The sequence below is a fragment of the Coregonus lavaretus genome (assembly GCF_964263955.1).
Source record: "Coregonus lavaretus genome assembly, chromosome: 3".
Taxonomy (NCBI): domain Eukaryota; kingdom Metazoa; phylum Chordata; class Actinopteri; order Salmoniformes; family Salmonidae; genus Coregonus; species Coregonus lavaretus.
In genome coordinates, this window is record NC_139990.1 from 56,887,702 (window position 1) to 56,959,790 (window position 72,089).

Here is a 72,089-nt window from a genome sequence, read left to right on the forward strand (position 1 = left end):
CCACCCGAGCCACGGCCTGTTCAGGTGCATCAAAGCTGGGACCGAGAGACTGAAAAACAGCTTCTATCTCAAGGCCATCAGACTGTTAAATAGCCATCACTAGCTGGCTACCACCCGGTTACTCTACCCTGCACCTTAGAGGCTGCTGCCCTATATACATAGACATGGAATCACTGGCCACTTTAATAATGGAACACTAGTCACTTTAATAATGTTTACATACTGCTTTACTCATCACTCATATGTATATACAGTATTCTAGTCAATGCCACTCCAACATTGCTCGTCCTAATATTTAGATATTTCTTAATTCCAATTTTTTTACTTTTAGATTTGTGTATTGTTGTGAAATGTTAGATACTACTGCACTGTTGGAGCTAGGAACACAATCATTTTGCTACACCCGCAATAACATCTGCTAAAAATGTGTATGTGACCAATATATATATATTTTAAAATATTGTTGTTGTGTGGAACGAACAGCTGACTGAAGACGGACGGCCGGGCATTTGTGCGGTTGAGTCTGTTTCTGCTGTAACATGGACTCTTAACAACGTGATGAAACTTTGTTGCTCCTTGCTGAAACATGCACAGTGTTGTAGCAAATGAGTCTTTGGTTGCCTAGGCAATGACCCTTCCCTGCAGCTGCACACATCAGCACATGCAGTCAGGAGCGGAGCAGAGAGGAGAGGAGGAGAAAACAAAAAACGTTTTTTTTCCCCATTATTATAATTTTTTGGTATTCTAACCATTATTACGGTGACCATGGTCATTTTGGTTGGCCAATTATTGTCATCCAAAGTTCCATGACCATCACAGCCCTAGTCCATTATCAGCTTTAATTATATTGTTGAGTTCCCTCAGAGCTTATTTTTCCATCTGTGTTCCAGCCTGCCAGAGGACTTGACACCATTAAACTCTCTATATCGCTCTATCTCTATCCCCCTCTGTCTGTCTCTCTCTCCCTCTCTTTCTGTCTCTATCTCTCTGTAAAATGGGGACTTTTCTTGTGATTAATTTGATTATATTAATTTATGGTAAACAACTCACTAGGAGGCTCTCTTTTTCAGGTCTAGCCCAAGAAGTAGAGGGAAGCGTTGCTGGTAAGTAGAACATTCATGGTCTGATGTCTTTTCATAAGCTAAAGCTGACAAACTATTTAACGTTTTCCAACTCCCTCCCTCCCCCCTTCCCATCTTTCTCCTTCTCTCCTCCCCCTCTCTATCTCTCTATCTCTCTATCTCTCTCTCTCTCTCTCTATCTCTATGCTGGTACAGTCCTGACAGCCTGTGCTGTGGGGAAGATTCAGGTCAGCATGCGTAAAGCGGCCAAAGGAAAGTGGGAGGAGCTTGGTGAACCACTGGAATTCCATGATTCTCTTTTCAGGAAGAAAGATCGAGGTATGAATAGGGGCTCTTTTCCAATACGTCTTTCCTTGATTCCTCACGGCCTCACTCCTCACCTTCTTCTCAAAATGCGTTTTGAGTAGGCAAGGAGAGAGGAAGTGAGGAATCGAGAAAAGACTAAAGAAAGAGCCAGGATGCCATTTCAGACACATCCAAAGAAATGTTTATCCATCTGTCTTATCTTCTGAATTGATTTTATTACATTCCCATATTAACCAAAATCACATGTCAGTTATTCACTCTCTCTCTCTGCAGCGATCTTCTACAGGGAGTGTATGTTAGTTTCTAAGACAGAGGTCACACATGACACATGGGTGTTCCGGTTACAGCTCCCTCTAGGGACGCTCATGCACGTGCCTGTTGGGAAACACATCTACCTCAAGGCCCTCATCCAAGGTAAGGGCTAGCCTATAGATCCATGCTAATGCTAATGCTACATCTGGGCTAGCGCTAATCCCATAGCAGCCCATGTGGTCCATTGCTAGTGCTTATGCTATCCTACATGTGTAGACAGTGAGGTGGTGAAGCCCTACACACCGGTCGAGGAAACACTGGTACCAGCTACACAGGACTCTACACAGGGGACCGCAGCCACTGACGTCTTCCTCATGATCAAAGTCTACCCAGATGGAGTGTTGACTCCACACCTAAACAACCTCAACATCGGTAAGTCTGAGGCCACCAGTAACCCTCCCGGTTACAGCTAAGTGGGTTGATCAAATCACATTTTATTTATCACTTGCGCCGAATACAACTGATGTAGACTTTACAGTGAAATGCTTGCTTACGAACCTTTCACAACGATGCAGAGTTTAAAATAAAAAATTAATAAAATAATAGTGACTAACATGAGGAATAAAATAAAACACACAAGAATGGAGCTATACACAGGGAGTACCAGTACCAGATCAAGGAACTTGTGGTGGATATATACATGAAGGCAGGGTAAAGTGACACGGCATCCGGATAGATGATAATAATAATAATAATAATAATAATAATAATAATAATAATAATAATAATAATAATAGTAATAATAATACAAAATAAATAAATATAAGGTTGTTAGTGTGTGGGTGTGTGCGTGCATTTGTTTCTGTGTGTGTAAATGTATGTCTGTGTTCATGTGCTGTGTGTTCATATGTAAGTGGAACAGGGACGGCTTGTTCAATAGGGCGATATGGGCGACGCACTGCCAAACGGGAAAAGGAAGGGATTTTTTTTCTAATCAATTATAAAAAAATAAAATAAATAAAAAAATATAATTTTTTTAAATAAATTTATAAAAAATTATATCACGGCAACAGCAGTTATCAGTGTTCACGTCTGATCTGACAGCCACTAAATGTCAAATCAGGCTAAAGTCGTGCTTCAAATGGCCCCGCCCGTTTTTTGGGCGATTTCAGTCAGGTTGAAAATCGCCCAGAAGTCTCTCATAGCCTGTCATGTAAAATCTATTTTTTTCACATTTCAAAGCTTTCAATACATTCTCTATGGGTGTCTGTGGGCTTGCACTTACGCGCTTTCGTCATACATAACGTAACCACGAATGAACGTAACTAAGAAAAGACCAGGTAGCAGCCTCAATCAATTCACTACTACTATCAAAATGGCTAGGCTTCAGTCCAACTCGATTGTGTCTTTGAAAGAAGTTCCTTTTTGTCGGCGAACAAATTAAGATAAATTGGCAACGAAACAATTAGGACCTCCCAGACCAAATTTAATAATTCAACAGGTTTCTACTAAAGGCGGAAAGTCCTACACCCGAGGATTTTCCAAAAATTGGTACGAACGAAAAAAGACATTGCCACTCACTCAACTGGATGACGAGGGATACAGGCTAGCTGTCCGCCGCCACAACGATGAGGTTAGTGTTGATAATCACAAGTTTACTGGATGTGGATATGGTGTAATAAAGGCAGTTTATTCAGAGGTAAATATATCTGGAATCGCGTTCACGGACCCGTTCGTCAAACTCTTAGGGAGCTATAAATTAAGCCCCATTACTTACTATATCAGATAAGAGAAATTGCTGCAGCTACATATATTTTACATCCTGGCCCTACATAGTTCACTATTTGCATCACTTACCAAAATATTACATGTGGTCATATATGCTTGGAAAGTGGAGATGCCATAGAACGTCAAAAAAGTAAACATTGCTGGAGACACATTGTCGTTTTGGAGAAGACATCGCGTTTGCTAGCGAAGAGATTTGTTGTGGCAAATGAACTTGGCCTGGGAATTGCCAGGAACCTCACGATAAGATATATGCATCAGCATTGCGAGTCTCATGATTCTATACGTATTGCGATTCGATACTGTGATTTTATTGCGCACCATATGTCTGTTGCAGAGGGATCAGAAAGCCATGAGAACGAGTTTTGATCAGTCATGGAAATAAAAGTGCTGAAAACTAATTGGCTCCCAATGTGAAAAGATTGAGAACAAGCTATGAAGGAACAATAATGGTGTTTTGGTGCAGGTACAGCCAACTAGCGCTAAAATATTGCGATATTGTCAATACAGTATATCGTAAAGTATCACTATGTAACTCGATTTCTTTCACCCCAATCCCTCAAATTAACGGTAAATAACTGAATTGTTTGCCCCACATTTAGCTAAGATGATTAGCTAGCCAGCTAAAATGTTTTATTTAGTTAGCAGTCGCATCTACAATAGTTTACTGTCAATAACATGTCTCCAAAAATGACGTGGTGTCTCCAATTGTGTTGACATTTTACAATTGCAATGCGCATCCATGAGTATCCACTTTCTGTAGCTCAGCTGGTAGAGCATGGTGCTTGTAACGCCAAGGTAGTGGGTTCGATCCCCGGGACCACCCATACACAAAAATGTATGCACGCATGACTGTAAGTCGCTTTGGATAAAAGCGTCTGCTAAATGGCATATTATTATTATTATTATTATTATCTGAAGAGAGCCCCGAAACATTGTGTGCAGACATTTTATGCAATAAATGAAGTAGGTTCAATCTAGTAGTTCTGATCTTCTGATTGGTCCTGATGAGTTGGGCGAGGTCACCTCCAGGCTACTGTCACTGTTGCATTGGCTCTGAGTCGGGTTCTCTGTCTTCAAATGTTCAGCCTAAGAGAGGGGATTTTTGTGTGTGTGTGTGTGTGTGTTTAACAGTGATGATGTGTGTGTGTGTGTGTGTGTTTAACAGTGATGATGTGTGTGTGTGTGTGTTTGTGTGTGTGTGTGTCCTCAGAGCAAGAACTCGTGAGTTGGAAGAACTGAGAGGCCTATGGCGTGGGTGTTGTCCTTGGCCACCTGCTGACAAGGCTGACAAGATAGGACCCTTTTGTCCATTGTTATTGGATAGGAACAGAACTTATAACCAGCTCCTGACCTAAATAGATCTTAGCACAACATTTTACTCAACATATCATATTCCATATTCACTATAACAAATATATTTACTACGACATTAGCAAGAACCGCCACATCCTCAGCCGGCTAATCCAGTGTGTGAAGTTTTGCGGAGTGTTTGAGTTAGCTTTGCGAGGCAAAGATGAAACTGAGGGCTCCACCAACCCTGGTAAGCCAACACTTTTGAGATCAGTCAATAAATGCTTCTGGTATTGACTTATATGCTGCCCCTGTCTTCATGTTGTTGCTGGACATATCTTTTTTTTAAATGTGTGTAGGTCACCTAAATCATCAGAAAAATTGCCCCTCCTGAGAATTTTTTCAGGAGCCGCCACTGAAGTGGAATATTAATATATAGAGGTCAAGTGTATTTGTTTTATAATGGGCTACTACTTCATCCTAGCCATGTGTAGGCGTAGGCTGTACACAGTCAATTGGCTTGTGTGTGAGGTGTACAGCAGCATACGTCAATCTGCAGGTGGTTTAGCCGCGCTGTGGAATACTAATGTCTTAGATAAGTGAGCAATAAAATAAAAATAGCACGTCAGAAACCGGAGGTAAGGCTATTTTTCTTCCAACCAGGATTGATTAGATGACCTTTTTGTTTACCATAAACTCATCTACATGTTTGCCTGCTGCATACACAAGTAGACTAGGTGCCTGACCGAAGTTGTTGACTTCTGTGCGTCGATAAATAAAAAAACCTCTAACAAGCATTTATTTTAATTATGATAGGGTACTGCATTTAGATGACCGTTAGTAATAACATGATTATGACATTAACATTCAAAGGTGCAAGGACTATACTCTTACCATTGTGATTAGGGATATTGTTATGATTAATAGGTGCACTTTGCACTTCTATTCTCATTATGTATTTTGAGTATTAAATGTCAAATGTTACAAGTAGTTAGGGATGGCACAATTATCGTATAATCGTGTAACAAACAATTATGGACAATTATGTACTTTGATATTCAAGTAGATAATAGCATTTTTTAAGTTTTACATGAAGTGGGTACATTTGGTTGTCATTTTACGAGCAGAACGGCACAGTCGGGAGGAGAAGCTTCATTTCCAAAAGTTCCAAGTGGTAAACAAACCATTTGTTTTTGAGATAGGGGTGTCACCAATGCTGTGTTGTATTTATTAGGTATGCATTACAAGCTGAAAACATTTTCCATCAAAAATGACAATTATGATAATAACTGTTTCCATTTGCATGACAATTAATCGTTACCAAAATTCTATAATCGTCACAGCCCTAGTTAGACCCTATCTTTTCTCCTCATCTATCTCTATCTCTATCTCTATCTCTCTCTATCTCTCTCTATCTCTCTCTATCTCTCTCTATCTATCTCTCTCTCTCTCTCTCTCTCTCTCTCTCTCTCTCTCTCTCTCTCTCTCTCTCTCTCTCTCTCTCTCTCTCTCTCTCTCTCTCTCTCTCTCTTATTCATACATCAGCAGAAGCAGGCACTATTCAGATAAATCAATTACAGGGGGGAGATTGCTCAGCTCCCAAACAGGATTGATGGTGTAATAAGTTTCTATTTAAAGACTCATAAACAGGTCATTTTATCTCATCTATCCTCCTGACCACTTCTCAGAGTCCAGCCTTATACATAGTCAGGGCGCCAGAATATAACCCATCTTTCCTTTCCTTTCCACCCCCAATGAATCGGATTTCCTGGCCTTTGTCTTGTGTCTTGTCCTCTTAACAGTGGAATCAATACATATCTAAATCCATGACCTTCTCCTTCCTGGAAAAGTCATTGTCCTACCAGTCCATCTGCACAGAAGTGGACAGGAAATATAGACGCTTCTGTCTCTATCTTTCTGTGTAAACTACGCTCACTGACAGGGCATAGTTTATTGTGATTGTCCTCATCTGGCCCCCATTACCTGAATATTTCCTAGTGTTGTGCTTGTGTGCACGTGAACTTGCGCACGTGTGTGTCTGGTTGCCGGGTGATGCAGGCCCAGCTGCAACATTGGGACAGATGGAAGATGTTTAGTTCCCAGTCAGTCATTTAAAGAAGAAAAACCGTCTCCATTATAACGGTACCATGTGCCTTTCACTGATATACATTACATCTAGATAACACCTAATAACAAAAAGTAGCTGGACAGTACAAACAGAAACATAATGTAAGAGGAAATTGATAGCTGATGGTAGGAAATGAACAGACACTGTGTTCTGTATTCATTATTCAAGCTATCCTGATTTGTACTCATTTTTTATTGCCATCTGTTTTTGCTTATTCTTGTGTTTGTGTGGTTTCTCAGCTTAATGGTTTCCTTCTCTCCTCTTCCCTGGTTGCCTAGGTGACCACCTGTCTGTCAGCAGCCCGGATGGTGCGTTCAGTTTCCGCCTCCTGCGTGAGGTCACTCACCTCTACCTGTTAGCAGCTGGCACGGGGTTCACGCCCATGGCTCGGGTGATCCGATTGGCCCTCCAGGACCTGAGCTCACTCAGGTGAAATACGCTGTCATGGCTCCACCCAAAAACAACCCCTAGTATAGCCCCTTCCCCCTAAGCACTTGATATGAAATAATTGGATGGGTATAAGCAGTATGGAAAATATTCTGCCTATCCTGTCAATATATACTACTATATTGTGGATGATCTCTTTCTTTCAGATATTTTATTCAGAGTATTTCATTTATACTTGTGACTAAATAGAAACTGAAGGAGGCTATACTCTGATTTACTGTGTTATTGCATGGCTGTCATTGTTCTCTTTCTAAGGATTTGTGTACATTGTAAAGGGCAAGGTTGTTCTGACGGCATTAGATGTTTGTGTGTTCTAGGAAAACCAAGCTGATGTTCTTCAACCGACAAGAAAGAGACATCCTGTGGCACTCTGAACTTGACAGCCTCGCTGCTAAAGATGAGAGGTGTGTGCGGTTGCACTGTGTGTTCGTATTGAGGGTGGTCATTATGAGGCTGGCTGCGTTAGATGTCAGTAAGACTGACCCTCTGTGGTGAATCTGATCATTAGCGTGTGTGTGTGTGTGTTCTTGCCTGCTCCAGATGTCTATAATTGCATGTCTTCATGGTGTGTGAATACTCCCCAACATCACCTTTGATCACATCATTACCATATTGACTACATTACCTGTGAAGCAGCATTAACACATGCATGTACTGTACATCTAGTCTTGCCGCTAGGCAGAGAATGTTCTCTCTCTTGATCTCTATGGTTACTCAGAGTGTACAGTATGTTCTGATGACCCGTCTGTCAATTGGTAAGGCAGAAGATACATTTTCGTTTCTTACATTCTATGGTTTCAGGTGGAGTATGTTCTGTCAGAACTGTGTGATAGGTTCTATTCTGCTCTATTCTATGGTTCCAGGTTCCAGGTGTAGTATGTTCTGTCAGAACCATGCGATAGGTTCTATTCTGCTCTATTCTATGGTTCCAGGTTTCAGGTGGAGTATGTTCTGTCAGAACCATGCGATAGGCTCTATTCTGCTCTATTCTATGGTTCCAGGTTCCAGGTGGAGTATGTTCTGTCAGAGCCATGTGATGGATGGACAGGCAGGAAGGGGCGAGTTGAGGCCTCCATGCTGACTGACTTCCTGGTTAGGCCTGAGGGCTCAAAGGTCTTTGTGTGTGTGTGTGGCCCCTCAGCCTTCACCGAGCTGACTGTGGGGTGAGTGACACTCCACACCCCTCTACACACTCCAGTTAGGCATTTACATTTCTAAATGTAGAACCCATGCAGTATGTTTTTATGTTAATGTTGATGTAGTAGATTCAAGCCATTTCAGGTTATGCAGTGCAAGGAAGTTAACTTGTATAACATTGGTTAACTTTGGATTACTTTTCCCACCTTTAGGCTTTGTCTGAGTCCCCCTCTCACCTCTCTCAATCTCCCTCCTCTCTTTCTCAGGTTGGTGAGACAGTATTGTTTCAGTGACGAGGAGATTCATGCGTTCCAGGGCTGATTATGGAGTGTCAGACTCAGACCTGACATATCTCAACCTCACAGCCTGAGATGTCAATGGGACATTGTGTGAGAGCAACGTGTGTGTGTGAGAGAGAGAAGACACAGGGTGTGAGAGAGTGTGTAGGAGAAAATGGATGTTGTTAGGCCACCGGCCAATGTGTTTTTTGGAACAATGTCTTTCTATGCACTGTAGACTGAACTGATGGACCTGACTCCTGTGGTTAGCAGCGATGCCAGAGACCCACAGAGGCTCTTTGAGGCTGGAAGGAAAGCAGCTCTGTCTCTCTCTCTGTCTCTGTCTCTCGCTCTCTGTGTGTGTGTCTGCCTCACTCTCTCTGTCTCTCTCTCTGGTGCTTTGAAACACAGATGGACAGTCATTCTCTCTGGTCGCTAAGGACGTGACCGCTGGGCTCTCTGAGCTGGTGAATCACACACAAAGGATGAATGGCCAATTACCCAGCAGCACTGAACCCTCTGGTCAACATCCTCAGCTCACTGTCTGTCTCTCTCTGTACCAGAGTTCTTTGAACAGTCCTGTCCTTGTACACTCCTCTGCTCTGACCACAGAGAGAGAGGTCTGGGGTTGTTTATGAGAGGTCACTACCATGTCTTACATACTGTATCTCAACAACATCTCAATCTATCTCCCAGTCCACACACACCCGCTACATTGTGATGTTATCTTTGCTGTCGGTCCTCCCAAAAAGCAGGACTTTGTGAGCGTTTCATTAGTTCTGATCATTACATCTTCCTTTTGTTTAAGAAGTAATGAGAATTTCCAACCTGCTGTTGGCATATGAGACATCCTCCTACAGAGAGTTATTATTATTCAGCTAGTTGCTATGGCTGTTCTGCTGCTGTTGCCAATGGTCTGTTCTGCAGCCTGTGGTTCTGTTTGAGAGAGACTGATGGTTAAGCAGACCAGTCTTCAGAATCAGTACATTTACTCTCTCTTTCTCTGTCTCTCTCTTTTATCTCTTTCTTTCTCTCTCTCACAGGTTGATGTTGTAGTACTCACAGTAGGTGATACATACCAATGGGAATACATTATGCAATACATTACACACCTATGTAAATGTATTTAATTAATTAATTAAATTATATTTGTATTAAATGTATTTATTTAATTAATTCATTAATACCTAAAGCCCACAGTGATCTGATTTAAGTGCTTGGCGTTTGATGCAGTTAAATGATTCTAAAATGCGTCAGAGAACCCTTTATTCTCTCTCACTCTTGTGAAATACATGAGGTTGGTAAGACACCAACTAGATGTGCTGCTAAGTAATGCAGCTCTCAATCATCCTGTTTTTTCCTCGTGGAACATCAAACTGCCAGACAGAACTATGTCAATCCTGCAGAGTTTGTCTAAGCTATGAGTGCTCACTCTGGTAAGATGTAGCTCATCTATTAACCTAATGAGAGAGGCTCTTATCTGGACGATTCCAGCTGCAGTCCGTCCATCTGCCTCTTTACATGTATCCTTTCAGACATCATTACTGAGTCAATCTGGGTGAAAATGGAACGAAATGTCCATGAAATTCAAGTTGTGTTTTCATGAAGTCTAGGAGATGTCGTTTAGAGGAAGTCTTTTATATTGGACATTGGTATATAGAAAGGATGTCCATGTGATCTTCACCTTTTTACAATTTTATCTCTAATTTGTACTCTGTAGGAAGGTGGAAGGTACCATTTATAAACCTTACCCTGCGTGGTATTTACTTTTTAATAACATGAAAGTACATCATGTCATGGTAAATGTGTTCCTTTTTCACACAAAATGAATTGCAGCATTTCTTACCACTGAACATTACCAAGATCACACCTGTCAACGTAACACACATGGCCATGCTACGTGCAATACTATAACAGTTACACTTCTATGGATGAAGACTACTTGATGAAAGTACCAGTTTATTTTTGACAGGCGAAACAATGAGTGAAATGTCTTGGGTTCTGGTTATAAAGAAATACAGGAGCTGATTATTTAGATTGAGCTTCACTTGGTTTTGTAGCTCATCTAATCTTGATCTAACCAGATATATTTTAATGCATATCCAGCTTTGTACATCATGCACATTATAACTTAACATGTCAATCATATGAGCTGTCCTGAAGCAAATTAAAAGATGCACTAAACGTTTTTGTTGTGTTAAGATTTGGAGACCTGGTTGTATTGTGTTCAGTTGTTTCTGGCTGAAATGTACTACAGTAAATTCATTAATGAAATCCTTCACCTTAGGGAAGAGGCAATTCAAATGTGCAGGGGAATGATTTCACCACACCAGGAAGTAGAGGATTTTAAAGACTTACACTGAAAGATACATATGCAAAGCTTTAATTATCCAAGGAAAGATACACCCTGCGGTCTCTCTCATTCACTCACTGTGTCTCTGTCTGTCTCTGTCCCCCCATCTGCCCTCCGGACCCTCTACACACACACACACACACACATAGAGTTATCTTAGTAAATCTCATCATGTTGGTGGCCAGCCCTTACCTATAGGAATAGGTTCCCCACCCACTAGGCAATACGATGAAATTGCATGTCTTGGCAGATGAAAATCAAAGGTCACCATAGATGAAAAACCACTGTGTGTGGCTCTGATTCTCAATGAGCTTTATGGTATCTACCTTCAGAAGGGGGTGGAGAGCGCGAGTCTGACAATGGGAGTGTAAAGCTTTCGCATTAGGAATTCTCTTTAGATAAACGAGTCGGAATATAAGTGGACTGACTAGTTAGCATCATTACTGGCTTCGCAGTGTGAGGGTACTTTCAAGTGAAATAATGGAGAGGTGAGGTCACATTGATATCTAAATCTGTTATCATGGCATTACAGATGCTTTTCAGTTAATTTGATTGGACTGATATGACACATGTAGTGCAAATAGCATGTTGTTCCAGACAGGCGAGAAAGCCCCTATCCAGTCTAGCAGCAGCAGCTCTATGATTGACTGTGAAAGCTGAGGGGAGTTGTGTAGGAGGTGAGGAGAGTACTAGTACCTGACACACTGAGAGTGGTGCTTGAGACTGGAGTGGCACTCACTATCTGTCGTCTGTCTGCCACCACCACTAACATTACTCACTGTCACCATCTCCAACACCTGCTGCATAGCTTGATCTGGCTTGGGCATTACAAGCCTCCATTCACTGTACAGTCGTGGTCAAAAGTTTTGAGAATGACACAAATACTAATTTTCACAAAGTCTGCTGCCTCAGTTTTGTTGATGGAAATTTGCATATACTCCAGAATGTCATGAAGAGTGATCAGATAAATTGCAATTAATTGCAAAGTCCCTCTTTGCCATGAAAATTAACTTAATCCCCCCAAAAAACATTTCCACTGCATTTCAGCCCTGCCACAAAAGGACCAGCTGACATCATGTCAGTGATTCTCTCGTTAACACAGGTGAGAGTGTTGACGAGGACAAGGCTGGAGATCACTCTGTCATGCTGATTGAGTTAGAATTACAGCCTGGAAGCTTTAAAAGGAGGGTGGTGCTTGAAATCATTGTTCTTCCTCTGTTAACCATGGTTACCTGCAAGGAAACACGTGCCGTCATCATTGCTTTGCACAAAAAGGGCTTCACAGGCAAGGATATTGCTGCTAGTACGATTGCACCTAAATCAACCATTTATTGGATCATCAAGAACTTCAAGGAGAGAGGTTCAATTGTTGTGAAGAAGGCGTCAGGGCGCCCAAGAAAGTCCAGCAAGCGCCAGGACCGTCTCCTAAAGTTGATTCAGCTGCGGGTTCGGGGCACCACCAGTGCAGAGCTTGCTCAGGAATGGCAGCAGGCAGGTGCGAGTGCATCTGCATGCACAGTGAGGCAAAGGCTTTTGGAGGATGGCCTGGTGTCAAGAAGGGCAGCAAAGAAGCCACTTCTCTCCGGGAAAAACATCAGGGACAGACTGATATTCTGCAAAAGGTACAGGGATTGGACTGCTGAGGACTGGGGTAAAGTCATTTTCTCTGATGAATCCCATTTCCGATTGTTTGGGGCATCCGGAAAACACCTTGTCCGGAGAAGACAAGATGAGCGCTACCATCAGTCCTGTGTCATGCCAACAGTAAAGCATCCTGAGACCATTCATGTGTGGGGTTGCTTCTCAGCCAAGGGAGTGGGCTCACTCACAATTTTGCCTAAGAACACAGCCATGAATAAACAATGGTATCAACACATCCTCCAAGAGCAACTTCTCCCAACCATCCAAGAACAGTTTGGTGACGACCAATGCCTTTTCCAGCATGATGGAGCACCTTGCCATAAGGCAAAAGTGATAACTAAGTGGCTCGGGGAACAAAAAATCGAAATGTTGGGTCCATGGCCAGGAAACTCCCCAGACCTTAATCCCATTGAGAACTTGTGGTCGATCCTCAAGAAGCGGGTGGACAAACAAAAACCCACAAACTCCAAGCATTGATTATGCAAGAATGGGCTGCCATCAGTCAGGATGTGGCCCAGAAGTTAATTGACAGCATGCCAGGGCGGATTGCAGAGGTCTTGAAAAAGAAGGGTCAACACTGCAAATATTGAATCTTTGCATAAACTTAATGTAATTGTCAATAAAAGCCTTTGACACTTATGGAATGATGGTAATTATACTTCAGTATACCATAGTAACATCTGACAAAAATATCTCATAACACTGAAGCAGTGAACTTTGTGAAGACCAATACTTGTGTCATTCTCAAAACGTTTGACCATGACTGTAGTGTATGTGATAGAAAAGACAAATGAGTTGATTCATATCATCAATATCCTATATATCCTATATTTTTGTTGTTTTATGTGCTTCACATCCTTTTTATTTAATTTGACTAATTAATATTTCTTAGAACTAATTTACATTTCATTCGTTTTCATCACTGCTCCAGGCGACAACCTTGTAGGCTAATTCTCTGCTGCTGCAATGTGTAAAGCAATGTAGCAAATAATATGTAAATATAGCTTATGGTGTGGTCAGTACTTCAATGTTGAATTATATCTAATGTTTTTCTGAGTTAGAGAGAAGTTTGTCATTGAGTAAATCAATCAATCAATCAATACTGGCCCCTTAACATTCAGCGTAGTGCTCCCCAGATCCGTCCACTCCAACGTACAGCTGACAGTGGAGAAGACAAGAGTATCTTTAGAGAGAATCCATTAGAACAGATGCATGTTTTATTGAGCTGGTGCCGTTAATGAGATGTCTGATCCACTTTGGATGAGTTCATGTGAACTATTACACACAGAATTATTAATTTTAAGGTGCACGACCACCACTCCCCAGTAATGTGGAGCTTGATCCTGCTTAATTTTTCATCTAATTGCTATCCCCTCTCTGTATGAGTTCAACACAACAGCAGCCTAGCCCCAGTACACATCCTCATCTTCAAAAGAAACTGCTTTTATCAGAGAGAGGAGACGAGGGGTTTACTCCTCCTGAGGCCGCCTACCACTGAGTAAGTTCTTTGATAACATGACTCCCCCTCTGGCTTAGTGCAGTTGTGACCAGAGGTAGAGGGAGAGAGGCTTTGCTGAAACACTTAAAAAGATGGGTCTAAAGCTAAAGAAGGTTTTCCTGTTGTTCTTTCTGTAGCAGAGAAACAAAGGAACCCAGAGGAACAAAATGAATCTAATTTCAACACTTTATTGAATGTATTGTGTTGCAAAGAATTATTCACTTTAACTGACAGTAATTATGTTTAACTATGCTGAGTGCTTGAACATTTTTACTAAATGAAATGTTTTAATTTTGATTAATAAACCTGGTGATAAGGAAAGGTGACAGAAAGACAGGTTCACCATGATGATCCAGAAAGAAGAAATTCCATCAATCGTCAATAACCCCGTCAAGTGCCTGGAAAATGACGAGACCCTAAAGGACAGCCAAAACATCAAGCGCCTACAGAGCCAGCTGAAAGAAGATCCACAACACAGGGCTCCCCAGGAAATTATAATCCTGGATGAACCAGCACAGTGTCCTCCCCCGAAATAACCTGGCCGCTAACCCTGTACGAGGTCACCCCATCAACAACAGAGGCACTAGAGAATTGCGAACCGAGACCTACGCAGATGGCTTGGCGTGCCCCCCAGCTTCTCATGTGTGGGCCTGTACAGTAGAATAGAAAAGCTACAACTACCAATCTCATCACTGGTAGAATAATTCAAAGTGGCAAAGGCCAGGCTAGTGATGACCCTCAGGGACTCCAAAGACCTGAAGATACAAGGTGCCATGATTGAGGTCAGGACACAAAGAAAGTGTGGTCCTCTGTAGCTCAGCTGGTAGAGCACGCCGCTTGTAACGCCAATGTAGTGGGTTCGAACCCCGGGACCACCCATACACAAAAAAATGTATGCACGCATGACTGTAAGTCGCTTTGGATAAAAGCGTCTGCTAAATGGCATATTATATTATTATTTATTATAAAGTGGTCTGCCACCAAAGCCGTCAACCAGGCTGAAGCACGGTGACATTTTTGTAGTCTTTTTTTTTTGTACCCTTATTTTACTAGGTATGTTGACTGAGCACACATTCTCATTTACAGCAACGACCTGGGGAATAGTTACAGGGGGGATGAATGAGCCAATTGGAAGCTGGGGATGATTAGGTGGCCATGACGGTATGAGGGCCAGATTGGGAATTTTGCCAGGACACGGGGGTTAACACCCATTCTCTTACAATAAGTGCCATGGGATCTTTAGTGACCACAGAGAGTCAGGACACCCGTTTAACGTCCAATCCGAAAGACGGCACCCTACACAGGGCAATGTCCCCAATCACTGCCCTGGGGCATTGGGATATTATTTTAGACAAGAGGAAAGAGTGCCTCCTACTGGCCCTCCAACACCACTTCCAGTAGAATTTGGTCTTCCATCCAGGAAGCGGCCAGCACCAACCCTGCTTAGCTTCAGAAGCAAGCCAGCAGTGGGATGCAGGGTGATATGATGCTGGCGAAAAGTGGGGAACATCTGCCAATAAAGACAGGGCCTTGAAACAACACAAACCTCATTCTAGGCCAAAGCCAACACCACTGAAAGGAGGCACCTGGTGCAGCAGGAAGTAAGGCAAATGGAGGAACAGAGTAGGGCCAAAGCAGTGAGGTTGAGAGCACAGGGAGCCTGGACAAGGTGGGAAACAGAGAGGAGTCTCTCTTGGGGTGAGCTGTGGAGGATGGAGCCTACCAGAATCATGTTCCTGTTAAGATCTATCTATGATGTGCTCCCATCCCTTACTAACTTACACAGGTGGGGTCTCACTGAAAACCCAAACTTCCCTCTCTGCAACAAACCTGGCACCATGGAGAATATTTTAACATACTGCACCGTTGCCCTCTCCCTAGGCAAATTCAATGGAGGCACGACCAAGTTTTGAGGGAACTGGCCATGATCCTCGAGAATCAACAGAGATAAAAGAGGACTCCCACCAACAAAGGCCACCACTTCAACTTAGTCAGGCCACGAGAAGCAGAAGCAGCCAGACCCAAGACAGCATCCTGGAACAAGCCAGAATGTGGTAGATGCCAGATCGTGGTAGATGCGTGCTGACCTAGACAGACAGCTGAGCTTCCCCCCTGACATGGTTGTCAGCACTCTCTGTCCAGATATCATCATATGGTCGGAGAAGGAGAAAAAGCTGGTGACTGTGGAACTCACAGTGCCCTCAGAGAGGTGCGTGGAAGCATACCAGTGCAAGAAAGGAAAGTATGAAATCCTGGCAGATGAGATGCGAGGGAAGGGATGGAGTGTCTGGGTTTACCCAGTTGAAGTCAGCTGGCATGGCTTCCCTGCCCAATCAACATGGAGACTGCTTTCCACTCTGGGCATCAAAGGAAAGGACAGAAGATCTGCGATATAGCAACTAGCAAGTGCTGCTGAAAAGGCATCCTGCTGGTTATGGTTGAAAAGATCTGCGCCAAGCTGGAAGCCATCCACAGGCGGGCAATGATTTGGCCAATTTCTGTCGACTCACCATCTTGAGGGCGTTCCTGGATAGGAGTTGAAAAGTCCAGTGAGAGGTGGACCGGGCTGATGACGCCTGTGGATCAGCAATCAAACACTGATTGTATCAGGTACTACAAAACCCATAATCATATCATGAGAGGGAGAGGTCAGAATGCACTGTAGTAACCAATCATCGGCACTGAAAACCATGATCCACATGTGTTCTCCTGAAGGTCATATTTAACAAGCATGGTTAACAGAGTAGTCTATAACTGGTTATATAACACAAGCTATAACAGGATAATGCTGAATTCATTCTTTTTTTGTGAATCTAATTAAATATTCAGCTCAGGGTGTACCTACCAGATCCATATCCCAGGTGCGCTGTACAATTATATGGTACAGTTGTCCTGCGGTCCAATTAGCTGTAGCAGAGACTGTGTGTGTGTGTGTGTGTGTGTGTGTGTGTGTGTGTTGTGGTCCCTGAGCTCTGGTTAATAAGAGCTAAACACTGACCTTCAGGTCTGGAAGGATGACTCAATAGAATAGCACACCTGACCTGCTATTCACACAGCAGATCACACAGGGTTCCACGCCTACAGTATAGCCAGATATAGTGTTTTATATACGTGCCTGCTTTGATTAATGTTCCCTTATTATCTTTGAGAGGTTGCATAGGTAGGCTATTGATCATTTCAGACATAGATATTTCTCTTTAGTCTTGACCCTCTAGATGATCAATTAGAGGCATGGACAAGATGCCTCAGGGTTAAGAATGTGTACTATAATGACCAGGCCAAGGCCATTATGGTTCAGCATTCAAAGTGAAAATTGCTATCTTACTGTAACTGCAATGTGAGTTCACCCACATCTTTTACATGCACTACAATGATAGGCCTACACCAATTTTAAAGTGATTGTCCCATTTTCACCTCAAAATTAATATCTTCAAAAGCCCTTGCTTGTATAGTGTCTTGCTTGTATAGTGTCTTGCTTGTATAGTGTCTTGCTTGTATAGTGTCTTGCTTGTATAGTGTCTTGCTTGTATAGTGCCTTGTGCGTCCGTTCAGTTCAGTTAATATTTCATCCCTAAATATCATTTTAAACAAGATCATTGATTTCCATTTCAGCTGTGAGAAAGAAAGACAATGATGAACAAAGAGTGATGAATGAAATGTATCTTCTGAAAGTCATTGCTTTTCAAATATCCACTGATTAATTAACTGTTGAACCATAGATGAAGAATAGCCTGGATTCTGCTGCTGTAATTTCACTCTAAGACTTCGTGACAATAAAATAGAGTACACTTGACCTTTGAACATGATGGACTATTGACAGTATTCCAAAACACAGGTCCAGAACATGTTTAAAGCCACTAGTGCCTTTGCATAAATATTTTCATTGATAGATAGTGATAAGATCACTCCACATCGCAGCCCCTCTCTTCTAAAATTGTAGGCTACATATCCTACTTACCGCTCTCCATTTTACCGTCCTCCAACTCATTATTGCTCTGCGCATCCTAGCCAAGCGCGCGAGTCCGAAAGCAATCCAAGATGATGTCAATGGAGAGGCACACCTTCGTTCCGAATCCAGAGAGGGAGAGCGTGCGGTGTAAGAACACGACGGAAGCACATAGCTGCGTGTGGTGAAGTTTAGTATACCTCATATAATAACTATGTTATGCTGTTATTAAACGGAGAGTCAATTTCAGAAATCCTCGCCTACTTCGCTAGCTTTTTTTTATTGATGTGAGGGAATAAACCTGTCTCACTGCGCACGCACCGCACCAACATTGTCCCGTGTCCAATGACTGAAGCTTGCGAATCTACTTATGACCACTACTCGACATTGTTTGGCACATTGCGGTGTGGCATTTAACGTTAGCCGTTTTGGTTGTTTTTAATCTCCTGCGCTCTTGGATCTTTTTGGAGATGTCCAAGTTTAACCAATCAAATATATCAGGCGGAAACGCTCCGGACCCGGACTACAAGTGGACATATGAATATTACGACGATGAGGAGCCTGTTTCGTTCGAGGGACTCAAAGCGCACCGATGTAAGTACGGGATCTCTGTTTATAGTACTGTGCTGCCCCTCCATCCATTTCACCCATCTACTTTGCGTTATGAATGCATTACTTTATTGTAGAAATGAATTGTGATCAAATCATGTGTGCATGTATTTATACCTGAGAATTGCCATGGCTCATTGCATCACATTTATATTTCTGGCTAGAAGTTAAAGTTAAGTATAGTGGCTAGATATTCTACATAATGACAAAGAGGTAGAGGGTGTGTGTGTGTGGTTTATGAAAGAGGGAGGGAGGGGTGGGGGGTCCGTTTTGTGTTGTCAGGGACAGCCTTAGAGTGGAAACCCTGCAGAGAAATATAAGCATATCAATGCTGAGAGTGTCTGAGTAAGGGGGTTCCTTGTTTAGGCCTGTATGTGTCAGCCTTTTAACATTAGACACACACACACACACAATCAATACATTTATTTTCCCTCTAGGATAACATGCACAAATCAATGTCACCTCAGTCTAGACACTTAGACCATAATACATTTTCATATCTTTATCTCTCTCTTTCTCTCTCTCTCTCTACTCTCCATCTCATTGTGCTTAAAATACTGTTGTTTTTGTCATGCTACAGGTATACAGTGGGGAAAAAAAGTATTTAGTCAGCCACCAATTGTGCAAGTTCTCCCACTTAAAAAGATGAGAGAGGCCTGTAATGTTCATCATAGGTACACGTCAACTATGACAGACAAGACAAGACTTTTTCCAGAAAATCACATTGTAGGATTTTTAATGAATTTATTAGCAAATTATGGTGGAAAATAAATATTTGGTCAATAACAAAAGTTTCTCAATACTTTGTTATATACCCTTTGTTGGCAATGACACAGGTCAAACGTTTTCTGTAAGTCTTCACAAGGTTTTCACACACTGTTGCTGGTATTTTGGCCCATTCCTCCATGCAGATCTCCTCTAGAGCAGTGATGTTTTGGGGCTGTCGCTGGGAAACACAGACTTTCAACTCCCTCCAAAGATTTTCTATGGTGTTGAGATCTGGAGACTGGCTAGGCCACTCCAGGACCTTGAAATGCTTCTTACGAAGCCACTCCTTCGTTGCCCGGGTGGTGTGTTTGGGATCATTGTCATGCTGAAAGACCCAGCCACGTTTCATCTTCAATGCCCTTGCTGATGGAAGGAGGTTTTCACTCAATCTCACGATACATGGCCCCATTCATTCTTTCCTTTACACGGATCAGTCGTCCTGGTCCCTTTGCAGAAAAACAGCCCCAAAGCATGATGTTTCCACCCCCATGCTTCACAGTAGGTATGGTGTTCTTTGGATGCAACTCAGCATTCTTTGTCCTCCAAACACGACGAGTTGAGTTTTTACCAAAAAGTTCTATTTTGGTTTCATCTGACCATATGACATTCTCCCAATCCTCTTCTGGATCATCCAAATGCACTCTAGCGAACTTCAGACGGGCCTGGACATGTACTGGCTTAAGCAGGGGGACACGTCTGGCACTGCAGGATTTGAGTCCCTGGCGGCGTAGTGTGTTACTGATGGTAGGCTTTGTTACTTTGGTCCCAGCTCTCTGCAGGTCATTCACTAGGTCCCCCCGTGTGGTTCTGGGATTTTTGCGCACCATTCTTGTGATCATTTTGACCCCACGGGGTGAGATCTTGCGTGGAGCCCCAGATCGAGGGAGATTATCAGTGGTCTTGTATGTCTTCCATTTCCTAATAATTGCTCCCACAGTTGATTTCTTCAAACCAAGCTGCTTACCTATTGCAGATTCAGTCTTCCCAGCCTGGTGCAGGTCTACAATTTTGTTTCTGGTGTCCTTTGACAGCTCTTTGGTCTTGGCCATAGTGGAGTTTGGAGTGTGACTGTTTGAGGTTGTGGACAGGTGTCTTTTATACTGATAACAAGTTCAAACAGGTGCCATTAATACAGGTAACGAGTGGAGGACAGAGGAGCCTCTTAAAGAAGAAGTTACAGGTCTGTGAGAGCCAGAAATCTTGCTTGTTTGTAGGTGACCAAATACTTATTTTCCACCATAATTTGCAAATAAATTCATTAAAAATCCTACAATGTGATTTTCTGGATTTTTTTTTCTCAATTTGTCTGTCATAGTTGACGTGACGTGTGCCTCTCTCATCTTTTTAAGTGGGAGAACTTGCACAATTGGTGGCTGACTAAATACTTTTTTTCCCCACTGTAATAGCCTACAATACATTGGAACTAAAACATGTATTTGCCCTGTCAATCAAATCTTGTTATGTTGCAGACTCTATTGTGATAGGCTTCTGGGTGGGCCTGGCTGTCTTTGTCATCTTCATGTTCTTTGTCCTGACGCTGCTCACCAAGACAGGAGCTCCACATCCCGAGTGAGTCTCTTATCAACCAGCCATCACGTCAATCAAGTGAATTACTTAGCAGTCCACCAACCCCCAGTGCCTCTTAACATGTACACAATTATTTTCCGCTGTAGGTAAATGGCATAGACAGTGTGACTGGTCCATGTTCCAAGTTTCATGGTGCTTTTCAGGAACATGGACAGCACCATGCTTATTAGTGGTGGTTCAGCACCACGGACAGTTTCTTAGCATGCGCAATAATTTTTCACACCAGGTAAATACCATTGTCAGTGTGGCTGTTTCATATCCCAAGTTTTGTGGTACTTTGTTTTCAGCACCATGGACAGCACCAGGCGTGTTAGTGGCAGAGCCTTACACAGGCTGTGGTTAGTTCTGCTTCAGCACCACAGAGAGCGCCTGGTTCAGATCATTGTTTGGAGAGCTTCAGCATTATGCTAGAGTGTCTCTTGGTTTTCCTCTCTGTAAGTGAGACAATTCTCGCTCCCAGTCTCAGTGCACTCTGATGTTTGATGACCTCTTAGTAAAGTATTCTAATTATCAGCAGCCCTCTTCCCTTTTATCCATGCTTGTAGCATCCATGGTTGTAGTCTCTCTCTCTCTCTCTCTCTCTCTCTCTCTCTCTCTCTCTCTCTCTCTGCCAGCGCCCTCATTTTTCTTATTATAAACTCTGCCTCAATCCTTCTTTCTCTCTCCTTTTCAGTCAGAGATCTCTTCCTTGGTGGTCCCTCTCTTCTGCCTCCCTCTGTGCCCTGTCTCTCTCCCACTCCCCTCATCTCTCTCTCTAGCCTCGTGCAAACAAACTGCGGTAAACTGTATGCGTTCCGGTGGAAGTCCATTCATTTCAATGGGAGGCAAGCCGCACCGCTGCGACTCATCTGCCGGACTAGGCTGCGGTCGGTGTGTGCAGTGTGTTGCATACTTTGGAATTTTCCAACTTGTGCGTTGCTTTGCCGTGCGATCTCAGAAACGGAAGCAGATTAACCACAGAAGACAGTGCAAATCTGTAGCTTTTTTGTGTGTTTATGGGATAGCAACAAGACATTTTGACAGGTCAATACATTTAAAGTACAAGATCAAAGTTTATGATGTTTATAATTTTATGCAATTATGTGGTAACACTTTAGTTGACACCCAGTGTCACAATACGTTATGACACGGTCATAACCCTGTCATAATATGTCATAACAGCTGACATAACTTGTCATAACCTGTCATAATATGGTCATACCACTGTCATGACCCATATATTTACACCTGTTGTGACATACATGGTGTTATTTTATGGCTGGTTATGACACCTACATAAGAGTGTGAAAGCCTACATTTATTCAAATTAGTTTTTTTCCCTGCCAAGAAGTTTCCTTTCATTTGAAAGTATGTCTCTTAAATCTTTTGTTTTTGTTGTAATGAATTTTCTACAGTCATGTTTTTTCATCATATTTTAAATACACTTTATGACACTGTCATGAAGCATTATGACCATCCTGTGTCACTTTACTTAGACTAAGAAAATACACTTTATGACACTGCCAAGAAGCATTATGACCATCATAATCATATAAGCCAGATAGACATATCACATACGTGCCCTTACATCAGTCATCAGTCAAAAAGACTGTCTTGTCATGTTCCTGAAATCTGCTCCTGCATTCATCCCAGTCATCATCAACAGAACATTGGGGTGGGTGCATGTCTGACATCAATGTGTGCGCAATTACAATGATAATTTAACATGGTCAATAAAAAATAAAAAATAAAAATAAAGTATATAACATAAACATACTGTTGACAAGTAGGCTATGGTGAAATTGAATGTTTTGCCTTGTGTGGTAGGTTTTGTGGGCTTTGACACTCTTATGTAGGTGTCATAACCTGCCATAAAATAACTACCATGGTAGGTTTTGTGGGTTTGTACACTCTTATGTAGGTGTCATAACCAGCCATAAAATAACACAATATACGTCACAACAGGTCTAAATATATGTGTCACGACAGTGTTATGACCATATTATAACAGGTTATGACAAGTTATGTCAGCTGTTATCACATATTATGACATGGTTATCACTGTGTCATAACGTGTTATGATGCTGGGTGTCAAGTAAAGTGTTACCAATTATGTTTTATGTAATATAGACCTATGCCATTGCTATTGCTGATTTGATTCATAATAAAGTGAGCCTGTTGTTACACACAGCATGTGGCTGAAAGATAATGATTAAAACGTCCATGTTGCGTGATTCTGATTGTGGTGATGCGGTGCATAGACTGCAACAATTGCATAGCAATTATCGTACGGCAATGTGATGATGCAGTCTGTTTGCATACAGTGTCTGAATTCTCTTTCTCTTGGAGCTCCATCCCCTCTCTCTCTGCCAGTCTCCCTTTCTCAACTCTCTCTAAGCTGACTCTTTCTTTAAGCTCAATTTCTTTCACTCTATGAACCACCCTCATCGCTGTGACTGTGTGTGTGGCGGGTGCCATGGCTCTCTCAATAGCTGTCAGAGAGCTGAGCCAGTGAGTCTGTATGTATCTGTTCCTCTGGAGTGGATCTCTGCCAGGCTCAGCTCTGGGATCCCTTACAGACAAACCTCAGGGCCAAGCCTGTTAACCTCCCAGGTCTGCTGATCACAGCACTCCACTGCTCCAGTCCAACACCATGACATCCATTTACTCAGCTTACTCTCTCCCTCCCTCTCCCTCCCTCTCTATACTGAGCTGAGCTAAAGACAAAAAACAAAGACACACCGCTAAGAGGATAGAAATATGGTGTTGAGCCAATATACACAGACTTAGCGCACGGATGTGCAACACAGCTCTTTCCAAACATGCATTGATTATACAATCCAAAGATTATTGCACCAAAATGAGAGCATGAATGAAGAGTCATACGCCCCAAAAGAGAACACATGATACCCTCTTACCTAACATCCATGTCTCTTTCTTCCCTCTCCCTGATTCTGATTAAGGCAATTTATGTTTTTCACTTTTAATTGTGAGGTAGTCACACCTATTTTTCTTCTGATACACTCCTGGTCCTCAACTGTCCCCCGTCCAGAGGAGCTGAGCCCCGTAACAAGCGTGTTCGTCTGACCAGCTGTGTGGAGGACCTCTGCCCCCCTGCAGACCCTGTCAACCGGCCCTGCCTCCATCGCCCCCTACTGGACTCCTCTCTCAGCTGCTCCCTCTTCCACTGCTACATCAATGAGGAACAGGCCCAGGCCCAGGGGGGGTCCAGGCCTAGAGCTGGGGCAGGAGCTGTGGGAGCACCCAGAGGAGGGCTGGTCCCGGGGCTGGGGCGAGGCAGGTCAGGCAGCCCAGAGGAGGAGGAGGGGGTGGTGGTGAGGATAGGAGAAGGGGTAGGTGTCAGCCTTGCCCTGCAAGGGGCTGCCATGCTGGGGGGGAACCGGACTGACCACAGAGAGGCAATGTTCCTGTCCCACTTCAACATCCCTAACGTTGTGAACTCCGAGCACAGCTCCGCCCTGGGGGAGGACGATCTGCTGCTGGGGGAGCCGCCAATCATCATGGAGGGGGAGTGTCATCGGCCCCACAGCACACATCACATGATGGACTAAGGTCCCCTCTACTTCCTGGGGAGCCGCCAATCATCCTGGCGGGGGAGTGTCATTCCCATGGGGCCCATCACACGATTAACTGGGGGAACCACCAATCATCCTAGAGGGGGAGTGTCATCGGCCACGCAGCGCCCTTCACAAGATGGACAGTCCTGCCCATCACACAATAGACTATGGTCCAGCTTATTTCTCACACCACCTCCGTTAGGACATTATGGATAATTATGAGGACATCACAGGACTCACCAGCCTTATATAGAGAGAGTTGTGTCAACCAAATTTATGGAGGTTCAAATAGGTCCTAATCTAACATTCTAACTGTGTTGTGCCGGTCATGTACAGTGCAAGCTCTCCAAATTAGGCTGTGGTTCCAGCTTCTCACAGCACCTCTGTTAGGACATTATGGAATATTATGGATCCTCTTACTGTAACTGTACATCCTGCCCTTTTCATTCTGTTCAGATTTGGTCAGGCTAAAATAGTCCACATATAATCATTTAAATGTACATATGTGAGATGAGCTACTTTTCTAATCTTTATGTCAACAAAGTTGCCTACGTAGAGCCAGAACTTGTGACGTCACATTAACGCTAAACTGGAAGTCCAACTTCAAGTTGATTAGAATGTATAGTGGTGGAGGCCTTGCAGGAGTCAATTAAGGGGATGGAGACAAGAAGAGGTAAGGACAATTTGATGCAATAACCAAAATACACCAGAAAGGCAAGACTCTTCTATTGGGTTTTCAATTCAACAGCAGTCTGAATGTTGTCCTTGTTCAGTACTAATCGTAGCACACCTGTTCATCACTCTAAACTGTTATATACAGTTGAAGTCCGAAGTTTACATACACCTTAGCCAAATACATTTAAACTCAGTTTTTCACAATTCCTGACATTTAATCCTTGTACAAATTCCCTGTCTTAGGTCAGTTAGGATCACCACTTTATTTTAAGAATGTGAAATGTCAGAATAATAGTAGAGAGAATTATTTATTTCAGCTTTTATTTCTTTCATCACATTCCCAGTGGGTCAGAAGTTTACATACACTCAATTAGTATTTGGTAGCATTGCCTTTAAATTGTTTAACTTGGGCCAAACGTTTCGGGTAGCCTTCCACAAGCTTCCCACAAGAAGTTGGGTGAATTTTGGCCTATTCCTCCTGACAGAGCTGGTGTAACTGAATGAGGTTTCTAGACCTCCTTGCTCGCACACGTTTTTTCAGTTCTGCCCACAAATGTTCTATAGGATTGAGGTCAGGGCTTTGTGATGGCCACTCCAATACCTTGACTTTGTTGTCCTTAAGCCATTTTGCCACAACTTTGGAAGTATGCTTGGGGTCATTGTCCATTTGGAAGACCCAATTGCGACCAAGCTTTAACTTCCTAACTGATGTCTTGAGATGTTGCTTCAATATGTCCACATACTTTTCCTTCCTCATGATGCCATCTATTTTGTGAAGTGCACCAGTCCCTCCTGCAGCGAAGCACCCCCACAGCATGATGCTGCCACCCCCGTGCTTCACGGTTGGGATGGTATTCTTCGGCTTGCAAGGCACCCCCTTTTTCCTCCAAACATAACGATGGTCATTATGGCCAAACAGTTCTATTTTTGTTTCATCAGACCAGAGGACATTTCTCCAAATAGTACGATCTTTGTCCCCATGTGCAGTTGCAAACCGTAGTCTGGCTTTTTTATGGCGGTTTTGGAGCAGTGGCTTCTTCCTTGCTGAGCAGCCTTTCAGGTTATGTCGATATAGGACTCGTTTTACTGTGGATATAGATACTTTTGTACCTGTTTCCTCCAGCATCTTCACAACGTCCTTTGCTGTTGTTCTGGGATTGATTTGCACTTTTCGCACCAAAGTACGTTCATCTCTAGGAGACAGAACGTGTCTCCTTCCTGAGCGGTATGACGGCTGCGTGGTCCCATGGTGTTTATACTTGCGTACTATTGTTTGTACAGATGAACGTGGTACCTTCAGGCGTTTGGAAATTGCTCCCAAGGATGAACCAGACTTTGAGGTCTACAATTTTTTTTTCTGAGGTTTTGGCTGATTTCTTTTGATTTTCCCATGATGTCAAGCAAAGAGGCAATGAGTTTGAAGTTAGGCCTTGAAATACATCCACAGGTACACCTCCAATTGACCTATCAGAAGCTTCTAAAGACATGACATTATTTTCTGGAATTTTCCAAGCTGTTTAAAGGCACAGTCAACTTAGTGTATGTAAACTTCTGACCCACTGGAATTGTGATACAGTGAATTATAAGTGAAATAATCTGTCTGTAAACAATTGTTGGAAAAATTACTTGTGTCATGCACAAAGCAGATGTCCCAACCGACTTGCCAAAACAATAGTTTGTTAACAAGACATTTGTGGAGTGGTTGAAAAACAAGTTTTAATGACTCCAACCTAAGTGTATGTAAACTTCCAACTTTTTATATACCGTGTTGCTCCTGTCAATGCTTTGCCTACATGTCATATCAATGTCTCATCTGTCAAGTCTATAGAAGGTTGTGACTAAATAAAACTATTTAAAACGCCAGCTGATTGTGTTAATTATATAACCATTTCAAAGTACCTTGGAACCATGAATCAGAACGTTCTCTAATTCTGAAGATAAAAACAAGTGGTGAATTGTTTCACTATTGTTTTCTTTTCATTTTTACAGGATTTAACTTTTAACTTTCCCTTTTGAAAAGTGATATCCCAAGTATAAATACAGTAAAGTACACACTAAAATACATGAGTGTTTTATAGACAACTGCAAACTTCAAGGAGTAGGGCATTCAGGGAGTTGGTCTGATGTGATGTCATCGGCCTCCCCACTTGCTTGAGAAACAATAGAGAACAAAAGAGGAAAGGCCCGCCCCCCCACTTGTGCTATGTCATGAGTTACCTGGACCACCTATTGAGATGTGCCTTTTGCTAAGTAAATGAGGTGAAAAGGAGACTAGAGTAGAACTTTAAAATCCCTGCAGTGTTTGATGCAGAGTTTCAGTTACAATCCTCTAATTCTAAGGATTAGATCAGGGGAGAATAAACCTAACATTATTGTGTTGGGTTTACAAGAGAGCGAAAAGCCCTGCTGTGCACCTGCAGAACAAAACGCTTCGCTGCCATGAATAACTCCAGCCACTTTCTTCTTGTCAGATGTTATGCTAATACGTGTAAAGGAGCTTTGATGATATACTAATGAGTAGCAACAACCGACAATTGGAGTCAACAGCAACAATCATCTTGGGGATAACAATAGGCCAATTTCAAAATGTCTGAATTTGAATCATTTGTTAGTCAACTTTGTGCTTTACTGAACACTTGTTACAAATTCAAACACACAGGAAAAAATTATACAAAATGTCCTTTATTTTTCTAACACGCATTGAATAACTTAAAATAAATTCCAATGATCAAGTATAAAAATACAAATCTACAAAAATAAATTACCTGATTGTTCAGTACAATGATGGGTTCTCCTAAAGGGTGTGTGAGTTGGCTCTCAATTGCTTACAAATCCACCCTCTCCTCGTCTCCTCCCCTTCATCTGCACTGAACAAAAAATACTTAACCGGTTTAAACAATAGTGGAAGCTCATCATTAGGCTGGCTTTCACCTGGTCAATTCTTTCAGATCAGACAAGGTGAGGACAGATTTGTAACTAATTAGAAAGAGCCTATGTCCCATGGTTCAGGTCCTCTAGGTGAAGGGTACAGCAGGGATGACCACTCCCTGTCTCTGTAGTTCTCTCAGGACGTCCAGGATAGAGTCCAGTTCCAGACGGAACACCTCCAGCTCCTGGGTCTTCCCCTGAGCCAGCCTCCTCCAACGCTCCACCTCAGACTGCTGCTCAGCCTCCACCACCAGCCGAGTCTGACCCATCACCTGCAGGATGGCACCATGGACATATGTGTTAATGTTCAGTGTTTGGTCAGTGTGTGTTATTCAGTGTTCTTTCTGTGGGTGGTGTGTGTATTTACCTGCAGCAGCTCTTTCTTCCTCTGTGTGTGTGTGTGTGTGTGCGCGTGTGGATAGTGTGTGTGTGTGTGTGTGTGTGTGTGTTCACCTGCTGGAGCTCTTTCTCCCTCTGAGTGTGTCGTAGCTCCATGCTGTGGATCTTTCTCTCCAGGCTAGTGAAGTGTCTGAGCTCTGGGCTGTGGCACTCCTTGGCCTGCTTCAGCTCCTCCAACAGCTTTGTCAGCTAAAGAGAGCGTTAAAGAGATGAAACAACCATTAATGTTGAGCTATCCCCAGGAAATACACTCACCTTGTGTTGTTTCCTTGCTATGACACTTCAAGTACTGTGATAACACTAGTGTGTTGATGAAGTTGAGAGGACGATAAATGTTATCTGAATCATAAGTACCTGGTTCTGTAGGGTGTCCTCCCTCAGCTTGGACACAGCCAGAGCATCCTTTGTCCCCTGCAGTTCCTTCACCTGGTCACGCAAGTGCTGCACCATGATCTGAAGGTTCATAAAGACACACAAACCTGTTTATCCTGTTGATACGTTATACCTGGAAGAACAACACCAATAACTATTAGTTGACATGTGATTGGTCCATTGTGAGCCTTTACCTCCTGCGTGGTCACCTGATTGGTCAGTTCGGCCACTTTAGAGGAGGAGTGGGCGAGGGCGTGGCTGGTAAGCAGGCGCTCCAGCTCCCTCTGATGGTCAGCCCTGAGAGAGGACACCTGGTCTGCTGAATGCTCCTGTACCCTGCAGGATGGTAGATGCACCGTTTACATATCATCTAGCATCCTCTAACCCTAAACCTCTGGTGGTCAATGCTCCAGAGGGGTATACTACAACGCTAGCTAGATTTACATTCCTGCACAGGCTTACATTTTTTACGGCTTCATCCGTATTACAACGGTGGATATTGCTCAGCCGCCTGCCGCTAACTATCAGTCGTGTAATTGCACATGCAGTTTAGTAGTTCAAAGAAACTACTACTAAAGGACACCAATAAGAAGAGACCTGCTTGGGGCAAGAAACACGAGCAATGGACATTAGACCGGTGGAAATGTGTCCTTTGGTCTGGAGTCCAAATTGGAGATTTTTGGTTCCAACCGCCGTGTCTTTGTGATATGCGTTGTGGGTGAACGGATGATCTCCGCATGTGTATTTCCCACCGTAAAGCATGGAGGAGGAGGTGTGATGGTGCTTTGCTGGTGACATTGTCTGTGATTTATTTAGAGTTCAAGGCACACTTAACCAGCATGGCTTTCACAGCATTCTACAGTGATACGCCATCCCGTCTGGTTTGGGCTTATCATTTGTTTTTCAACAGGACAATGGCCCAACACACCTCCAGGCTGTGTAAGGGCTATTTGACCAAGAAAGAGAGTGATGGAGTGCTGCATCAGATGACCTGGCCTCCACAATCCCCTGACCACAACACAATTGAGATGGTTTGGGAAGAGTCGGACCGCAGAGTGAAGGAAAAGCAGCCAACAAGTGCTCAGCATATGTGGGAACTCCTTCAAGACTGTTGGAAAAGCATTCCAGGTGAAGCTGGTTGAGAGAATGGCAAGAGTGTGCAAAGCTGTCATCAAGGCAAAGGGTGGCCATTTGAAGAATCTCAAATATAAAATATATTTAGATTTGTTTAACACTTTTTTCTGTTTACTACATGATTCCATGTGTTATTTCATAGTTTTGAAGTCTTCACTATTATTCTACATTGTAAAAAATTGTAAAAATAAAGAAAAACCCTTCAATGAGTAGGTGTGTCCAAACTTTTGACTGGTAGCGTATGTTAAAGAAAAACACCACTGAACGATTCAGAACATGAATAATCTTATTTGTCTTAGTAAAATGTATTTTATAACATAAGGAAGTGAAATTTCATCACAAAAGCTCTGGGCAGAGTGGGTTTGACACCCTACTACATGTTTTGGCAGAGTCACCTCTCCTCCTTCAATGAGATTACCTGTGATTAGTATGTAGATCCGTGTGCCCAGTCTGTTGATGCATTCAGATGTTGGGACAAGGTGCTGCCAACACCAGATGGCCAGGGACGCTGTCTGTGTTCCAAATGGCACCCTATTCCCTTTATTGTCCATTGCTTTTGACCAGAACTCTGGTCAAAAGTAGTGTACTACACAGGGAATAGGTTGCAATTTGGGACGCAAGTTAGTCTCACCTCTCTGTATGAAATAATGGAAATCCATGTATGTGTCACCTTCAGACAGTAACAAGGTTAGTGACTGCCGATCGATCATGTGATCAACCCAATCACCCTATTATGGATCAGATCAATATGTGAATCACTGGCTGGGAGCTACGTCCTCCTCTGCTACATAGGCTGAGTTCCAAATGCCACCCTATTCCCTATATAGTGCACTACTTTTGACCAGATCCCTATGGGTAGTGCACTTTATAGAGAATAGTGTGGCATTTGGGAAACATCCATACAGTAGGTCATCATGGAGGATAGTCCTCCCATCATTACCCTTCACACAGCCTATCAGTCATCCTTCATTCCAGCCATAATCAGACAGTTTATTAGACAGGTAGTAGTATGGCGAGAGAGAGCGAGAGATTTCCTGCCTCTCTGGGGTGGGGACAGATGTGGTTCAGTACCTGCCCAACCACCCCTGACCTTTACCAGCACCTGGTGGGGGAGACAGGGGGAGGTGGGGGGGGAGACAGTTTGTGGTTCTTTTAGGTATTTTGGGGTTGTTTTGAGTACCTGTTTGTGGTTGTGTTGGGTTCTTTAGTGTAGGGCTGGCACAATTACCATATTACCGGCTGGGCATTCGTGTGGTTGAGCCCATTTCTGCACGTGATGAAACTTTGTTGCGCCTTGCTGAAACAAGGAAGGTGTTGTAGCAAACGAGTACATATACAAAAGGTGCAGGCAAGATGCAGCAGAGGCACACAGAAATAGAATCTATGGCAGCACATGCAGTCAGGAGTGGAGAAAAAATTAAATAATTGCGTACAAAAAAAGGTATATATATTTTTTGCTATTCCAACAGTTATTACGGACACTGCGGTCATTTGGCTGGCCAATTAATGCCCAACTTTTGGGTACCGGTTTGTGGTTGTTTTAGGAACTTTTGGGTTGTTTTGGGTACTTTTGGGGTGATTAGTAGGACCCTTTTAGAAGGGCCGTCTTTATTTTATTATTTATTGTTAATGCCGTCTTTGGTGTGTTTACCTTTTTTCCCCCACTCCTATTGATCAAATAATTGTATTACCAACGTTTTACTGTGCATGAAGTTTAAAATGCATTCTGTTATTACTAAATGTGTAATGTGATAGGCATTTTAAACACAAAAAACATTAATACAATTTTTTATTAAATCAGTCGTCTTCCTCAAATGAAGGGATGATGACGTAATCTTTGCGAGAGGGAGAGAATCTGAATTCATTGGTCCTCAACTCGTGGCTCAGACACTTCATTCAGGATAAATGGAGTCAGCCATGAGTTAGCCTGCCCTGGAGCAGGGTAGTTGTGAAGGATTTGTTGCCTAAGAAATGTACCTGGCTAAAAGGTGAGCTACTTTCATACTACAGGTTATCCTGAGTTGAATTCAGAGTTCACCAAAGTTAACTCGCTAACTCCTCAAACCAGGTACGTAGTATAGGGCTCTGGACCCTGTAGGACAGGTACAGTGGGGAAAAAAAGTATTTAGTCAGCACTATGACAGACAAAATGAGAAAAGAAAATCCAGAAAATCACATTGTAGGATTTTTAATGAATTTATTTGCAAATTATGGTGGAAAATAAGTATTTGGTCAATAACAAAAGTTTCTCAATACTTTGTTATATACCCTTTGTTGGCAATGACACAGGTCAAACATTTTCTGTAAGTCTTCACAAGGTTTTCACACACTGTTGCTGGTATTTTGGCCCATTCCTCCATGCAGATCTCCTCTAGAGCAGTGATGTCTTGGGGCTGTCGCTGGGCAACACAGACTTTCAACTCCCTCCAAAGATTTTCTATGGGGTTGAGATCTGGAGACTGGCTAGGCCACTCCAGGACCTTGAAATGCTTCTTACGAAGCCACTCCTTCGTTGCCCGGGCGGTGTGTTTGGGATCATTGTCATGCTGAAAGACCCAGCCACGTTTCATCTTCAATGCCCTTGCTGATGGAAGGAGGTTTTCACTCAAAATCTCACGATACATGGCCCCATTCATTCTTTCCTTTACACGGATCAGTCGTCCTGGTCCCTTTGCAGAAAAACAGCCCCAAAGCATGATGTTTCCACCCCCATGTTTCACAGTAGGTATGGTGTTCTTTGGATGCAACTCAGCATTCTTTGTCCTCCAAACACGACGAGTTGAGTTTTTACCAAAAAGTTCTATTTTGGTTTCATCTGACCATATGACATTCTCCCAATCCTCTTCTGGATCATCCAAATGCACTCTAGCAAACTTCAGACGGGCCTGGACATGTACTGGCTTAAGCAGGGGGACACGTCTGGCACTGCAGGATTTGAGTCCCTGGCGGCGTAGTGTGTTACTGATGGTAGGCTTTGTTACTTTGGTCCCAGCTCTCTGCAGGTCATTCACTAGGTCCCCCCCGTGTGGTTCTGGGATTTTTGCTCACCGTTCTTGTGATCATTTTGACCCCACGGGGTGAGATCTTGCGTGGAGCCCCAGATCGAGGGAGATTATCAGTGGTCTTGTATGTCTTCCATTTCCTAATAATTGCTCCCACAGTTGATTTCTTCAAACCAAGCTGCTTACCTATTGCAGATTCAGTCTTCCCAGCCTGGTGCAGGTCTACAATTTTGTTTCTGGTGTCCTTTGACAGCTCCTTGGTCTTGGCCATAGTGGAGTTTGGAGTGTGACTGTTTGAGGTTGTGGACAGGTGTCTTTTATACTGATAAGTTCAAACATGTGCCATTAATACAGGTAACGAGTGGAGGACAGAGGAGCCTCTTAAAGAAGAAGTTACAGGTCTGTGAGAGTCAGAAATCTTGCTTGTAGGTGACCAAATACTTATTTTCCACCATAATTTGCAAATAAATTCATTAAAAATCCTACAATGTGATCTTCTGGAATTTTTTTCCTCAATTTGTCTGTCATAGTTGACGTGTACCTATGATGAAAATTACAGGCCTCTCTCATCTTTTTAAGTGGGAGAACTTGCACAATTGGTGGCTGACTAAATAATTTTTTTCCCCACTGTAGATACATGATACACCATCACATATCATCTAACCCTAATCCTCTGGTGGTCAGCACACCAGGGGACATATTTACAACATTACGTATGTACAACATATACCACAAAACATGCGTTTTCACACAAAAGTTGGCATTTACAAAAACTAAACTTGACGTGAGAAACTGCTTACCTCCTCGCAAACTTTAGACCATGCGTACGCACAATTTCTAGTGGTTGAAGTAATGCATTGCAAGGAGGCAAGTAGTATTTTATGCAAATAAGGGATATAATGACAAGCTATTTCATAAAAAAACTTTTAAAAAACTGGAAAGTATAATAACAAGATGCAAAAACATTTTATCACATTTGCCATTGCAATTTCTTTTAGAAACCGCTTTGGGCTAATTCCAACAGTTCCAAATTATATGGAAAATAAGGGTGTTATTGTCACCATAATATGTGAATGATTGGCGTTTTCCAGGTGGAGTTATAATGCTCGTTCACAATGTGTTTAGTTTTAGGATGGGTCTGATTTATAACGGGAAGCATGCGTATGTATGACGTATGCCAAGTTTATGAATCTCAATATTTGTATATGCATGCATTCTTTTCAGAAATGGCTTACGCAGATATTTAAATGCGAAATTAACGCAACGTTTATAAATGAGGCCCCTGGACCTCGGAGGTAGTAAAAACCACCACACGGTTACATATTACATTACATACCAGTGGAGGCTGGTGTGACTTAAAAAATCGGAGGACATGCTCAATGTAATGGCTGGATGAATGGGACGGCATCAAATGCATGTATCAAACGCATGCCTAGGGTGTAGTGATTAGGGGTCTATTTGGGATTGAGAATCATGTTGACATTTCTCTGAGTGCCTGAGTGTGTTGCAATTATCTCTTTAGGCTTCAGTTATAAATTACCACCAGCCTCGGATTAGACAGCCATTTCTGGGAGTTTATTTTTTGTGGTCTCGAACAAGTGCATTAGCGTGGGCTGCAGTTTGCAACAGGGCTGCCATAGAAAAACAGCTAACCAGGTGCAGGGCTTGACATTAACTTTTTTAGCCACTTATCCTTTGGACAAGTAGGTCTGTTTTTTTTTTTTACTTGTCCAAAAGCTTAGGTCACTTGTCCCCCACAACAACAAAAAAATCTGTAACACCATTTTTACTTCATTGTATGATGCAAGGAACCACTTCACAAAATAAAATGCATTACTATCTTTTTTACCATAGAGAATCAGACATAAATGTAGGCTACACTCTGCCTATTGGCTTCTTTGTATATTCTAGCCAGTCTCAAAATACAACACTGCCCCTTTAAGGCTCTCCTGGAGGACAGTTGGCCACTCTTGGTAGCCTATAGAATTTTGCAACATCACAATTACAACCAAATTATTTTTATGTCTTCAAAAAATAATTTCCAGCCAGTGCTCGAAATTAAGGGCGTCCCATCGTCCCTGGGACGATAAAAAAGGTATTCAAAACAGACTCTGGGACAGCTCTGGGAAGATAGATCCAAAATTCATACAACCGCTGCACATACAATTTTAAAAAGCAATGAGGCTGATGAAACAGATCAGACCGTTTAGTTTAAAATGTTGATAACATTTTATTTCTTCATATTATAAGCTCAACAATGCGCACATGGCTGAAAACTAAGCGGGAATATTCCAAAATGTAATTTAGAGGGAAAACAGTTCTCAAAAGTTCACTGCATGCGTGAGCGGTTTCATGTGACTAGGATTATGCCTTTGGCTGCTGGACAGTAAAAAAACATTGATATGAAAAATAAAGGAACACGAGCAAAATGCTGGTTTGAAATGGCATATTAAGTGTTTATAAAATAATTCCCTCAACACTTCTATGGTCGTACTTTGGCTAGGCTAGGCTACTTTGAATCAAGGTAAAACATGCTTCATAAAATCACATAAAACATCCAGGTTTTAAACAATTAAGTTTATGGTTAAATAGTTTCAAAAGGCTGACCGCCTCCACTCAGATTCAAGGTGGGTGATGTGTGGTACACAACAGACACTGTCCTTCACTCTCTGCTCGTGACCATTTGATCTGAACGAACTGTGGCTTGAGTATGTCGACAGAATCAAGCCTTTAGACGTTAATGTTAATCATCCTTCATTATATTTGTCAAACAAGACTGCCGTTTTGCCTATATTTATGTAATGAAATGTCTCATTAAAGTTTGGCTACATTTAAATGGCACCTCCCTCATGTCAGCATTGGTTTAGCCAAGGCTATAGCCAATATGCATATCACCTACACTTTGGCTTTTTTATTTATGTACATGAAAAATAGATTAGAATATTATTCCAATGTTGGCCTCTCTGATCCAATTCTGTTCGGAGTAATTGTTTGACATTGTGATTTCTTACTTACTCAAATCTATTTTCTTATTTTCCGACATAAAAAATAAAATTAAAATACTTGCCCCGGACAAGAGGAAGAGTATTAATGTTGAGCCCTGAGGTGGAATATGAACTCAGGCTGCTGTTATGGGCAGTATGTCTGTATGGAGGAAACTGTGTTTGTACACACCATTGTGAAAAAGCCTTACAGAAGTTCTATCAATGAACAATGTTCAGGCACCTGCATAACCACTGAACTATTGGAGTCCTTTGTACTGAAATAAAGCATTCAAAATGAGTGTGTGTCTACATACCTGCGTAGCTGGGCCTGGGCCTGTGTGGCTGCAGCCTGCAGTACCACCCTCTCCTTGTCCATCTGCAGCTCCAGCTGCTCTAGACGCAGCCTTAACCCCTCGCTCTCCTGCAGCACCTCTGAGATATGGCTCCCAGAGAACGCTGTGGGCTGGTAGTCCTTCTCATCCTGAGTGGGAGGGAAGGTTGCGGTCTCTCCCCCTCCTCCCACCGTGCCTCCCCTCTCCCCTGGGGTAGCCACCACCACCATGGGTCCTTTGGATCCGGTTGCCTGCCGCCTGGCCTCGCCAGGCCCAACACGGCCCTCTGATCTGGGGCCAGGGCCACACAGCATGGTCTTCCTCTCCCTCTGGAGTCTCTCCACGGTGCGGCTCAGCTCCTGGACGCTGCGGGTCTTGGCTGACAGCTCCTGGTTGAGTCTCTCTATCCGGACCCCCAGGGCCGTCTCTGTTTGGCGCTGGTGGCGGGACGGGCTGCGCTGGGGGGCTCTCTCTGGCTCGTTGGTAGACTGATCAATTTATTTGATTAAAATACACATACACCTGCTCCAGGTAACATGACATACATTTAAAACAATTATCCAGGATGAATTATTAAGGCTTATTTCCATAGTGGTGCTCTTAGGTGGGCTAACAAGAAGGCAGGTAGGCAAGACAGGTAGGCCTACCTGTGCCTGTTGTGTGAGCTGCTCCTGTAGGGAGTGGACCTCAGCCTGTAGAGTTTTCTCTCTACTCTGATGGTTCTCCTTCAGGTGCTCCAGTTCCTGCTGCAGGGAGCAGACCTGGGCCTGCCAGACCCCAGGAGACCCGGTCTGGTCCTGGTGTTTCTGGGATAACCGCTGCTCCAGACTACTGATCTGCTGCTCATACTGGAGCTACACACACACACACACACACACACACACACACACACACACACACAATGTAAGTGAGTCTACTTCTATATTTAAGGGATTTATTTCCATTCATACAATTTATTCATCTCACAACACATTTTCTGAAAAAAGCTTTTTCCGGTGCAGTGTTGGTCTAATGAACCATCACATTAAGACTAATGACATCATACATTTGGAAAGGATAACACATATCATACAGAGGAGGAGGGAGTGAATCATGGACATCATCAAGGTCTCCATCGTGAGCTTTTAACAGAACTTTCAATTCAAGTGTTGTGTTGTACAAGGCGGTTGGAACTTGCCCTCTCTAACCCCTCTCTAAAAAGACATGCGAAGAGAATTGGGGGAACAGTAATGAGTCATCACCATGTTCTCATCTTTCCTTTTTGTGAGAGAGGACATTCAGTGAGTGTTTTGTGTTGAGGATGAACATCTTCAAGTAGTTCTAAGAGGCAATTTGAGTGGTGTGTGAGGCCATTTTGTGTGTGTGTGGACACCGTTACGTGTATGAGACCGTTGTGGCAATGTGTGGAAGCTGTTGTGTTTACAGCAAGGCCATGTACACTACCAGTCAAAAGTTTGGACACAACTACACATTGAAGGGTTTTTATTTATTTTTACAAATTTTTACAATGTAGAATAATAGTGAAGACATCAAAACTTTGAAATAACACATATGGAATCATGTAGTAAACAGAAAAAAAAAAAAGTGTTAAAGAAATCAAAATATATTTGAGATTTGAGATTCTTCAAATGGCCACCCTTTGCCTTGATGACAGCTTTGCACACTCTTGGCATTCTCTCAACCAGCTTCACCTGGAATGCTTTTCCAACAGTCTTGAAGGAGTTCCCACATATGCTGAGCACTTGTAGGCTGCTTTTCCTTCACTCTGTGGTCCAACTCATCCCAAACCATCTCAAATTGGGTTGAGGTCAGGGGATTGTGGCGGCCAGGTCATCTGATGCAGCACTCCATCACTCTCCTTCTTGGTAAAATAGCCCTTACACAGCCTGGAGGTGTGTTGGGCCATTGTCCTGTTGAAAAATAAATGATAATCCCACTAAGCCCAAACCAGACGGGATGGCGTATCACTGTAAAATGCTGTGAAAGCCATGCTGGTTAAGTGTGCCTTGAACTCTAAATAAATCAGAGACAGTGTCACCAGCAAAGCACCCCCACACCATCACACCTCCTCCTCCATGCTTTACGGTGGGAAATACACATGCAGAGATCATCCGTTCACCCACACCGCATCTCACAAAGACACGGCAGTTGGAACCAAAAATCTCCAATTTGGACTCCAGACCAAAGAACACATTTCCACCGGTCTAATGTCCATTGCTCGTGTTTCTTGGCCCAAGTAGGTCTCTTCTTCTTATTGGTGTCCTTTAGTAGTGGTTTCTTTGCAGCAATTCCACCATGAATGCCTGATTCACACAGTCCCCTCTGAACAGTTGATGTTGACATGTGTCTGGGCTGCAATTTCTGAGGCTGGGAACTAATGAACTTATCCTCTGCAGCAGAGGTAACTATGGGTCTTCCATTGCTGTGGAGATCCTCATGAGAGCCAGTTTCATCATAGCGCTTGATGGTTTTTGAAACTGCACTTGAAGAAACTTTCAAAGTTCTTGACATTTTCTGGATTGACTGACCTTCATGTCTTAAAGTAATGATGGACAGTCGTTTCTCCTTGCTTATTTGAGCTGTTCTTGCCATAATATGGACTTGGTCTTTTACCAAATAGGGCTATCTTCTGTATACCATCCCTACATTGTCACAACACAACTGATTGGCTCAAACGCATTAAGAAGGAAAGAAATTCCACAAATGTACTTTTAACAAGGCACACCTGTTAACTGAAATGCATTCCAGGTGACTACCTCATGAAGAAGCTGGTTGAGAGAATGCCAAGAATGTGCAAAGCTGTCATCAAGGCAAAGGGTGGCTATTTGAAGAATCTCAAATATAAAATATATTTTGATCTGTTTAACACTTTTTTGTTTACTACATGATTCCATATGTGTTATTTCATAGTTTTGTTGTCTTTACTATTATTCTACAATGTAGAAAACAGTACAAATAAAGAAAAATCCTGGAATGAGTAGGTGTCCAAACTTTTGACTGGTACTGTATGTCAGAGTAAGTCATCGTAAGCATGTGTAGAGAGTTAATTGGTACAGGACTGTGAGGCCTAGTGACAGGGAATGGGAACACAGGGTTGTATGAGTACATAACAGTGCCACACAGCTGAGAGTATGAACAGACCTTAATCCGCTGGTACTGCTGTTCCATGGCTCGGAGGCTGCGTTTGGCCTCGTCGTCACGGCTCTCTAGCTCCGCCTCCAGCCTCTGGATGCGCCGCTCCAATAGGGCCCTGGTCTGAGTGGGCGGGGAGCTCTTGGCCCCTCCATCCTCATCCACTGCAGGTGCGTTGACTGCAGCGTAGATGAGCGCTGTGAGGGAGTTCGGGTTCCTATGTCTGAGAATCTTCTCCATCTCCTTCACCTGGGAGAGAGGGGGAGGATAAATATTAGTCATGAGATAGGAGAGGTATGCCGTTAATCAGGGATAGGTGCACGCACGCACACACAGTGGAAATATTTCTCAACTGACTCACCTGTCGTTCTAGGTCCTGTATCCTCTTAGCGTCTCCAGCTCTCCCTTTAGACTTACTCTGATTGGCTCTCTTCCCCACCTCCATCTTCAGCTTTTCCACCTGATTGGAGGAACAAACTTTTCATTCAAAATACTGAACTACAGGAAATGACAGTAATACAATACACACTCTCAAATAAGGTCAAGTAAGTCTAACCTGCTCTGTGAGTTGGTCCTACCTGGTCTGTGAGTTGGTCCTACCTGCTGTGTGAGTTGGTCCTACCTGGTCTGTGAGTTGGTCCTACCTGCTCTGTGAGTTGGTCCTACCTGCTCTGTGAGTTGGTCCTACCTGCTCTGTGAGTTGGTCCTACCTGCTGTGTGAGTTGGTCCTACCTGGTCTGTGAGTTGGTCCTACCTGGTCTGTGAGTTGGTCCTACCTGGTCTGTGAGTTTGTGTGTCTCTGCGGTGGCAGCCCTCAGTCTGGCAGAGTCTCTGTCTAGCAGCTCCTGGTTCTCAGCGTACCACTGGACCCTCTTCTTCAGAACACACACCTCCTCCTTATGCCTGTCCTCTGCCACCCGCAGCTCAAAGCTCTTATCCCCTGGCAGAGACAAGGACAATACAGACCACAGCATGTCACAGAGCTCCACTTGACTGTCAACCACAACAATGGGATGTTTTAATGGAGGTTAAACCACGTCTGTAAACAGGGAATATTTCATTGTCTTTTGGGAGTAGAAACAAGAGATTTGACTGCACACTCAAGCCTCCATGTCTCACACACACTAACCTGAGGTGTAGACCACCTGTGCTTTGACCAGGTCTCTCTCTTTCCTTATCATTTGAAGGTCCACCTCCAGGGCCTGTTTCTCCTGCTTCAGCCTGTGGGTCTCCTCCACCAGTCTCTGTTCAGTCCTCTAAACACACACACACACGGTCAAAGGTGAGACTGATCCTTCCCTTTTAAGATGAGTTGATTGATTAATCTCCAAAGCAACATCTAGGCCTTCCTTTTAGAGGTGGTTGTGTGACGTGACTCTGAACACTCACCTGTGCTGCCTGCATCTGGCCCAACAGCTGTGTGATGCGCTGAATATGGTCCACACAGCCTACATTTCCCACAGTCCTCTGCGAATTGCTCATCTGCTCCCTGGGCATAAATAAGTGTCAGTGTTAACATTCAATGACGTGGATAGGTACGCGTGTGTGCGTACGTACAGTTGAAGTCTGAAGTTTACATACACCTAAGCCAAATACATTTAAACTCCGTTTTTCACAATTCCTGACATTTAATCCTAGTACAAATTCCCTGTTTTAGGTCAGTTAGGATCACCACTCCTCTGTAGCTCAATTGGTAGAGCATGGCGCTTGTAACGCCAGGGTAGTGGGTTCGATCCCCGGGACCACCCATGCGTAAAAAATGTATGCACACATGACTGTAAGTCGCTTTGGATAAAAGCGTCTGCTAAATGGCATATTATTATTATTATTATTTTAAGAATGTGAAATGTCAGAATAATAGTAGAGAGAATGATTTATTTAAGCTTTTATCACATTCCCAGTGGGTCAGAAGTTTACATACACTCAATTAGTATTTGGTAGCATTGCCTTTAAATTGTTTAACTTGGGTCAAACATTTTGGGTAGCCTTCCACAAGCTTCCCACAATAAGTTGGGTGAATTTTGGCCCATTCCTCCTGACAGGTGTAACTGAGTTAGGTTTGTAGGCCTCCTTGCTCGCACATGCTTTTTCAGTTCTGCCCACAAATGTTCTATAGGATTGAGGTCAGGTCTTTGTGATCGCCACTCCAATACCTTGACTTTGTTGTCCTTAAGCCATTTTGACACAACTTTGGAAGTAGGCTTGGGGTCATTGTCCATTTGGAAGACCCATTTGCGACCAAGCTTTAACTTCCTGACTGATGTCTTGAGATGTTGCTTCAATATATCCACATAATTTTCCTTCCTCATGATGCCATCTATTTTGTGAAGAGCACCAGTCCCTCCTGCAGCAAAGCACCCCCACAGCATGATGCTGCCACCCCCGTGCTTCTCGGTTAGGATGGTGTTCTTCGGCTTGCAAGGCACCCCCTTTTTCCTCCAAACATAACGATGGTCATTATGGCCAAACAGTTCTATTTTTGTTTCATCAGACCAGAGGACATTTCTCCAAAAAGTAAGATCTTTGTCCCCATGTGCAGTTGCAAACCGCAGTCTGGCTTTTTTATGGCGGTTTTAGAGCAGTGGCTTCTTCCTTGCTGAGCGGCCTTTCAAGTTATGTCGATATAGGAATCGTTTTACTGTGGATATAGATACTTTTGTACCGGTTTCCTCCAGCATCTTCACAAGGTCCTTTGCTGTTGTTCTGGGATTGATTTGCACTTTTCGCACCAAACTACGTTCATCTCTAGGAGACAGAACGTGTCTCCTTCCTGAGCGGTATGACGGCTGCGTGGTCCCATGGTGTTTATACTTGCGTACTATTGTTTGTACAGATTAACGTGGTACCTTCAGGTGTTTGGAAATTGCTCCCAAGGATGAACCAGACTTGTGGAGGTCTACAATTTTTTTCTGAGGTCTTGGCTGATTTCCTTTTGATTTTCCTATGATGTCAAGCAAAGAGGCACAGAGTTTGAAGGTAGGCCTTGAAATACATCCACAGGTACACCTCCAATTGACTCAAATGATGTCAATTAGCAAATCAGAAGCTTCTAAAGCCATGACATCATTTTCTGGAATTTTCCAAGCGGTTTAAAGGCACAGTCAACTTAGTGTTTGTAAACTTCTGACCCACTGGAATTGTGATACAGTGAATTATAAGTGAAATAATCTGTCTGTAAACAATTGTTGGAAAAATGACTTGTGTCATGCACAAAGTAGATGTCCTAACCGACTTGCCAAAACTATAGTTTGTTAACAAGAAATTTGTGGAGTGGTTGAAAAACGAGTTTTAATGACTCCAACCTAAGTGTATGTAGACTTCCGACTTCAACTGTATGTGTCAACTCACTTGGTAAAGGCCAGTTCATTTAGCAGCCTCTGGTTCTCTGTGAACATGGCCTCTTCATTGAGTTTACCCTGAGCCTGAAGAGCCTTCATCTGCAGGTACAACTTCTCATTCTCCTGTTATACACACGCCACAAGCAAGGAGAGAGAGAATCACATTAAGTGCCTCAACTATGGGCCCATCTGGGAAAATTGGTTTGATCAGAAATACCTACGCATTTAGGCGACATAAAATAAAACTAGAAAGGAATATGATTAGAAGCTGTGAAATGAGGAAATGCATTCACCATGCCTAATTAAGAACTGCTACAGTTCCACCTTGGTGGTGTGTATGTAGCCACTGATTCTAGGAGCTCAGCTGTAGGCACTGTGATTATGAGAGGTTATCAGACAGTGTTTATGTCATATCTCTAAGCTGCTCACAATCTGGAGGAAAAAAGGCTAACTGTGCTGCCTAACACAAACCCACCCACCCTCCAGGAATTAAGTCAGTGAACAGAGGAATTCCATTCATTACTCTGAACAGTGGCCTGTATATAACCTCCACAGTCTCAGAGACTCTGGGTAATTGGGATGGATTCAAAGGCAATGAGTCACCCACAGCCTGGCGCTGAACAAATGCAGTACAATTAAGTCTTGTTTCCTTAAAACACAGACTGGAAGAGAAAAGACCCAGAGAGACAGCCAAACAATCACAGACAAATGGAGCTGAGTAGACAGAGACTAACAGACATGTGTACAGACCTGCTGGTATCCCTGGATGATGGTCTCCTGTTCCTTCACCTCTTTCTCGATCAGTCTGAGTTTGTCCTCAGTGAGGGGGTCCGAGGGCTCGTCCAGACCCAGACCCCACCGGCCCTTCTTCCTGCTGTTGGCTTCCTCTGCACTGTGCAGCTGAAACACAGGGGACAAGATACACATCACAAATAACACACGAGTGATGTCTGCATCTACTACAGTTGGAGCTCATTTAACTGGCCTTCAGTGGATGGCAGAGATGTCTTAGATAACATGCTATTGTTTAATGGTATGCTTTATTTTTCTCCTGTATCAGCTGGGTCCTTCACAACGGCTTTATTCAATGGCTTGAATAACAGTATTACAAAATTCAGACACAAAAAGCAGCCAAATAAAATGAGCATTGCTAGTGCCATAGCAACAAGAGTGCTGACGTAGGGGTTTTAAACTGTTCCGACAGTCAATGAGAACATGTTAGATGTAGGAAGCCACAGGTGACCAAACAGATGGAACTATGCTACTATGCTCTTTACAGACATTACTGTCCATGTGAATGTAATAGAGTGTGAGTGTGTGTGTGTGTGTGTGTGTGTGTGCGAGACTCAGTCTACCTTGCTCTGCAGGAGGTAGTTCTCCTGTCTCAGTGAGCTGAGCTCTGTGTCATGCTGCAGCAGTAGTTCTTCCTCTCTGGTGTGGAGCTCTCTCTCCCTCTGGGCTAGCTGCAGTCTCAGCCTTGACACTAGGGGGCTCTCCTCCACCTCCCCAGCCCTGCCCTCCTCCTCCCTGGGCTCACTCTGACAGACAGAGGGGTAACATGGTTAGTCTTTATACTGGATACTTGCTAGCGCTTGAATGTGTTTTGAAGGTCATAATATTGGCTTGATCCTTAATTGCAAAAACAGGCACATAGAATCCAAAGAAATGTGACTGCTATAGTCATCCAGGTATGGACACACACTACATAAGATCTGAACTGAAATGAGTCAGACTTATGATAGATCAAGGAGCAATCAGCTAGGTTGGACGACCCATAAAAGTATAAGTCACACTCCTATCGTATGACCAGGTGAACGGAGAAACACTGCATACTTATCTGAAAAGAAATTCCAGCACAATGATGTACAAACTTGATGCGCCACAGACTGAAAAACTACTCCAGTATGTTGACTTACTTCCTCTTCCAGTACTTACCTTCCTCTCTGATGGATGCTCAGTCTCCTGAGTCTGGCTGGCTTCCTGCTGACCTTTGGTTTCCCAAGAGACAGTGTGACTGGTATCCTGGCGACCTCTCGTATCCATCTGATGTTGCTGCTGGAGGAAGGCAGCGAAGGACTGGACCCCCGCCACCAGTTCACTGCTCACCCTCAGACCACCAAAGTCTGGACCTAAAGAACAACCACACATCAACATTTAGCTAACATTAAGGCAGCGAAGGACTGGACCCCCGCCACCAGTTCACTGCTCACCCTCAGACCACCACAGTCTGGACCTGGTAGTAGTACAACCACAAAGCAACATTAGTCTGGATCAGGAGTACAACCACACAGCAACAATAGTCTGGATCAGGAGTACAACCACACAGCAACATCAGTCTGGATCAGGAGTACAACCACAAAGCAACATTAGTCTGGATCAGGAGTACAACCACACAGCAACATTAGTCTGGATCAGGAGTACAACCACAAAGCAACATTAGTCTGGATCAGGAGTACAACCACACAGCAACATTAGTCTGGATCAGGAGTACAACCACACAGCAACATTAGTCTGGATCAGGAGTACAACCACACAGCAACATCAGTCTGGATCAGGAGTACAACCACAAAGCAACATTAGTCTGGATCAGGAGTACAACCACACAGCAACATCAGTCTGGATCAGGAGTACAACCACAAAGCAACATTAGTCTGGATCAGGAGTACAACCACACAGCAGCATTAGTCTGGATCAGGAGTATAACTACACAGCAACATTAGTCTGGTTCAGGAGTACAACCACACAGCAACATTAGTCTGGATCAGGAGTACAACCACACAGCAACATTAGTCTGGTTCAGGAGTACAACCACACAGCAACATTAGTCTGGATCAGGAGTACAACCACATCAGTCTGGATCAGGAGTACAACCACATTAGTCTGGATCAGGAGTACAACCACAAAGCAACATTAGTCTAGATCAGGAGTACAACCACACAGCAACATGTGGCAAATGTTAGTGTTATGTATTATACTGTACTACTGTTTTGTGCTGTACTACTTAGATATAGTTCTAGCTCCGATACAACAGATCTTTAGTTGTGTGTCTGCCAAACACACAAGTGTGTTACTGTAAGCACGCTTACACTACACATACTAGTTTTGGTTGTCAGTGTGTGAGGAGTTCCTTTTCTCCTACCTTTATCTCTCTCTGAGAGGATGGGGCTGAGGCGCTGGTATGTTGCCTGGCTGAGAGGCTTCCTCTGGGTTAGAGGAGAGGGGGGCTTGGCCGCAGCCCCAGGTCTGGTAGGACCAGATTGACTAGCTCCAGAGGTCCTGGTGGCCACGGCTGATGGTTTACTCTCCCCTCTACCTCTACCAGGGGCAACATAAGGCTTCTTCAACAAGGATGTGAAGGGACCAGCTACCGTAGAGCGTCCAGGAACCTATGCCAAATATGTTATTGTCAATGTCAATATATAAATCATTGCCATGTCACCGTCTACATTGTAAGTGATAATCACCTTTAATGCAAATTAAATCAAATGTTATTGGTCACATACACATATTTAGCAGAGGTAGCGAAATGCTTGTGTTCCTAGCTCCAACAGTGCAGTAGTATCTAACCATTCACAACAATACACACAAATCTAAAAGTAGAAGAATGGAATTAAGAAATATATAAATATTTGGACGAGTATTGTCGGAGCAATGGCTATGTAATGTGGAAACACAGTTCTGGCAGGTGTGAAAGCCTGAATCAGTGTGGTTATGTATGGTAGGGTTTAGTGCTTATTAACAAGGGCTCCGTTTCCGTCCCTTACCTGCTGGCATCTCTTGGCTTTGCTGGGTTGAGTGGAGGTCAGGTCAGGGGAGGAGCTGTCCTGATCCTGCATCATCAGCCTCTGTACCTCCTCTCTGATGCTTCTGGGACGGGGGCCTGGGGAGGCCGGAGGAGTGTCTGGCTCTGCTGAGCATCTTGGGCTTGACTCACCGGATCTATGGCTTAAGGACTGGCCAGTCTTCTCTGGGGTGAGCTGGGTCCCACTGTGAACATACAGCTCATGTTAATGTCTTTCCACTCCATTCTGTACCTTCCAGCCAGTGTCTGTTGTCCTTCCCTCCTAAAGCCCTGTGTGACAGACAGCTGTAGACTCACCTGGCAGGCTGCAGAGTGAAGCCTCTGGTGTCGTCCATACTGTCTGGTCGGATGGGACGCATCAGCTCCTCTGCAGTGGGCAGCTCTGAGAAAACATATCGAAGTCAATCAATCAATCAGACATTCAAGTCCATTTGTAACACCTCAACAATATCTCAACACCATCTAACAACTTAAAATATACCATCTTGTTAGATATGAATATACATGGACATGTGTGGATCTGCAGTTAGTTTTGATTGAAGAGCATATTCTATTTACTTGACAGGTTCACCACAGACATATCAGTGTTTGAGACGGACCAACCTGACTCTGTGGTGGAGACTGGTGGTAGTAGTGTTCCTCTGGAGAGCTCAGGTACAGAGGGAGAGACAGGAACAGGACTGCTCCTCCTTCTCCTCTCCCTCCTGACTGGTGATGAAGGGTGGTGATGGTCTGAGTCCTCCAGAGAGCCACTGATCTGTCTGTAGGCCTCCTGTAGAGCCTCCATCTCACTGGCCCCACTCTGTCCATACGACTGGGCTACACAGACCAGACAGGAACACCACCAAGTTCACTATCATCCGCCATCACCAAACTGACACAGATGGACCCTATTGCTTGTCAACCTAACCAATACATTCAAATCCACATAAGTGGCTAGGGGTTATTTCTGGAAAGGGCCAAAGTCATCTCTGTTTCCACCAGGTTTAGATAGTTACATCCAATAGGACCTGAATGATAGCCTGTATAGTCTGGTCTCACCTGGTAGTGCCGTCTCTATGGACTCCTCTGCTCCCTGGTTCCTCCCTGGTTCCTCGTTGGTGTCACTGTCCACTCCAGGGGGCAGGAGTCCACCGGTCGAGTCCAGTGAATCATGGAGGGACACTTACACCAGGAAATGATGTGATAAGGACAAATAGAATATTGATTTTAGGGGTAGGTCAGTTTCAATACTGTATGAATAGAGGATGGTGTCATAAAAGCTGGAAACGATTCATCAGGAAATATCAAATCCCTGTGAAACAGGGGTACTGTTAGAGGAACCAGAGACACTGTATAGACATACTGTGTACACAACACACACTAGTGTTGTCACGATACCATGTTTAATATCACGATACTCGATACCATCACGATACTCACTACCAAAACGATTCCACGGCAAAAAAAGAAGGCGTATTAGCCAAAGTCACAGAAAACTAAACTGGGTAAAATCAAGATGAAGTAATAAGAGTGTGTGCATGTATTGAGTTATTGAGCTGGTTTTGGCTGATTTCATGGGGCTACAGATGAAAAGCAATGTGTTTCCCTTCCATTTGGGACTTATTTTATTGTACTGATCAACAACATTCACATAGAAGAAGCAATCTCTTCTTTTATAAAAGTGCGGGCTGTCTCTTTTAAGACCCATGATGTCATTCACACAAACAGTCAGGTATGGCTCTATGGAACGGCATTCGGGTCTGTGTGTCAAAACACTTGACGTGTATCTTTTTTGACATGCAAAGACCCAAACGGTGTTCCATAAGGCTCGAGCAAAGATGATCTTGACTGGGAGAGACGTGAGGCATGAATTAATAACGTTTTTGGGGAGAATCAGCAATGTTTTCATATCACAAACAAGGTACTAGGGTAGTGAATTGATAATAGCTTCAGCTGTAAGCTAGCAAGGCATGTTAGCCTCCTATTTCTAACATGCCTATTTCGCAACAAAGCCTCCTTCACTCATGCTGCCAAACATGCCCTCGTAAAACTGACTATCCTACCGATCCTTGACTTCGGCGATGTCATTTACAAAATAGCCTCCAACACTCTACTCAGCAAATTGGATGTAGTCTATCACAGTGCCATCCGTTTTGTCTCCAAAGCCCCATATAATACCCACCACTGTGACCTGTACGCTCTTGTTGGCTGGTCCTCACTACATATTCGTCGCCAAACCCACTGGCTCCAGGCCATCTATAAATCACTGCTAGGCAAATCCCCGCCTTATCTTAGCTCATTGGTCACCATAGCAACACCCACCCGTAGTCTGCGCTCCAGCAGGTATATCTCACTGGTCATCCCCAAAGCCAACACCTCCTTTGGCCGCAATTCCTTCCAGTTCTCTGCTGCCAATGACTGGAACAAATTGCAAAAATCTCTGAAGCTGGAGACACTTATCTCCCTCACTAACTTTAAGCATCAGTTGTCAGAGCACCTTACCGATCACTGCACCTGTACACAGCCCATCTGAAATTAGCCCGCCCAACTACCTCATCCCTATATTGTTATTTATTTTGCTCATTTGTACCCCAGTATCTCTATTTGCACATCATCTCTTGCACATCTATCATTCCAGTGTTAATACTAATTGTAATTATTTTGCACTATAGCCTATTTATTGCCTTACCTCCATAACTTGCTACATTTGCACACACTGTATATATATGTATTTCTGTTGTATTTTTGACTTTGTTTTGTTTTACCCCATATGTAACTCTGTGTTGTTGTTTTTATCGCACTGCTTTGCTTTATCTTGGCCAGGTCGCAGTTGTAAATGAGAACTTGTTCTCAACTGGTTTACCTGGTTAAATAAAGGTGAAATAAAAAAATAAAAAATAAAAAAATCTTCTTGCATTGTAAAGTGTTCTAGCCTGTAATGGACATTATTTTGTTAACAGTAATGAACAGTTTCAACATTGACATGCCGTGTTGCATTATTTAAGTGTTAACTTCTGTGCAGCATAAGGCAGTGATTCCTCAGGACAGGCTAGCAATGAGTAAGAGGAGCAGGCACAGTGCTCTCGCGCTACAAGGGAACATTGGCTATGCTGATAGACACAGACTTGATCCCCTTTCAAATCAGTAGACGACGTGAGACACATTTGACAGAAGTACCAAAAGTAACAATAATTCTAGTACCGAACCGCTTTTCCATGTTCTAGTATCGAAAAAGTACAGAAGTTTCGTAGTCCGTGCAACACTAACACACGCACTAAAGACTTGTCCCCCAATTCCCCTTTCCCCAAAACACATGTAAATATTGGACTATATTCTGCCTTCCTATATAATTATGCTAAAATGAACTCAGCAAAAAAAGAAATGTCCCCTTTTCAGGACCCTGTCTTTCAACGATAAATTAGTAAAAATCCAAATAACTTCACAGATCTTCATTGTAAAGGGTTTAAACACTGTTTCCCATGCTTGTTCAATGAACCATAAACAATTAATGAATATGCACCTGTGGAACGGTCATTAAGGCACTAACAGCTTACAGACGGTAGGCAATTAAGGTTACAGTTATGAAAACTTAGTACACTAAAGAGGCCTTTCTACTGACTCTGAAAAACACCAAAAGAAAGATGCCCAGGGTCCCTGCTCATCTGCGTGAACGTGCCTTAGGCATACTGCAAGGAGGCATGAGGACTGCAGATGTGACCAGGGCAATAAATTGCAATGTCCGTACTGTGAGACGCCTAAGACAGCGCTACAGGGAGACAGGACGGACTGCTGATCGTCCTCGCAGTGGCAGACCACGTATAACAACACCTGCACAGGATCGGTACATTCGAACATCACACCTGCGGGACAGGTACAGGATGGCAACAACAACTGCCCGAGTTACACCAGGAACGCACAATCCCTCCATCAGTGCTCAGACTGTCCACAATAGGCTGAGAGAGGCTGGACTGAGGGCTTGTAGGCCTGTTGTAAGGCAGGTCCTCACCAGACATCACCGGCAACAACGTCGCCTATGGGCACAAACCCACCGTCGCTGGACCAGACAGGACTGGCAAAAAGTGCTCTTCACTGACGAGTCGCGGTTTTGTCTCACCAGGGGTGATGGTCGGATTCGCGTTTATCGTCGAAGGAATGAGCTTTACACCAATGCCTGTACTCTGGAGCGGGATCGATTTGGAGGTGGAGGGTCCATCATGGTCTGGGGCGGTGTGTCACAGCATCATCGGACTGAGCTTGTTGTCATTGAAGGCAATCTCAACGCTGTGCGTTACAGGGAAGACATCCTCCTCCCTCATGTGGTACCCTTCCTGCAGGCTCATCCTGACATGACCCTCCAGCATGACAATGCCACCAACTATACTGCTCGTTCTGTGCGTGATTTCCTGCAAGACAGGAATGTCAGTGTTCTGCCATGGCCAGCGAAGAGCCCGGATCTCAATCCCATTGAGCACGTCTGGGACCTGTTGGATCGGAGGGTGAGGGCTACGGCCATTCCCCCCAGAAATGTCTGGGAACTTGCAGGTGCCTTAGTGGAAGAGTGGGGTAACATCTCACAGCAAGAACTGGCAAATCTGGTGCAGTCCATGAGGAGGAGATGCACTGCAGTACTTAATTCAGCTGGTGACCACACCAGATACTGACTGATACTTATGATTTTGACCCATCCTTTGTTCAGGGACACATTATTCAATTTCTGTTGGTCACATGTCTGTGGAACTTGTTCAGTTTATGTCTCAGTTGTTGAATCTTGTTATGTTCATACAAATATTTACACGTTAAGTTTGCTGAAAATAAACACAGTTGACAGTGAGCGGACGTTTCTTTTTTTGCTGAGTTTATTTATTATATTCTACTGAGCCATTTACTTTATGTTTGTATTCTTCTATTTTATTAGTGTTGTTGCATTGTCAAGAAGGAAACTGCAAGTAAACATTTCGTTGGACGGTATACCATGTGTATGCCGTACATACGGCTAATAAAACTTGAAACACATACTTGTGCTGACTTAAAAACCCACTCTGACACAGAAAAGAAAAATGGATGTTGGTTTATAATACCTTTGGTGAGCATGGCAGCCATTTTAGGCTTCTAAAAGAAAGAGAGAGAAGAAACAAGATGAGCAAAACAGAAGAGCCATGCAGTCAGTCGTCCACCACATATTCAGCCAATCACAGACAAGACCTGGCACACTCCCCATTAAAAGACCCCTTCTTCTCACTCTACCTCTTGAGAGAGAGCTGGGATAACTTCTGAATGCCTTATTGCCTTTATTCACTGTGGCCTTTTTAACCCAGAGTGATTAGCATGTGAGCAGCACAAACAACTCCTGCTTACAACTTATCATGGGGCAATTCTACATGACGCAATTACAATCAACTTTCGGTTTAAACCTCTGGTTCAAAGCACGCCCTTACAAAGAGTTCTTAGAACTAAACGACTGCATTTTCAAACCAGACTTGCATAAAACCCAGTCTCACCCAATTTCTCACCTCCTCAATGACCTCATCTTCGAAGTCCTCATCCTCGCTGTAGCGGGGGGAGGCTGCAGCAGGCACAGACAGAATGACAGATTCACTGATGAGCTCCAGTCATGCAGATGAGGTATGTGCAAATACTTGCTTTGTATTGATTGAGCTTGCCTGTTGCAACTGAACCAACGGAATCATCCCAAAAGCGCAAACCCCCTCCCAACTTCAAAGTATTTGAAAGAAAACAAAACCTATTGAACCAAGCAAGGTTTGGAGTAGTGTGAGCATAGAGATCCTATTAAGTTACTATTATAATTCCTAATTCTATGAGCGCATCATCTCTCCTACCTGGGGAGAGTCTGTCAGACTCCATAGCTCTCTCCTCCTCTCTATGATAGACCCCCTCCACAGCCACCTCTGCTTTCCTGGAGAAATAGCAGAACAAGTGTCATTCACAGATCACACACTGGGAGTGACAGTAATTATCTTACCCAGCCACTGTCTGCAACACTGAGGGTCTCCTTGGGACAACCCCAGCAGTGGCTTCAAAAGGCAGCTACAGCTAGGCCTGGGGGCGACTCGCAGTGTCATGCTGCTGAGTGAAGGCTCCCCTAGGTACAGATCTAGGATCAGCTTGTCTTCACCAAGTCCTAACCTTAACCATTCGAAGGGGAAATGCAAAACCAACCTGAGACTAGTGTGTAGAGACCACATCCCCTTTAGCTCCATCGAGTGTCATAGATACCTGAGGGTGGTAGCGGTGTTGGAGGCGGTGGTGGAATCCAGATCTTTGTTGAGTCTGGAGTAGTCTATGGTGGAGGACGCACCTCCCTCCAGGTGGGCAAAGAAGCGGGCCTTCTCCTCTTCCTCCTCCAGGGTGTCCATGCCCAGACCTAGACCCACTGCAGCGTTCTGACCTGGTCCAGACGCCATCACAGAGTCTGGGTAGACACAATCACGGGCAGACACAGACATACACATTTCAACCCTTGCTATTTTCACACAGATGTTTTCAAAGAGCTTAAAGCAAAATAGTTTTTAGCTGGCACGTACAGCTGCTTTCATGTCACTACCCTGATGTCAGGTTAGCATTGCATTGAGATAGATCTGGTGACATCATAGAGAGTATCTATCCATCTCTCCAGAGCAGACTCACCCTCAGGCTCCAGACTGTCTCTGCTGAAGATAACAGGCTCTGCCCCCTCCTCTTCCTCCGAACCCTTCTCTCCTCCCTGAGGCTGCAGCTCCTCTTCCTCCTCCTGGATGGGCTGGGATCTCCTCAGAGACTTACGGAACTTCTCAGAATCCAGCAATCCTGGAAAAACACAAAAATATTGGAGCGTTCAATTCAGGTAATTCCAGGCTACTGGATTACTTCCTGAATTTTAAAAAAAAGAGCTCAAAAAGGAATTCATCCATCCACCAAGCTGTCAGTATTCCTGATAGTATTTGAAACCCAGCTATGGAAATGAAGCTCATTAGCTCTGTGTTTTATCATTCACAGGACATTGACTCCCTGGGGTATACAGGCCTGCAGAGCCCCTCAAAGGCCATGCGGTCCATTTAAGTGGTGAACTGTACACACAGAAAAGAGAAGACAGAGCAGTAGAGCTAACTTTGATCTCAGCTCCACAACCACTTGCTGTCAGTCTACTGAAGGGAGGGTACTGTAGAAAAGTGCCATATCCTCATAAATACTAAAATGGTCTTGCAATACGAATAGCTGTCAAGATAAAAGGGTAGAAAAAAACGTTTCCTAAGTTAGTCTCACCATGTCAAAACTGGCCTAACTTTTCCATTTCAGCACTGAATGATCATCATGACATTTACAGAAGGGAAAATAAGCACTGGTTACAGTAAAAAAAAACAAGAGCTAATCTATCAGGCTCTCCAGAGTTAGACTAGTAAAAGCAGCTGGGAGTAATTTTACTAGTGAGAATATTTTCCCAAATGAACCACTAACACTAATGGTAAGATAGTCTGCTAGATGCACAGAATCAAAGCTCGCCTCGACACACTGGATTGTCTGACAGTGAAAGAACATGACCGGATTTAGCACCAGTAACCATAACAACTGTCCTTGAGGTCCAGAAAGTTATTTATTTTTTCCAATGCTTTTATGGTCACTGTTTATTTACACCACTCCATTTCCAGAGGAAAACAAAATAACTAAATGTGAAATGAAGACAAAGACAGTAAACAGTATGAATTAAATCCAGGTTTCACTCTAAAATCATGGTTCATCATAGTTTCAGTCATACAAACATTGATTTCCACCTTTCTAATGTGGATACGGGTCTGGGAAGTGTGGCAACACGAGACTACAGTCATACTGATGTTGAATATTCACCTCTAGCCTCTACTTTCTAGTCTACCAGGGTAGCAGGTTTGGAGCTGTCTCTAGCTACTATCATTATACTATACTAGTCTAACTACTAGTCTACAAGGGTTTGGGGGATTTGTCTCTAGTCTAGCTACTACCACTTTACCATCTTCACGACCCTGTGAGTCACTATCACTGCTGTGACTGTCCACTGGTGTGTCACAGAGGGAGGTACTCCCCTCAGAACTCCTCTCTCCTGATGCATTATGGGAGCTCTCATTCGTGGGGGGGCTCCCCTGCCTGGCAGAGTGGGAGTAGTCGTGTTCTGGGCTGTTATTTTCCGGCCCCGCGGCAACGTGAGAAGAAGCATCCTGATTGGCTCTATGGATCTTGTCCAGCTGACTGAGCCTATCCAGAACTTTCCTGCGTGGCTTGGGGGTGGGCCTAGTGGGGGCTTCCACTGTGACAGCTAACCAATAAGCAGCATGAAGTAGGAAGATAAGAGGGTAGATAAAGATGAGAAAGGAATCATGTTCTGTACACACAAATAAAAGGAACTCAGGGAAAGGGACACCCTCAAAGAGTACATGCATGGTTAGGTGGGCAAAAGGACAGAACTACTAAATGTGAGCTAGAAATATTTAAGGGTTAGCTTGGAGGAAGAGAAGATCTAAGGTAAAAAATATATATAGCGAAGGAGAGGGTAGAGGGCAGGACTAAAGCTAATGAGAGAAAGTGAAGGTTGGCAGCATGTCACCGCACTAACACCAATGATGAGGAGATAATGTGCTATTGGGTGGCCCTAAGGAACTAGGGGGTTACAGTAGTGATTCCTATACCCTGATGGGGGCTTCTCATTGGGCTGCTCTCACTCTCGTCCTCCTGAGTTTTCACCACAGCCTGCTGCTGGGGCTTTTTGGGTTTAGTGAACCTGCGTTTGGCAGCCTCTGCTGGGGACAGGTGGAAGGAAAGAGGAGATGAAAGAGAAAGGAGAGAAGGTGGGAGACAGAGAACAGGACTGATATACAAATTAGTCATGAAGAGTCGACTGATGTAAACCAATCGAAGATGAACTCATGAAAGGAGTCAAACCATAATTATCAGGGGAGTAGCAGCAAGGAACAGGTTATGATGGACATGTTATGATGGTGAAATTAAATGCAACAGATGTTCCAGGAATAACAGAGCAGATGATGAGAAAACAGCACAGAGTCACAGTGTCCCTCTAAAGATATTACAACCTGACAGCAGGTCATGAAACACGCAAGCACAAAGACACACACACACGGAGAACGAACCAAAATGACAAGCACAAACACACACAGAATCCTAACTGAACTAAAGCCTATCAAAGCCTTGTGGGTAGCACATCAACCTACACATCCCTGGCTTTGCTTACCTCTGCCAGGTGTCTCTTCGCTGTCCTCCTCCTCCTGCCACCATGGCACAGGGGCAACTGATGTCTTCTTTGGTGGTAGTTTCTGAGAGGCTCTGCCTAGGCTGTCCAGAACACTGGAGCGCTTAGCAGTGCCACCCAAATCCACTGAGTCATCTGAGACAGACTGAACACAAGTCAATGGTGACTAGGTTAAAGTAGCCATCTAGCTAGTTGGTTGAGTGAATACATAGTAGTATGGACACAGATGAAAGGGCTGATTAACAGTATCTTTGGTGTGGATATAAAGAAGGGCAGTCATTAGTGAGTAACTTTAGCTATAGATATGAACACCCAGAATTGCAGACATAGTGCTGCTATCGTGTCTGCAGTAACGTTAAACTCACCTCTTTCAAAAACTGCTCGAACTGTTCATCAAGTTCATCTTTCGTCAGTCGATGTGCCATGATTCCAGTCAAAGATGATAGGTAACTAGCTAGCTAGACACCTGTAAGTAGTTAGGCTAGCTACCTGTATCTTGCCGAAACAAATACAGTACAAGACTCAAGCGCCCCTTCAACTTCCTAACTAGCTAGTTACCTAGGCAACCAACGTGGATGTAGCTTTTCACAATGTTGTCGAGCTTTCTTGTTTAGTCAGTGTCGTTCGCTAGCTGGCTAGGTATCTAGTCTTGACAGTTGTAGCAATTATACAAACATTTGGTTGTAGCTAGCTAGCATGGTAACAAGCTAGCTAAGCGGATTAGGTAACTGTTAGCTAGCTGGCTTTAGTTAGCGTTAGCCACCTAGCTAGCTATACATTATTACATACATTTACGTCATTTAGCACACGCTCTTATCCAGAGCAACTTACAAATAGGTGCATTCACCTTATAGCCAGTGGGATAACCACTTTACAATGTTTTTTGTTTGTTTGGGGGGGTTGGGGTAAGGGGGGATAGAAGGATTACTTTATCCTATCCCAGGTATTCCTTAAAGAGGTGGGGTTTCAAATGTCTCCGGAAGGTGGTGAGTGACTCCGCTATAGCTGGCAACAGTGTCTTCTAGCTAGCTATCTTATTTGCAAACATATTTGAACTCCACCAAAATATTCAATCGGTGTGATACATGTATAATTAGCTACACATGTCTGGCTGGTGGTTTGCAAACTGTTATATTTGCAAACGTTAGCTACAGTAGCAGCTAACAAGTGTTTTGTTTTCATATCTCCATAAAGTTCCCGCGACAACAACAGTGTGAGACCTCTAAGCCCATTGGTTGGCTATTCAGAGACGCGATAACGGAATGACCAACCACCGTTATCCTTCCGCTTCTGATTGTTTGTACCTTTATCTCCCTTTTAAAATCCGTCCATTCATAATTAATTCACGTATCAGAAAAGTTATTATTATTATTTAGCGTGGGAAGGGTATGTCATATTTCCTGTCGGTGTCAATCTCTGAGTGGTTTCCAACTGAAGGATAGATGAGCAACACATTCAACGCAGACATTGAAGTTTCAACCAATAATGTATTAAAAACCCTGGATCGCTGATTCTATGTATTGGCCATTGAGAGGCTTTGAAGCCACGGGTCGGCCATATTGGCACTCCCTCCAGCAGAGGGATGTGCTAGGACTAAATTTAATGTATTTTAAGTATTTTTTGTTGTAGTGGGGACAGTAATATTAGTACTCTCTAAAGATTTTTTTTTAAAGGAAAATATTTATATATATTATTTTTATTTTATTTAGGTTTAGCTCACATATTATAATTTAAAAGTATGCGTTAAGGTGTCTGTAATATAATAAACATGTCAAAAACGATTGTAAACATGAATGAATGCATTTCTATAGTCACCTTATAGTTCTGTTTTGTGGAGGATTTCCGTTGTGGCGTTCTTGCCGTTTCGCGAACATTAGCTAGCTAGATAAAAATGTGGGATCATACCAAGAACATTTTCAAATTCGAATGGCAAGTCTGTGCCACATCCGCGGATTATTCTAAGCATAACTCTTGATTGGTGATTTTTTTGTCTTGCAGTTCTCTTCATATGCACATTTACCTGATTATATTGGCATAAATCTTTTATTTTATTATATATTTCCTTGTACAGCTCTCTTCATACGTTTATCTAATGCCTACGGCTAACTCATTATGATTTATGAATATTTTTTATTGTACCTTGTATAGCTCTTTCTTTTCATATGGTACTTAATGAATTTATCAAAGCATACCGTAATTCATCTTGCACTTGGCAAATTATGGTGTTAATAAAAACACTATGAAATTCAGCTTTGTTGACATTTTCTTTGATACTTAACATTTTGAAATGAAGGACGAGGAGGCATGTCTAAGGGTTTCAAATGTGTTTTCAGTTTGATTCTGGGTTTGGTTTTCAAGGGCACAAATTAGGAAAACAATGTGGCACTTCATAAACAGTTGTCTTCTCTCTTGGTCTGTTAAAGACATTTTGGTGTTGATTTTTTTTTATTTTAAATAGATTGAAGAAGGCATGATAACAGCACCTATTGGATGCCTGTAATTATCAGGAACCGGCAAAGTTACAGTACATTTCTAATGTAGGAACATTAAAATGATTCTGATTAAATAGGAAACTATATATACACACAGTATCTCATGTGGATGAAATTATAGTGTATATAGTTACATTTCATATGTATGAACATTATCACTGCTCACTCTGCATCCTCATGGATGATCTCACCCTGCATGTTAACAAGTGCTGCACAGATTCTAAGGACTTTGTCAATTTTGTGCATCAGGTTGATGGGAACAGTCTGGGAGAGGATTTTGAACACCTTGAGTTGTCTTATAACTCGCTCAACATGTATATGTACATTAGCTATCGTTCTTGTGCTTGTGACATCCTCGTCAGACAGCTGGTCTCCTTTCTGAGTGAAGGCTGGTATGGCAAGGTTTACCTTCCTCTCATACAGCAGATCTCGGATGGTGAAGCCCCTGTCTGCCATAACTATTTGATCAGTGATATGCATTTTGAAGTTAGCCGTGTAGAATTTCTGCAGAAACGCTACATGGTCAAAGAAAACACTAAGAGGAAGGCCAGTATACAACACTGAGCTAGTGTCATTCTTCAGGATGGTGTGGGCCAATAGCTCTGCACCACCACATTGGGTTTGTTTGTGGCAGGTGGGCTTGTTGACTGGTTCTCTTGACACGTAGCTGTGATCAGTCAGTGCTGGAACCTCCCATTGAGTATCAGCGTCTTTATGCTGCAGTGGCATTGGCACACTCAGATTAGACTCTGCATCACCACAGTTGTCTTCACCTGTCAAACAAACATAAGAGAAACCACAAGTTTAATACAATAAAATACACAGACAGCCTACTGGTCATGGTTAGGAAAAAGAACAAACACTTGAACGTTTATTACATTTACGTCATTTAGCAGACACTCTTATCCAGAGCGACTTACAGTTAGTGCATAGTGCATTTATTTTTTCATACCCCCTGTGGGAATCGAACCCACAACCGTTGCAAACGCCATGCTCTATCAACTGAGCTACATCCCTGCCGGCCATTTCCTCCCCTACCCTGGACGACGCTGGGCCAATTGCGCGCCGCCCCATGGGTCTACCGGTCGCGGCCGGCTGCAACAGAGCCTGGATTCGAACCAGGATCTCTAGTGGCACAGCTAGCACTGCGATGCAGTGCCTTAGACCACTGCGCCACTCGGGAGATGTATTATTAATGTAGCTAGTTAGACATTTCATGAGCATCACCAGTGGCATGCTAGCAATGATGGGGATAATCATGGCATGGGGGAGACATTGTCAGACAGAAGTTGTTAGACAGCTAACAATGTAGGGACTAACTAGCTAGGCTAGTTAGCTAGCAACACTAAATAGCCTTGGTTTCTCAAATGACTGCCTCGCCTGGTTCACCAACTACTTCTCAGATAGAGTTCAATGTGTCAAATCGGAGGGCCTGTTGCCTGGACCTATGGCAGTCTCTATGGGGGTGCCACAGGGTTCAATTCTTGGGCCGACTCTTTTCTCTGTGTATATCAATGATGTCACTCTTGCTGCTGGTGACTCTCAGATCCACCTCTACGCAGACGACACCATTTTGTATACATCTGGCCCTTCATTGGACACTGTGTTAACAAACCTCCAAACGAGCTTCAATGCCATACAACACTCCTTCAGTAGCCTCCAACTGCTCTTAAACACTAGTAAAACTAAATGCATGCTCTTCAATCGAACGCTGCTGGCACCCGCCCACCCGACTAGAATCACTACTATCGACGGGTCTGACCTAGAGTATGTGGACAACTACAAATACCTAGGTGTCTGGTTAGACTGTAAACTCTCCTTCCAGACTCACATTAAGAATCTCCAATCCAAAGTTAAATCTAGAATCAGTTTCCTATTTCGCAACAAAGCCTCCTTCACTCATGCTGCCAAACATGCCCTCGTAAAACTGACTATCCTACCGATCCTTGACTTCGGCAATGTCATTTACAAAATAGCCTCCAACACTCTACTCAGCAAATTGGATGTAGTCTATCACAGTGCCATCCGTTTTGTCTCCAAAGCCCCATATACTACCCACCACTATGACCTGTACGCTCTTGTTGGCTGGTCCTCACTACATATTCGTCGCCAAACCCACTGGCTCCAGGCCCTCTATAAATCACTGCTAGGCAAATCCCCGCCTTATCTTAGCTCATTGGTCACCATAGCAACACCCACCCGTAGTATGCGCTCCAGCAGGTATATCTCACTGGTCATCCCCAAAGCCAACACCTCCTTTGGCCGCCATTCCTTCCAGTTCTCTGCTGCCAATGACTGGAACAAATTGCAAAAATCTCTGAAGCTGGAGACTCTTATCTCCCTCACTAACTTTAAGCATCAGTTGTCAGAGCACCTTACCGATCACTGCACCTGTACACAGCCCATCTGAAATTAGCCCACCCAACTACCTCATCCCTATATCGTTATTTATTTTGCTCATTTGCACCCCAGTATCTCTATTTGCACATCATCTCTTGCACATCTATCATTCCAGTGTTAATACTAATTGTAATTATTTTGCACTATAGCCTATTTATTGCCTTACCTCCATAACTTGCTACAGTTGTACACACTGTATATATATTTTCTGTTGTATTTTTGACTTTATGTTTTGTTTTACCGCATATGTAACTCTGTGTTGTTGTTTTTATCGCACTGCTTTGCTTTATCTTGGCCAGGTCGCAGTTGTAAATGAGAACTTGTTCTCAACTGGCTTACCTGGTTAAATAAAGGTGAAAAATAATAATAAAAATAAATAATGGGCTGCCCTCAAGCTAGCCAGCTAAGTGAATAAGTTAGGCAACAGTTAGCTAGCTACAGTATTACATTTTTACATTTACGTCATTTAGCAGACGCTCTTATCCAGAGCGACTTACAAATTGGTGCATTCACCTTATAGCCAGTGGGATAACCACTTTACAATATGTTTTTTTAATTTTTTTTTGGGGTGGGGTAAGGGGGGGTAGAAGGATTACTTTATCCTATCCCAGGTATTCCTTAAAGAGGTGGGGTTTCAAGTGTCTCCGGAAGGTGGTGAGTGACTCCGCTGCCCTGGCGTCGTGAGGGAGCTTGTTCCACCATTGGGGTGCCAGAGCAGCAAACAGTTTTGACTGGGCTGAGCGGGAACTGTGCTTCCGCAGAGGTAAGGGGGCCAGCAGGCCAGAGGTGGATGAACGCAATGCCCTCGTTTGGGTGTAGGGACTGATCAGAGCCTGAAGGTACGGAGGTGCCGTTCCCCTCACAGCTCCGTAGGCAAGCACCATGGTCTTGTAGCAGATGTGAGCTTCAACTGGAAGCCAGTGGAGTGTGCGGAGGAGCGGGGTGACGTGAGAGAACTTGGGAAGGTTGAACACCAGACGGGTTGCGGCATTCTGGATGAGTTGTACGGGTTTAATGGCACAGGCAGGGAGCCCAGCCAACAGCGAGTTGCAGTAATCCAGACGGGAGATGACAAGTGCCTGGATTAGGACCTGTGCCGCTTCCTGTGTAAGGCAGGGTCGTACTCTCCGAATGTTGTAGAGCATGAACCTACAGGATCGGGTCACCGCCTTGATGTTAGCGAAGAACAATAGGGTGTTGTCCAGGGTCACGCCAAGGCTCTTTGCACTCTGGGAGGAGGACACAACGGAGTTGTCAACCGTGATGGCGAGATCATGGAACGGGCAGTCCTTCCCCGGGAGGAATAGCAGCTCCGTCTTGCCGAGGTTCAGCTTGAGGTGGTGATCCGTCATCCACACTGATATGTCTGCCAGACATGCAGAGATGCGATTCGCCACCTGGTTATCAGAAGGGGGAAAGGAGAAGATTAGTTGTGTGTCGTCTGCGTAGCAATGATAGGAGAGGCCATGTGAGGATATGACAGAGCCAAGTGACTTGGTGTATAGCGAGAATAGGAGAGGGCCTAGAACTGAGCCCTGGGGGACACCAGTGGTGAGAGCACGTGGTGTGGAGACAGATTCTCGCCACGCCACTTGGTAGGAGCGACCTGTCAGGTAGGACGCAATCCAAGAGTGAGCCGCGCCGGAGATGCCCAACTCGGAGAGGGTGGAGAGGAGGATCTGATGGTTCACAGTATCAAAGTCAGCAGATAGGTCTAGAAGGACGAGAGCAGAGGAGAGAGACTTAGCTTTAGCAGTGCGGAGAGCCTCCGTGACACAGAGAAGAGCAGTCTCAGTTGAATGACCAGTCTTGAAACCTGACTGGTTTTGGATCAAGAAGGTCATTCTGAGAGAGATAGCAAGAGAGTTGGCTAAAGACGGCACGCTCAAGAGTTTTGGAGAGAAAAGAAAGAAGGGATACTGGTCTGTAGTTGTTGACATCGGAGGGATCGAGTGTAGGTTTTTTAAGAAGGGGTGCAACTCTCGCTCTCTTGAAGACGGAAGGGACATAGCCAGCGGTCAAGGATGAGTTGATGAGCGAGGTGAGGTAAGGGAGAAGGTCTCCGGAAATGGTCTGGAGAAGAGAGGAGGGGATAGGGTCAAGCGGGCAGGATGTTGGGCGGCTGGCCATCACAAGTCGCAAGATTTCATCTGGAGAGAGAGGGGAGAAAGAAGTAAAAGCATAGGGTAGGGCAGTGTGAGCAGGACCAGCAGTGTCATTTGGCTTAACAAATGAGGATCGGATGTCGCCAACCTTCTTTTCAAAATGGTTGACGAAGTCATCCACAGAGAGGGTGGGGGGGGGGGGGGGGGGGGGGGATTCAGCAGGGAAGAGAAGGTGGCAAAGAGCTTCCTAGGGTTAGAGGCAGATGCTAGGAATTTAGAGTGGTAGAAAGTGGCTTTAGCAGCAGAAACAGAGGAAGAAAATGTAGAGAGGAGGGAGTGAAAAGATGCCAGGTCCGCAGGGAGTCTAGTTTTCCTCCATTTCCGCTCGGCTGCCCGGAGCCCTGTTCTGTGAGCTCGCAATGAGTCGTCAAGCCACGGAGCAGGAGGGGAGGACCGAGCCGGCCGGGAGGATAGGGGACATAGAGAGTCAAAGGATGCAGAAAGGGAGGAGAGGAGGGTTGAGGAGGCAGAATCAGGAGATTGGAGGGAGAAGGATTGAGCAGAGGGAAGAGATGATAGGATGGAAGAGGAGAGAGTAGCGGGAGAGAGAGAGCGAAGGTTGCGACGGCCCATTACCATCTGAGTAGGGGCAGAGTGAGTAGTGTTGGAGGAGAGCGAGAGAGAAAAGGATACAAAGTAGTGGTCGGAGACATGGAGGGGAGTTGCAGTGAGATTAGTAGAAGAACAGCATCTAGTAAAGATGAGGTCAAGCGTATTGCCTGCCTTGTGAGTAGGGGGGGACGGTGAGAGGGTGAGGTCAAAAGAGGAGAAGAGTGGAAAGAAGGAGGCAGAGAGAAATGAGTCAAAGGTAGACGTAAGGAGGTTAAAGTCACCCAGAACTGTGAGGGGTGAGCCATCCTCAGGAAAGGAACTTATCAAGGCAGAGCGAGTATGTTAGGATTTAGGAGTGGCTACCAACTAATAACATAATTAGCTAAGCTAGCTAACTTCTGCCTGATTCAGGACACCCATCTGTGACGATAGCTAGCGAGTAGCAGCTAGCTAACAGCTACCTGTATGTGTTGATGTCCTGATGAGATGTCGCCTTCTGGTCTGTACTGGAGCATCATAGCCCAGCCACTTCTCAGGGAAAGGATGCTCTTCAGTTGGCCTCTTGTCCATGAAGTGATAGGAACACACATAGGGTCGGTTTGGTGGTTTCTTCAAGTTCAATGCTTTTAGCCAAAGCCGAAGAGACTCCTCGTCCTTAGGAGGTGGGTGCAAATCAAAAGGCGCCTCACAACTGCACTCGCTCCTCAAAAAAGTTTGGTGGTCAAAACACTCCTGCTCCATGAACAGCTTCTGTTTCTGCCAGTTATTGTGGCATCCCCTTACCGAACATAAAATGCCTGTTTTGCGTGAATCCATGCTTGGAAAGTTGTGAGAAGTGATACTGAGTTAGTTAGCTAGCTGCAAAATATTGGCCGAAAGTGCTTAACCGGAAGTCCCCCACAAAAAAACCTAAACAGACCCCGCCCATATTTCCGTTGAAAACAAGGTGAATAGATTCCCAATTTATTACATTTTTTTTACAATTGAGGAGGAGTGCCAAGATGGCTGCCCGGTGGCTTCAATACAGTCATTCAGGGTTTATACACATCATTGGTTACAACCCACATTGTTGTTGTTTATTTGGTAGGCTAGTCTTTTGTATGCATGGATATTTTACAGTCTCTGGGATATGCACTGACATTTTTTAAATATTTTAATTCCGGTATGGCTGCCGCAAATTTTGGGAGAGTTTGTTTGGTCGCTGCCAATTCTTCCACCTGGTTAAACTCCCAAAACATTGTAGCGGATTTGGGGGGTAGCCCAGACCAGAGCTGTGTTCGAATACCCATACGAACATACTGTATGCTACATACTTAATGAGAATATACTACATACTATAAGTTCATTTTAGTATACTGTAAACAAACGGTATCGTTTCAATTGAGCGTACTAGAGCTTCGCCGGTCTACCGGAAGTTGATGCTGTTGCTATGCAACCTCTTGCTAGCGTTACAAATAACTAGCTAAACATTTAACGATTTCGGGTGTGTTCGTAAATTTAATCTGGACTGGAGTGCTAGAGTGCGCTCTGGGCGTTCGTAAATCCAGAGCGTTGTCAGATTGTTCGTAAATTCAGAGTGTTTAGCTCTGAACGTACACTGGACGCTCTGGTTGAGGAGTAGGGTTGATCCGACCGTTCAACGCCGGCAACTAACCCAAGCTAATTGGCTAACGTTGGCTAGCTCCTTCCAGATACAAATGAGAGAACACCTCACTCTCACGATTTTACTCGCCCTAGCAGAGCTGGTTAAGCTGTTTTCATGTTATCCAGAGCGTTGGTGACAATTTCATAATGTTTTTTTTTTTTGCCGACGTTACTGACACCCGCCATAATTAACCGGTGTTGAGCGTTCCTAAATTCTTCAGTTATTCTTTGCGAGTGCTCTGAAATCGGAGATAGCCAGAATTAACTATGTCAATTGAAACACACGACTATACCACTTAGCTAAGAATGATGTGAATAATCAAGTCAATAAACGTTGGGTAGTAGCAGATAGTTAATATACTGCCTGGCAAGTTCGATGTATTAGTAGCCAACTAACGTTAGGCAACTAGCTAACAACATACCCGTACATAATGCTGTAACGCTATGCGGTTTGTAAGGATAGCGTAGTGTCGTAGTAAATATAAAATGTTATAGATTGATCTGAGTAATATGTTGTGCAAGAGGTTGTGCAAGACAAATTGTGTTAGGAGCTTGTTTTCAATAAATGTTCTGTGTCATGTGTCTGATACTAACAGTGTGTTAGTTGTCTGTGCATAACATTTTAGTAGCGAACAGAGCACCAGATGGCCTAATCTTACAGGAGTACGATAACTGGACGACACCCACGCCTCAAGGCCCCAATCACCAGATCCTCCTCACCAGTTCCCTGGACACACACAAACATTTCATTTGCACGCACACTCATTCTCAACTCCCCTGTCTACTGGTCGGGTGCCAAGGGCAGAGGACTCTGCCGTGCACCAATGGGGCATCTGCTCTGGACAGAGCAGACCCGCCTCCTACGCCTCGGGAACCAATCAAGGGACTAGAAGAAGGACCCCTTCCTTTATGTTACATTGTATAAAGTAATGCTGTAAACTCTGTTTAATCATTCCTTCTCAACTGTCTCCATAAGAGGCAATTGATTGGGGTCCATGCATGTAGCTTGAGCAGGACAAGATCTCTCTGTTTTAATAAACTGCCTTTTTGCATTAAGCAAATTCCTCTCTGTCTAGCGTCGATGGTTTGTACTCCCTCTCCTTATTATGTGTTCACCAACAGTAGCTAACAAATTGTCAGTCAACATAATGTGTAACGTAACTTATTTGAAAAGTCATTACTTACAACATTTTCTTAACATTTGTCATAATTAGTTAAAGCAATGAATTTGTATCCGGTCTTGTCGGACTTCGGCTACATATTTTCCGCCATTTTCTTCAAATCTGAAAACGTTGTGAAGCCATGCCTGTTTTCTGAAGAATTGCATTATGGGCCCTAAAAGCACTGAAATAGTGTCCACTGCACGTATACTATACGAATTTAGTACGACATCCGGGAACTTTTGGCATACTAACTATATCCATACTATGACCAATAAGCATACTATACACTCAATTCACATCACAAATAGTACGGTTAGTGCGAGTATTCGAACACAGCTCTGGACTCTCAAAGCCGACTCCAGCAACTGTCGTCAATGCAACAACATAACCGTTATGCCAAGAGGTCCGAACCCCTTGACGAGATTGCTAGGTGTTGGGTTAAGGTCGCTCGCTACATTACCCCCTCTCTTCAGGAGAGCATGTCCCCATGCTTCTCTATAGAGCTTGCCAGCTTGTAGTCCTAAAACCCGGAAATAAGTTACCTCTGTTTCGTTCAGCCATCCCTATGGAAAAAATGAAATTGGGAATTAATAGGGTTTTCAAATAAATGCCGAAAATAAGGTCTGAGGTTAACACAGTCTTAGGTTTTGTTCTATTAGATAATAGCAGTCAGTTATTATGAATCCTTTATTTGCTTTGTGTTTTTTATCATGACATAAATCCTTCAAAATTCACAAAAAGTGACACTAGCTGATGAACATTATCTCAGTACAAAACTTATACAGTGAGGGGAAAAAGTATTTGATCCCCTGCTGATTTTGTACGTTTGCCCACTGACAAAGAAATGATCAGTCTATAATTTTAATGGTAGGTTTATTTGAACAGTGAGAGACAGAATCCAAAAAATCCAGAAAAATGCATGTCAAAAATGTTATAAATTGATTTGCATTTTAATAAGGGAAATAAGTATTTGACCCCCTCTCAATCAGAAAGATTTCTGGCTCCCAGGTGTTTTTTATACAGGTAATGAGCTGAGATTAGGAGCACACTCTTAAAGGGAGTGCTCCTAATCTCAGTTTGTTACCTGTATAAAAGACACCTGTCCACAGAAGCAATCAATCAATCAGATTCCAAACTCTCCACCATGGCCAAGACCAAAGAGCTCTCCAAGGATGCCAGGGACAAGATTGTAGACCTACACAAGGCTGGAATGGGCTACAAGACCATCGCCAAGCAGCTTGGTGAGAAGGTGACAACAGTTGGTGCGATTATTCGCAAATGGAAGAACTGTCAATCTCCCTCGGCCTGGGGCTCCATGCAAGATCTCATCTCGTGGAGTTGCAATGATCATGAGAAAGGTGAGGAATCAGCCCAGAACTACACGGGAGGATCTTGTCAATGATCTCAAGGCAGCTGGGACCATAGTCACCAAGAAAACAATTGGTAACACACTACGCCGTGAAGGACTGAAATCCTGCAGCGCCCACAAGGTCCCCCTGCTCAAGAAAGCACATATACAGGCCCGTCTGAAGTTTGCCAATGAACATCTGAATGATTCAGAGGAGAACTGGGTGAAAGTGTTGTGGTCAGATGAGACCAAAATCGAGCTCTTTGGCATCAACTCAACTCGCCATGTTTGGAGGAGGAGGAATGCTGCTTATGACCCCAAGAACACCATCCCCACCGTCAAACATGGCAGTGGAAACATTATGCTTTGGGGGTGTTTTTCTGCTAAGGGGACAGGACAACTTCACCGCATCAAAGGGACGATGGACGGGGCCATGTACCGTCAAATCTTGGGTGAGAACCTCCTTCCCTCAGCCAGGGCATTGAAAATGGGTCGTGGATGGGTGATCCAGCATGAAAATGACCCAAAACACACGGCCAAGGCAACAAAGGAGTGGCTCAAGAAGAAGCACATTAAGGTCCTGGAGTGGCCTAGCCAGTCTCCAGACCTTAATCCCATAGAAAATCTGTGGAGGGAGCTGAAGGTTCGAGTTGCCAAACGTCAGCCTCGAAACCTTAATGACTTGGAGAAGATCTGCAAAGAGGAGTAGGACAAAATCCCTCCTGAGATGTGTGCAAACCTGGTGGCCAACTACAAGAAACGTCTGACCTCTGTGATTGCCAACAATGGTTTTGCCACCAAGTACTAAGTCATGTTTTTCAGAGGGGTCAAATACTTATTTCCCTCATTAAAATGCAAATCAATTTATAACATTTTTGACATGCGTTTTTCTGGATTTTTTTGTTGTTATTCTGTCTCTCACTGTTCAAATAAACCTACCATTAAAATGATAGACTGATCATGTCTTTGTCAGTGGGCAAACGTACAAAATCAGCAGGGGATCAAATACTTTTTTCCCTCACTGTATGATCTCCTAAGCCTGTGTTTACCACAGACCTTATTTTCGGCCTTTATCCAAAAACCCTCTGAAAATGCCATTAATTTCTTCTTAGTCCAACGAACCATAGCGTGGCAAAACCCTTGTTGGCAATCACAGAGGTCAGACGTTTCAGACGACTGGGCACGCGTAGACAAGATGGCGTATTGAATTGAAATCGGTACAAAACACCTCAAGATAAAAACATAATATTCAAAATCAGTAAGTTAGACTAAATATTTGCATTTCATATATTCGCAGTTAATATAATTCAATATGGATAATAACACAAAACAGATCATAAGGCTAGAGAAATATATCGACAAATATTACAACAACACGCAACACCAAAACATGACTGAAGACAAGCGTGGAGAGCCGATCCCCAAAAGGAAACGCGACTCATCAACTGATACAGATGATATATGCTTTTCACCACTGGGTATGGTAAGTGTGGAAAGCGACCTGTTGAAGTCGATAAATGACAAATTGGGCATATTAGAATTGGTCAGTAAAGACGTAAAAGAGTTGAAAGCGAGTCTTCAAATGAGTGACGAAAAAGCTTTGGTAATGGAGAAAGAAACCAACGAATTAAAAGTGACAGTCTCTAAAATGGAAACGGACGTTAGGGAACTAAAAAAGGAGAACAGTCTTCTGAGAGAAGCCTTACTAGACATCCAAACTAGATCGATGAGGGAAAATCTAGTACTTACGGGTATTCAGGAAAAGGAGGGAGAAATAACAGAGGATATTATGAAGGACTTCCTGCATACAGCGCTACAAATCCCACTCAAGGCTGTCGATAAAATCCAACTCGAACGTGTACATCGTTTCGGAAAAAGAGGACAGAAATATGAGCGCCCAATCGTTGCCAAATTTGCTTTTTTTAAGGACAAAGCTATGGTGAAAAGCCTAGGAAAAAGACTTGCTGGCATGAAAATAGGCATGAATGATTAGTTCCCGAGGGAGATTGTAGAAAGGCGCAAAGTTCTGTATCCAATCTTCAAGGAAAACAGATTAAAAGGGAAACGTGTTGCACTAGTGGTGGATAAATTATATATTGACAACCAAATGTTCAGAGACACAAAGACTACTCCATGGCTATTCTAAAAGTTGTAATAGAGGAGTCAAATATTGGAGCACCTGATACTAGCAATGATAGGGATTGTAATATTAAATAACATTTATAGTAAGTATAGTATTTTATAAAAGGATAAAACGATATAACAAGCAGAATAATACATCTTATAATACAAATAATTAGAACATGGCTTTTTTGGTGGGAGGTTGTTGTTTTGGTGGATGGTTGTTGTGGTTGGTCCTGTGTTCTTTCTGGCGTCCTTTCCCCCTTGCAGCAGATGTGGATGCGGGTGCGTTTGCATGCTCGGCCCATTTCTTCCGCAGTCAACCATGTGGTGTGCATTTTTGTGTTTGAAAAGGTGTGGCGTTAAGTGAGTGAGAGGGGAAATGGTTGCATATCCCAGAGCCGACCGGGGGTCTATGAGCAGGGGTAGTGAGAGAGAGAGCTTTCAATTTTGTGTAGATGAGGGATATACATTTTTAAATATAGTATACATCTAATCTAATTTTTCATTGTCCTATCCCTAACCCTATAACCTGGACACCCAACTGAGCGACCCATACACCAAAGAGAAGTTCCCATCTCTTTTATGGACCTGCTGTGAATATGCAGCCTAAACAGAGAAATAAATGTGGTCAGAGACCTATTTGAGCAGCACCGCCCCCTCAAGATTCTGAGCCTGCCTGGCAGGGTTGGTCCTACAAAGCCAGAGCCCCCTGATGGGAGAGCATAATATACAAGGAAATTCTCAAAGCTGCTAATGAGAACCTTTACGACCTTTTTACCTAGCCGGTGGGGATTCCGGTGGGGTACGCCCACCCAGGTAGTGGCAGTGCTGGCAACACTGGCTGCAGTCACCCATGGGGAGGGGGTCACACTCGGACAATCAGAGAGGGGGTTTATCATTGTGGCCCAGGTGGCACAAAATAATCAAAGGTCTGACCGCATGGAGATGCTTGGGAAAATGGTTACAACGGGGGATCAGAGTGTTTGTGTCTCAGGTGAAGATCTGATCTCCATCACCTAGGACTTGACATAGATTAAGTAGATTAATCAAATCTCACATTGTTATCAATTTCTGCTCAATCTGCATGCTTTCTCAATCAGCTTTAACTGTATGTGCACTCGTAAATCAAGTTATTTCTCGAGTTGGGCTCTGGGATATAACAGCTGTTGAGTATCTGATTTTATGGTGGATTGTGGAGGAGGGGGGTTGAGTGTGTTGGAATATGTGAGTATGTGAGTGTGTGCTTGTCTGGCATCTGTTGTGGGGGGGTGGGGATGTTGGGGGGGAGGGTATGGGATGGACCGCGGGGATTATTTGCTAGGATAATAATTGCTTGTCAATGAATTAAGTGTAATACAATGGCAATCCGGGTTATATGTTGGAATCCTACGCGTGAACTGCCGACATTATTACGCATATTAATTGATAATGATGGAAAATAGGATATGCATAATAAAAAAAAAAAATATATATATATATATATAGAGGTGAAAGCATTGGAAATGCTTTTGGCGGTTAATCTGCTTCTGTTTTGTGGGTGCCACTGTGTGCTGTTTTCGATGGATGGGTCCTGGCCTCTCGGGGCCTTAGGGATACGGAGGGACGTGGGTGGGATGCTGATCACTGGGATGACGGCTCAACTTGGGATGGGGAGGGGCTTTAGCGGGGGAATTAGTGGAGAACAATTGAAGGGTTACTCAGTTGCAATGCAAATATCACGGTACAGCTATATGGACACTCAATCATTACGCTATTTTTTATTGGTAAATTTACAAACATATATAATGATAAATAGACTTGAAACTTGTATCTCATTATGGTGTATGGTGAAATAAGTATAGCCAGTTATAATTGTAATGGCTTAGCTGATAATAACAAAAGAAGAACAATATTTACATGGCTCAAAGAGAAGGAATATAATATCTATTGTATACAGGAAACTCATTCAACAATTCGAGATGAAGTAGCGTGGAAAAAAGAATGGGGGGGGGGAAATATACTTCTCCCATGGGCAAAGAAATTCAAAAGGGGTGATGATATTAATTAACAGTAATTTCGATCCGAATGTGCAAATTGTCCAAATAGATACGCAAGGTAGATGGATTATTTTAAATATGTTATTGGACCATAAACAGATATGGCTCATTAACCTTTACGGACCAAATAATGATGATCCACAATTCTTTGACAATATATATAATAAATTATCAAGCCTGCAAGCAACT

General features: G+C 43.6%; 3 protein-coding genes across 3 annotated transcripts in view; 2 read left to right on the forward strand and 1 right to left on the reverse strand.

The window, feature by feature from the left end:
- Positions 1-10,896, forward strand: part of LOC311115810 (cytochrome b5 reductase 4-like) — an 18,981-nt gene extending 8,085 nt beyond the window's left edge. The window contains exons 9-16 of the mRNA XM_084157342.1: positions 1,071-1,103; positions 1,278-1,400; positions 1,662-1,802; positions 1,917-2,072; positions 7,125-7,275; positions 7,611-7,697; positions 8,295-8,456; positions 8,697-10,896. Of these exons, the coding sequence (XP_084013468.1) occupies positions 1,071-1,103; positions 1,278-1,400; positions 1,662-1,802; positions 1,917-2,072; positions 7,125-7,275; positions 7,611-7,697; positions 8,295-8,456; positions 8,697-8,751 (908 nt within the window). The 3' untranslated portion in view covers positions 8,752-10,896. The remainder of the gene's footprint in view (positions 1-1,070; positions 1,104-1,277; positions 1,401-1,661; positions 1,803-1,916; positions 2,073-7,124; positions 7,276-7,610; positions 7,698-8,294; positions 8,457-8,696) is intronic.
- A 7,720-nt stretch (positions 10,897-18,616) lies between these two features.
- On the forward strand, positions 18,617-24,661 carry mrap2a (melanocortin 2 receptor accessory protein 2a; the record flags this gene model as incomplete). The annotated part of the gene is made up of 3 exons (XM_084157816.1): positions 18,617-18,740; positions 20,993-21,092; positions 24,142-24,661. The coding sequence occupies 3 exons, from the start codon at positions 18,617-18,619 to the stop codon at positions 24,659-24,661; spliced, it is 744 nt and encodes a 247-aa protein (XP_084013942.1).
- Positions 24,662-28,356: 3,695 nt separating this feature from the next.
- LOC311108156 (centrosomal protein of 162 kDa-like) lies at positions 28,357-56,401 on the reverse strand (the record flags this gene model as incomplete). The annotated part of the gene is made up of 29 exons (XM_084150781.1): positions 28,357-28,542; positions 28,724-28,858; positions 29,024-29,122; positions 29,236-29,377; positions 36,476-36,981; positions 37,141-37,347; positions 39,635-39,874; positions 39,987-40,085; positions 40,402-40,565; positions 40,755-40,881; positions 41,015-41,114; positions 42,974-43,086; positions 43,714-43,863; positions 44,319-44,501; positions 44,899-45,086; positions 46,103-46,349; positions 46,728-46,950; positions 47,063-47,147; positions 47,369-47,584; positions 47,807-47,929; positions 51,826-51,856; positions 52,258-52,310; positions 52,585-52,661; positions 52,982-53,177; positions 53,393-53,551; positions 54,726-55,028; positions 55,399-55,509; positions 55,959-56,121; positions 56,342-56,401. 29 exons carry the CDS (start codon positions 56,399-56,401, stop codon positions 28,357-28,359), a joined length of 4,686 nt encoding a protein of 1,561 aa, XP_084006907.1.
- Between the last annotated feature and the right edge of the window lie 15,688 nt (positions 56,402-72,089).